This window comes from Microcaecilia unicolor, chromosome 1 (assembly GCF_901765095.1).
Source record: "Microcaecilia unicolor chromosome 1, aMicUni1.1, whole genome shotgun sequence".
NCBI lineage: Eukaryota > Metazoa > Chordata > Amphibia > Gymnophiona > Siphonopidae > Microcaecilia > Microcaecilia unicolor.
In genome coordinates this window covers 324,832,399-324,904,487 of record NC_044031.1, presented here as the reverse complement: position 1 = coordinate 324,904,487, position 72,089 = coordinate 324,832,399, and positions in this window count along the sequence as shown.

Genomic DNA, 72,089 nt, shown 5'->3' with positions numbered 1-72,089 from the left:
TGAGAATGCCCATCTGTTAGGCACACCCCAGTCCCACCTTTGCTATACCTCCAACGCGCCCACCGGGAACTTTGGTCATCTCCGCGACAGGAAGCAGTTGGGGATGCCCAAAATTGGCTTTCGATTATGCCGATTTTGGCGACCCTTAGAGAAGGATGCCCATCTCCCGATTTGTGTCGAAAGATGGGCGCCCTTCTCTTTCGAAAATAAGCCTGTTGGTGTCAATTGAGTCCATTTGAAATACCCATCTTTGTTCTTTAAAATTCAACAGTTTCTCATGAAATACATGGAATAGCAATGGGTACATTTTTTTACTTAAATTAGCTTATTCGGTACTTTATAAGAGTTATATTTGGTTTGGTGGAGCTTATTATCGCAAAATGCATGGAACAGCAATGGGTGTGCCCTTGGCTCCAGCACTGGCCACTTTATATGTGGCAGATCTTGAAAAACAATTTATTTATATATCTTTGGATTTTCAGTATGAAAAGGTATAGAAACATACTTTGGATGATGTATTTTTATCTGGACATCATCAGAAGATTCCCATCAGCAAGCTATAAGATGGGTGGTAGTAAGGGCTCTGCACTGAAATGGCCATGCAGTAAATGGTTCACCTACCGCACGACCATTTCTTTTTCCCAAAAATGGACAGCCTTTTAAAACCTGCTGCTGTAAAAGGGGGCCTCAGTGTGCATCAAAAACACACACTGATGCTAGCGCATCAGCCCCCTTTTATCATAGCTCAGTGAAAGGGCCCCCTAGGTTTTAGCACCCTTTAATGAATTGAGCTCTGTCCGCCCAATATTTAAAAGCATTTAACCAGCCAGAAACGGCATATCTGCTGTGACTGAATATAACCAGTGGCGTACCAAGAGGGGGGGGGGCGGTGGGGACGGTCTGCCCTGGGTGCACGCCGCTGGAGGGTGCTGCGGCGCACACCTGCTCAGAGTTCCCTGACTTCGCGCCTTCGCTGCAGCTCCCTCTGCCCTGGAACAGATTACTTCCTGTTCCGGGTCAGAGGGAGCTGCATCGAACGCGCAAAGTCAGGGAACTCTGAGCAGGCATGAGCTGCAGCACCCCCCCCAGCGGCGTGCACTCGGGAGGGAGTCCGCGCTGCATCGGGGGGGGGGGGGTGCTGCCCCCGGGGGGGGGGGCGGGGCGCCGTCCCGGGTGTCCGCCCCCCTAGGAACACCACTGAATATAACTCATATTTAAGTACAAGTGCACAGTACTCCACTTCTAGTACTTGCCTGTCTGCAACAGCTAGCAGCTCTAACAAAGCTGGGAACATCAGCAAAATATGTATACACCTTTTGTATTGTGTCCCTTCCTGAAACGTTGCTGACACATTCCATGTTCTTTTCTCCAAGACTAGGCAGCCAGCAAGTTTGAAAATACAGACAGCAGAAATTTCTTTTCTGCTGCAACATAGATGTCAGCTGTCACTGTGTGTTCTATAACAGAATCTGTCCTCTTTTTTTGTTGTTGACTGCTTCTAAACTGCACTTTTAAGTAGAATTACTGAAGCATCAGATACTTATTCCTTTCTCTCTGAAAGCCTGAGAGAATATGCTTACCTGCCTAATGTTGAGATAAAGGTTGGGCTGTGACATCATCACCTATGGGATCTGAATAAGCCAGGCAGTGATAGGCTTGTTTGGCTGTTTGTCACAGAGTTTGACTGAAGTGGCTTCTGCTCCTGGCTTGCTCAATTTCATTAAAACCAAGTATGCGCACGAGGGAGGGGGAAGCAGAGCAGGCAGAATGATGACAAATATCGCAACTGGAAAGCTTCTGATGGTGGGGCTTGGGGATCACCGCCAGCCGAACTAGCAGACTTTGGGGGTCAGAACCCAAATGGGGGGGGGGGCCCAGGCCCCCGAGGCCTCTCGTGGCTGTGCCACTGGCTTTTGAATAGCAGGGCAGTCCCGAGGGCCGTGCAAGGGAGACGAGGCACAAAAATTGCTCTCTATCCATTGTCTCCCCTGTGGTGGCCACGGCACAGTGGACATGGCAGGAGCATTAGGGGATGTGTTGCACAGGGTGTAATATTAGTTCCTTACTTGCAGTGATGGCTGGAATATTTCTGTCTGTTTACTTTACATTTCTTCTAAGGCCTAGTTCAGAGACTTCTATTCAGAGTCCCTTATTCTAATATTCCTATTTATACTAATCTAACACCTATTGTCCACCCAAGCTCTATCATAACACACTTAGATCCCAGACCTCCTCCTGCTCCCTTACTGAGCACATTCTCAGCTTCTTGTGCTGCTGCCAGTTTCTGCCTCCTTATGTCTATGCGCATGCACACTCAGCAGCACCCTACCTCCCAAACTCCCTTTACTGTTCCAGTGAGTTCAGCAACAGATCCCTGTCAGCCCCAACAGCAGCCAGTAGGAAGAGAGCAAGCAATGCAAGGCATTAATCAGCTCCTGAGGTGAAAATGCAAACCTAGCGCCTGAGCTCTCTCTTTTGATTGACCACTTTACAAGTACATTCCATCCCTAGCCAGTTTCAGCCATCCACTAAAATTATCAGCTCAAACTTAATTTCATGTCAGTCTAACATACATTTGAAAATAAATCATATAAATTATAATTTTATAACTGGTTGCCTATGTTGGGAGGGCAGGTAGGAGCCTATTCTTGGCCTGTTATGTAAAAACACCTTCCCCAAACCCTGATTCCTCACTCACATTTTATCTATATCTTGAGTCCCCCACTTAGACTCCAAATATTCAACCAATCTTATTGTCTGTTTTCTTCTTGTCTCCTACCTAATATCAGAGCCACAACCTAAGTCTGGGTCCCTGCTCATTTATATCCTCTTTCTCTCAGTATCTGCCCTCGTGCCTCTTCCCCCTTTTCCCAGCATTTGCCCATCTAGATCCTTCTCCAATAATCATTATGCCTGCTCTCCTCTTCCTTACTATAGCATCCATCCCCTGTCACATATCACTGCATATGCCTTTGCTTCTCTTCCCAGTATTTGCCTTCTTACTTCTCCTTTTACCCACCGTTTTCTGATTTGAAGCATAGGAACATGCACATCTCATGAGAAAGAAGTGCTTGCTTCCATGTTTCAAAAATGGCATGGTGCCAGTTGTATTAAAGTGGCAGAGTGGTGAAAGTGGAGGAACAAGCTTTCATTGCTGTGAAAGGTGAGCCAATCAGTCCTGTCTGTCCATCTTCCCGTCAAGTGACACAACATTCTGTTAAATTAGAATGCAAATATGTCAAGAATTGTAGATGCATCACAATCCAAAATCCTTAGGTACTTTTCAGTGCAGTGATGACATGAAAATCAAACCAACAGGCAAAACGAGCTGCCTACACAGTACTTGTGGTTGAATCCAACTTGAATCCAAAGTAGTGATGACATCAATGATCAACTTAGCGGCCTGACACCAACAAGGGCTCCAGCTTTATGACAATGAACTCAGATTAATTGAAATGATTTCAACATACTTTTAAAATGTGAACTCCATGGGTGGACTGACAGTGGTCAGGGCCCCCAGGCAGTAAAGGTAATCGGGGGCCACCTCGGCTACACTGCCCACCGCTGTACTACCGCTCCCTCCCACACACTACAGCTCCCCCCACAGTTACCACCCCCTCCCACACACTACAGACCTCTGAGCCAAAGTGGGCACTCCCCAGTCCTACTTTGAAGGAGACTGGTGATCTAATAGCTTCTTCAGGGGGGAGGGGGTTTAGGAAAGAACTCCACTCTTTCATGCCTACTATCACTACTGTGCCCAGCACCATAGTGTTTTCAAAATGCCTGTCAAGAATTCCCGTGGTAGTCTTGTGGGTCTCAGAAGCCATTTTTAAAACACGGTGGTGCTGCCAGGCAGAGTAGCGGCAGCGGGCAGGAAAGAGTGGGAATCTTCGCTGCCCCTCATAGAGGCCACTAGACCACCAAAGTCCTTCAAGGTAGGACCGGGGAGGGCCCACTGAGGATGGGGGGGGGGTTGTAATGTGCAGTGGTGGAGGGCAACTAGAGTCGCTAGGTCCTCAGGCACTGCCCGGTTGCCTGAATGGTCAATCCGCCTCTGGTGAACTCATAACGAAACAACAACAACAACAACAAAAATACATAATGAAACAAAAAACCTACTAATGACATGAAAACAAAAGTGAAAAAAAATCACCAAGACTAAAGCTGAACTTATACATTTCCAATACTTTCCTCATAGCTCAGTGTTCAAACTTCTAGTCTTCATTTCTTTATTTACAAAAATGAATGCTACATCACTGTGTATGTGATTATGCAATCAACCTTATTTTGATTATTTCAGTAAAATGTGTTTATTTTTTTTGTTCAGTATGAAAACTAAGGATGCACATTTGTTATCACACATTTGCCTTGTTGACTCATGCCACACAGTATAAGTGTCAATACCAATCCTAACTCCAGCCACCATAAATGTTTTTTTAAAGGGATGGATCCTAAGATGGTTGGCAAAAAAATATTTTCATTTGCCATTCCCATATTCCTCATTAATCCAAGTATTTTAACTTCATTGTAGCATTCCTCAATCGATTTTCCTATTTAAATATTTAAAGCACTTATCTTAGAATATTGTGTCAGGGTTGAGATGCCTACAAGAAACAAATATAGGAGCCCTTTTACAAAGTGGTGGTAGGGATACCATGCATGTAGAGCATGCCAAATTGACACTACCTCCTGGTTACTGCACCTACCCAGTGGTAATTTCGAAGTTGGTGCACGCTATTTCCCACAGTAGAAAATGTTTTTCTACTTTCTACTGGAGATGATATTCCCGGTGGTAATCGGCAGCACAGCCATATTGGTGCACGGTACAAGAGTACAAAACACAAAAAAAGGCAGAAGACAACCCAAAACAGACCAAAAACAAGGGAGTTAGAGCGCCAGAAAAGTTTAATAGGACCCTACACAGTCCGTGTTTCGGCCAGCAGGCCTTCCTCAGGGGTCCTGAATCTGACGTTTACAGGTACTCCTCCAAGATATTCATGAAACAAATGGAATGGGACCTGGAGAGCCCTGAGGAAGAGATAGGAACCCAGACAGCAGCAGCAGCTGGCAGACAAGAGAAGAAATAAGACCTTCCAGAGTCACTGACCATCAGTATGTGGAAGGCTAGGCCCTTGTATATTAGATGAACAACTAGAAACAATTTTGTTTCATGAATATCTTGGAGGAGTCTTCCGCCTTTTTTTGTGTTTTGTTTTGTCTTCACGGGAGATTTGGACTTCTCTTTTTGTGTGCGGTACAAGAGTACGCCATTTGTAGTGTGTGAGCCCTTACCACTAGGTCAATGAGTGGCAGTATGGGTTCAAGCAGTAAATAGCCACACACTACTTTTAATTGTAGCACACAGCCATTTACTGCCCCATTATAAAAAGCCTTCTCCCCAGCTGTGGTAAAAAATGGCCCGGTACACACCAAAAAGATGTGCCCAGACTACCGCATGCCACTTTTTACTGCGGCTTAGTAAAAGGACCCTATAGTGAGAATCTAATTTCATAACTAAATAAAATATATCTCAAGCATATGCATGGTTACCAAAATCAAGATTTACGAGTGATTCAAACACTACATGTCAGTTTTCCAATAATGGTGGTGGTGTCTATCTCAAGCATTTAAACTCCCAAGTTCCAAGCAATGGCACGTCAATTTGACTGGTACCATGTTTGCATATGATGTTCTTCATATAAAAGACCAAAGTTGCCATTTATGAGAAAAGTAATTTATTTTACTTACCAAGTATTGATACAATTAATATTTTCTCATGGGAGGATAGAACTGCTGCATATTTATGCTCTCTGTACCTATCACTCTAACATACTGAACTGAAACAGCTATTTTTATATACTTTGTATTTATCAATGATTTACAAAGCTTCAACAAGTTATCTTACCGGGATCATCTGGTCTTCTTTTAAAACCATCTGGTTTCCCTCACCCGCTAAACTACATTTCCATGTTTGTTTATGCTTCCTCCTTTCCCAGGACTGTTTGCCTGTAAGGATATCATATCAGATCATAAGTTCCTGGGCCTTTGCCCTTTGACTCTACTCCAGGGTGCATAACTGTGTTTATTATCTACAAACTATACTGTATTTTAAGTACAGGTACCCTATGCCTGTTCTATATGCATAAAGTATGTTTTCTGTGCATTTTTTATGGGGTTACCATTTTATTTTTTCATTTTATCTGACTTTTCACTTATCCAACAATGGCTCAGTCCCAGTGGAGGAGTGGCCTAGTGGTTAGGGTGGTGGAATCTGGTCCTGGGGAACTGAGTTTGATTCCCACTTCAGGCACAGGCAGCTCCTTGTGACTTTGGGCAAGTCACTTAACCCTCTATTGTCCCAGGTACAAATAAGTACCTGTATACAATATGTAAACTGCCTTGAGTCTGCCATGAGTGGGAAAAGCAACCGCTTAGAAGCCAAAATCATTTTGTTAGAACAACAATTAAACCATTGTTATATCTCAAGGGTAACCATAAAATATCCCTTATCCATTCTATTTGTGACCAGGCTGGTAATGTACTGACTCAACAATTTGCAATTCTCTCCCGATTCCACAATTTCTATTCCTAACTATACCAAACTGTTGATTATTTCCTTATTTCCCTCCAGATCAAGCAGATTTCTGACTCTGACAGGACTTCCCTTGAACAACCTATCACTGCTTTGGAGGTCCAAAGGGCGATTAAATCCTTATACCAAATAAAACCCCAGGTATGGATGGTTTTACGATGGAGTTTTTTTGTCAAATTCCAACAAGTTTAAATTCCACAGTTACTGTCCCTTTACTCTGGGGGTCTTTTAGTAAAGATTAGCTCAAGTTCTCTGCAGCAGGGCCCATAGGAATAAAATGGACTCTGCTGCAGATAGACCCCCTCTATCTTTTTTGAATGGGGTCAGATGTTTAGTACAATTTTGGAAGCAATTGCTGTAGTTCTTCCTAAGACCGGAAGGGACCCTCAAGACTGCCAGGAGTTACACCAAGTTTCAGTTGCTGTAAATCTTCACACCCAAAGTTTGCCACAGAAATTGACTCTAAGTGCTATTCTATAAATGGCATGCAACTCAGAGCGCTGTTTATAGAATAGCAATCTGCACAGATTTTATTAAGCAACCAAATTTGGGTGCCATTTACTGAATCTAGTCCTTAATGCATGCAGAAATGTAAGCACCCCATTACAGAATTGCTTCTTTATGTGGACAAGCACAAAATGCCTCACATAGGCAAAGTAATCCTCACTACAGGTACACAATGATGGATTCTGAGTTAGTAATCCCCACCCATGACAAAGATCTTAGAGTCTTTGTGAATTATACTTTGACATTTTCAGCCTAGTTTGCTGCAGCTGTTGAAAAAGCACATAGATGGTATAGGACCTGAGAATGTCTTAATACCTTCTGTATAAGTTCCTGGAGTGATTGCATCTTGAGTGCTCTGTGTTGTTCTCATAACCCTATGTCAAAAAGGATATGGCACAACTAGAAAGACTTAGAGAAGGACAACAAAAACAATGAAAGGGACAAAGCAACTTTCATATGAAGGAAAGCTAAACAGATTAGGGCTATTCAGCTTGGAAAACTGAGGAGTCCTTTTACTAAGGTGCACTGAAAATGGCCTGCGGTAGTGTAGACATGTATTTTGGGCGTACGCAGAATAATTTTTAGCGCACCTGTAAACAATACCTTTTTTAATTTTTGCCGAAAACGGACATGTGTCAAAATGAAAATTGCTGCACATCCATTTTGGACCTGAGACCTTACCGATGGCCATTGACCTAGTGGTAAAGTCCCATACAGTAACCAGGTGGTAATGACCTACCCGCATCAAATGCCGCTTGACGCGCGTAGCTGGTGTGCGCCAGACAATAAAAAAATATTTTTTCGGACATGCATAGCGGATGTGCGCCAAAAATGAAATTACTGCAAGGGCTAAGCAGTAGCTGGGTGGTAACTCAGAATTGCGCACATTGGGCATGCATAGGCTTTTACGTGGCTTAGTAAAATGGTCCCTGAGTGAGAAAAAGACAGGAGTTTATAGAATCATGAGTAGGGTGGAACAGTTAAATAGGGAATGGTTATTTAACCTTTCAAACTACACTAAAACATGAGGACACTTCATTTTATTACCAGCCATCAGAGTGAAAACAAATTTAAGAAAGCAATTTTTCATGCAGTACATAATTACGCTGTGGAATTTGTTGCCAGAGGACATAGTCAAAGCAACTAACAGAGGGGTTCAAAAAAGGTTTGGATGAGTTCCTGAAGGAAAATTTCATAAAAAAATTATCAGCCAGGTAAACTTGTAAATGCCATTGCGTACTCCTGGAAATGAGCTATGTATGTATGAATATGATCTACATTTTGGGATCTGCCAGCTATTTGTAACCTAAACTGACAGCAGCAAGAAAGAGAATACTAGGTTCAGTCATCCTCAGTTTCACTCAGCGTGCCTTATCTTATATTCTCATGTTTATATTTCATTTGTACTCATACAGAGGTATCATAGCAGAACCTAGGAAACTTGATCATAATATCCATCACCAGCAAGCAATCAGCACAGCTAAAGAGCAAAAATGTTTGTCATTCTGGTATATGACTTTCTGATCCCTTGGAGGAAAATTCTTAGAAATGCAAATGGAAGACCAGATCATACTGGAAAATTTAGCTACCTTTGTAAATAAGACAACCAAGTGATTGACAGAGTTAAATGTATAAACCTTATAAATGTCAGAACATAAGTGTCGCCATACTGGGACAGACCGAAGGTCCATTAAACTCAGTATCCTGTTTCCAACAGTAGCCAATCCAGATCACAAGTACCTGGCAAGATCCCAAAACAGTACAATACATTTTATACAGCTTATCCTAGAAATAAGCAGTGAACTTTCCCAAGTCCATCTTAATAATGGCTTATGGATTTTTCTTTTAGGAAGTTAGCCAAATCTTTTTTTAACCCTGCTAAACTAACTGCTTTTACCACATTCTCTGACAATGAATTTCAGAATTTAATTACATGTTGAGTGAAGAAATATTTTCTCTGATTCATTTTAAATTTACTACTTTGTAGCTTCATTGCATGCCCCCTAGTCCTAGTATTTTTGGAAAGAATAAACAAGCAACTCACATCTATCCATTCCACTCCACTCATTATGTTATATATCTCTATCATATTTGTTCCTTTACAGTGCTGCAACAACATACTGGTCCTCCATACAGAAGCATAACAGGAGGAGGTAGAAGGGGCTAGATAGGGCTTCAGTCCCAGTATCAGTAGCCACTGGAAGAAATATTATATGCAAATCAGGTATGCACACTTAATTCCTGTCTGATCTATTATTTTGTATACCATTATGCATTCTTGAATTGTAGCTTGGTTCACAGACTTTGGCTCATTCATTACTAAGACCCTAATATTCATAAACTATTTCTATTTGCTCACCCATTCTCACATGTGGTTCTTCTCATAGAAATATATGCACACTTCATAAGAACAGCCATACTGAGTGAGACCAATGGTCCATCTAGCCCAGTATCCTGCTTCCAACAGTGGCCAAGCCAGGTCACAAGTACCTGACAGAAACACAATTAGTAGCACCATTCCATGCTACCAATCCCAGAGCAAGCAGTGGCTTCCCCCATGCCCATCTCAGTATCAGCCTATGGACCTTTCTTCCAGGAAATTGTCCAAACCTTTTTTAAACCCAGATACACAAAATGCTGTTACCACGTCCTCCAGCAATGAGTTCCAGAGCTTAACTATTCTTTGAGTAACAAATATTTCCTCTTATTTGTTTTAAAAGTGCAATTTCATCTAGTGTCCCCTGGTCTTACAGGAGCAGTTCTATCTCCTCCATCATTTTGATTGCTCTTCTTTGAATCTTTTCTAATTCCACTGTATCTTTTTTTGAGATAATGTGACCAGAATTGAACAAAATGCTCAAGGTGAGGTCACACTATGGAGCAATACAGAGGCAATATAATATTTTTGGTCTTACTTTGCATCCCTCTCCTAATAATTCCTAGCATCCTATTTGCTTTTTTGGCCGTTGCCGCACACTGGACAGAAGATTTCAGCTTATTGTCTACAATGACACCTAGATCTTTTTCTTGAATGCTGACTCCTAAAGTGGACCCTAGCATTAACACAAGATATAAGTTCGTACTGGACATAACCTAACCCTTCTTCCTTATAACCCCCAATGTGCCTCTCACACTTGATCATTACCCTGACATTAACCTAACTTTGTATTTGTTCATACCAGTATTGGCGATCGCCTCTACTGTACAATGTAAGCTACATTGAGCCTGCAAACAGGTGGGAAAATGTGGGATACAAATGTAAGAAACAAACAAATAACTATGATTCAGATTTTTCTTCTCAATGTGCATCACTTTGCATTTGTCTGTGTTAAATTTCATCTGCTGTTTGGATGCCCAGTCCTCCAGTTTCCTAAGGTCTTCCTGCAATTCTTCAAAATCCACATGCATTTTGACAACTTTGAATAGTTTTGTGTTATGCACAAATTTAATCACCACACTCATCATTCCAATTTCCAGTTCATTTATAAATATGTTAAATAATACCAGTCCCAGCATTGATCCCTGCGACAGTCTACTATTCACCCTCCTCCATTGAGAAAAATGGCCATGTAACCCTACTCTCTGTTTTCTGTCCAACAACCAATTCCTAATCCACAGAACATTGACTCCTATCCCATGAGATTTTAATTTTTTCAGGAGTCTCTCATAAGGAAACTTGTCAAAAGATTTCTGAAACTATAGGTACACTACATCAACTGGCTCACTTTTATCCACATGTTTATTCACATCTTCAAAGAAACGAAGCAAATTGGTGAGGCAGGACCTCCCATGCCTGAATCTATGCTGTTCACATCGGGTGGATCAATGACGATGTGAACAGCACCACTAATATATTGGAACAAGGTTCCTGGATGGTGGAGGTGGTCAAAAACTCTGAAGATCCCCGTTTAGCTTTAAAAAAAAAAAAAAGGCTTACTGATGAATGAATATTGGAGCTTGAAACGTGGTAGCATTGACTATTTATGAAAACTAATATGAGAGAATGTTTGAGATAATATTGAAATTGCACATATTTCTATGGGCATCTCTAGCATTTAGAGTGTGCTAATCATTAGCGCAAACTAAAAACGCTAGTGTGCCTTTCTAAAAGACCCCCTTAGTGTGGCCGTAAAATGGCCCCATTTTCCATTTTGGCCATTAACATGGAGGTGGTAAGGGCTCTGGTGTGGCAATGTAAATGTGCTAACTGATTAGCACTGAGCATGCCTACTCTCCACCCCAGACCTGCCCCCAGCACTAAAAAATATTGTCTATTTTTTAGCATGTGGGCAGTGTGCACCAAACATAAAACTATCGGAGGATTCCTGAGCGCACCCTGTGGTACTGCCTTTTACCCTGCGATAAGCACACGTTATTGCTTACGGCCGCTTAATAAAAGGGCCTCATAGTAACTTATGTCATAAAAATATTATTCTAGAACAACCCCAAATTCTTAGTTGTAGATGTAACCATTGTTTAAGTTTAACTTCCTTCTTTAGCTTAATCTAAGGATTCAGTCTGTTTTACTGTTTGGAAACTGCAAATTGCATGCACCCAAAGTTGAATATTTTGGAAGACAGCATAACAACAGGATATCAACAAAGAAAAACTACAATTTGACTATTTTTTCAACATATTCAAGAAGGAAAATACTTCCGTATGAATATTTACTGAAGCCCTAGCTGTATCTGTTTAGAGAATGGGAAACAAATGGTGAGCAAATCCTTTCTGAATGCTCATACCGGACTTGACAACTTCCACTGGCTGATTGCAGAGAGGAAATCATTAGGGTAAAAAAAAAGTGTGTACATCTTTCATCATGCCTTCATAAATTCAAGGGAGGTCAGAGAATGGTGAGGGTGGTGGGGGAGAAACAAGAGAGGAGTATTCTTATAGGCTATTCATCTTTTCTGAGGCCTTTTATTCCAGGACTTCCTCTCTGTCACTTATCTGCCTCCTAATCACTTCCATATCATGATCTTTAGCTACTGCACTGAGGCTTCTGAGCAGACTTACAAATCTTTAATGTGACTCCATGGCAGTCTGCTGTTCAGTCACTTTCTTGATTTATTCTTCTTGACTGATTGTCCCTGTTCTCGAAATGTAAAGCAAACAATGAAACAAATTGTTTTCTGTACATGATTGAAAAATAAAAGAAAATGCTTTCCATGGACTTTTTGTCATGATGTAGAAAGCACCCAAAAGGTTGGAACTGTTTTATTTATTTATTTATTAAATTATTATCTTTATTTTTAAAAATGTTGATTTTTAGTGTTCGTTTTATGGTACCTGATTTAATTTATAACAAATTAACCTTTAGGTTTAAATGTAACACTTGGAAAATTTGTGTATAATCCTCACAAAAACAAATAGAAAAAATACATTTAAAAAAAACTTTCCCCTCTACTATAAAGTAATTAATTTTTCCATCCCAAGCCATTAGTCCAGGCATGTTTTTTAATTTACGGCATCGTTGCTCCAGCATATAAATGTAACAAGGTTTTTCTTCTTATATTTTTATTCAGTGCCACATTCCTAACACTTTCCTACATATGCCAGTGCTTACGATGGAGCAGATCCTATGCAGGACTTGGTGACAGAGTGCCACTTCCTTTCCATAGGGCATGCAGCTCAGTATACGCAAACACTGCTGGTGACCAGTCATGCTCTGTCAGAGCTAACAACCTTTCCCACTGCCTTTTCAACAGATAAAAGGCTATGAGATAATATTTTATGGGGCCTTTAAATCCTTCAGTAGGAAAGGTTTTATCTCCTGGGATTCTTTAAACTCATTTGATAGCTTTGTGAAGATGTCATAGCTGCTCTTTTCCTTTCATGGCTGAGCGCTCTCAATATAAACACCTGTCAGTCTGTGGTGAGAGCAGCATAAAAAGAAATGTGTTTAGTTGAATGGGTACAGCCAGTTTAACTATGGGTTTGCATGTGTGCTTACCAGTAGCAAACTGTCTGGACTACTAGTTTTGTTTACTCAGTGGCCCTTTTACTAAATCTTAGAGTGCACTAAGGGGCCCTTTTACTAAGATGTGGTAAAAAGGGACCCTGTGCTAGCGGTGGTGACCATTTTTGCTGCATGCCAGGGCCCTTTTACTACAGCGGGTGGATATTAGAAAAAATGAAATGACTGTGCAGTAAATTTGCACTTGCCGTGTGACCATTTTGGAGGGAGAACATAAGGGCTCTCGCACTAACCTGGAGGTAACCGGGCAGTGCATGGCACTACCCGATTACTGCCAGATAACCCCTGTGGTAATATTTTTCCCTAATTACCACTAGCACCGGAAATGGCATGCGCTGGGGCAGAACTACTGCCGACACCCGCGCTGGGCCGGTGGTAGTTCCAGATTGGCATACGGCTAAACTCTAAGAAGCCAATAGTTATAAAATAATCCGATCAAAGAATGGTTTAAAAATTCTGGGAGTCACAATCGACCGAAATCTCACACTTGAAGATCATGCGAAAAATACAGCAAAAAAAATGTTCTACTCAATGTGAAAACTTAAAAGAATCAAACCTTTCTTCCCAAGGGAAGTATTCCGCAGCCTAGTACAATCAATGGTGCTAAGCCATCTAGACTACTGCAATGCCATTTATGCTGAATGTAAAGAACAAATCATTAAGAAGCTTCAAACCGCTCAAAATACAGCAGCCAGGCTCATATTTGGGAAAGCGAAATACAAAAGCGCCAAACCCCTAAGAGAGAAACTACACTGGCTCCCTCTAAAAGAATGAATTGCATTCAAAGTTTGCACCCTGGTCCACAAAATCGTTCATGGGGAAGCCCCAACCTATATGTCAGACCTTATAGACTTGCCTACCAGGAATGCAAAGAGATCAGCACGCACATTCCTCAATCTCCATTACCCTAACTGCACAGGACTAAAATATAAATCCACATACGCGACCAGTTTCTCATACATCTGCACGCAGCTATGGAACGCACTACCGAAGGCCATAAAAATAACGCAAGATCTAACTATCTTCCGAAGGCTACTGAAAACAGATCTGTTCAAGAAGGCATACCATAAACACCCATCTTAAACACCAAAAAATAAGACATTACACGACATAGACATAATTGAAATCTTATCACTTGACTAATCAACGTCCTTACCACTAATGAATAAGCATAACCACTTCAATCTCTATGTTGAATATGGTTTCTCCATAGTCGATGACCTAAAGAATGATACAACCCAATTTCGTACTCAGGAACGTTCATGTATTACCATAATTTATTCTTCCTTAACATATATATGCACATGATTATTATCTATACCATGATCTGTTCACGTATGTTATGTTACATGTATGTTACCATGTATGTATACAACTTAACAAATTACCATTTGTAATTCTATTATTCGGAAATGGCAACCGCCATTACGGCAAATGTAAGCCACATTGAGCCTGCAAATTGTTGGGAAAATGTGGGATACAAATGCTACAAATAAAGAAATAAATAAATAAATTGCCTTCAAAATCTGTACTCTAGTGCATAAAATCATCTATGGTGAGACCCCGGGATACATGGCAGACCTCATTGACCTTCCAGCCAGAAACACCACAAGATCAACACGCACATACCTAAACCTACACCACCCAAGCTGCAAAAGAATTAAATACAAATCAACCTATGCATCCAGCTTCTCCTTTATAAGCACGCAACTATGAAACGCACTACCAAACACCTTGAAAACAACGCACGGCCTATCAAACTTTTGGAAATCACTAAAAAGTTACTTATTCAAAAAGGCATCCCCTGATGACCCAACTTAAATGCCTCAATCCCACAACACAATGCAACGAAGACTCAAATTGATCACAACTCAACCCTTCCTCCTTATTCTCTGATGTGTTTATCCTACACGAACCTTCTACATTGTCACTCTGTATCTGCTATACCGGAACTGGCGATCGCCATCAAGGTTACTATCCACCTTATAACTGAAAGAGAAAAACGCCTAGATTTCGACCCAAATCGGGAGATAGACGTTTATCTCACAAAAATGAATAAATCGGTATAATGGAAAGCCGATTTTGGACGTTTTCAACTGCACTCCATCGTGGAAGCGTACAAAGTTGACGGGGGCGTGTCGGAGGCGTGGCGAAGGTGGAACTGGGGCATGGTTATCGGCTGAGGAGAGATGGGCGCCTTTCGCCGATAATGGAAAAAAAGTATACGTTTGTAGCTAGAATTTAGGGCACTTTTCCTGGACCCTGTTTTTTCACGAATAAGGCCCCAAAAAGTGCCCTAAATGACCAGATTACCACCAGAGGGAATCGGGGATGACCTCCCTTGACTCCCCCAGTGGTCACTAACCCCCTCACACCACAAAACATGATGTTTCACAACTTTTTATTTTCACCCTCAAATGTCATACCCACCTCCCTGGCAGCAGTATGCAGGTTCCTGGAGCAGTTGTTAGGGGGTGCAATGGACTTCAGGCAGGTGGACCCAGGCCCATCCCCCCTACCTGTTACAATTGTGCTGCTTAATGCTTAGTCGTCCAATCCCCCCAAACCCACTGTACCCACATGTAGGTGCCCCCCTTCACCCCTTAGGGCTATAGTAATGGTGTAGACTTGTGGGCAGTGGGTTTTGAGGGGGATTTGGGGGGCTCAACACACAAGGGAAGGGTGCTATGCACCTGGGAGCTCTTTTACCTTTTTTTTGGTTTTTGTAAAAGTGCCCCCTAGGGTGCCCGGTTGGTGTCCTGGCATGTGAGGGGGACCAGTGCACTACGAATCCTGGCCCCTCCCATGAACAAATGCCTTGGATTTATTTGTTTTTGAGCTGGGCGCTTTCATTTTCCATTATCACTGAAAAACAAAAACGCCCAGCTCACAAATTGTCAAATAAAACATGGACATCTATTTTTTTCGAAAATACGGTTCGGTCCGCCCCTTCACGGACCCGTTCTCGGAGATAAACGCCCATGGAGATAGACGTTTTCGTTCAATTATGCCCCTCCACGTAAGCCACATTGAGCCTGCAAATAGGTGGTAAAATGTGGGATACAAATGCAATAAATAAATAAATAAATAATGGGTTTCTTAGCGATTAGCACACACTAACCCCCTCCCCCTATTTACTAAGCCATTCTAGCTGCTACTGTTGCGCTAATACCAACACAGTCTGTTCACTTTGAATGGGTTGTGTCGGCATTGCTGAGCAGCAGCCGCTAGCGCAGCTTAGTATACATGGAGGTAAATCTGTTAGTGCATTCTAAGCTTGCGCTAAGCTTTAATAAAGGGTCCCCTTATTTCAGCTGGCTTACTATGATATTGAAGGGTAATATGTATATGAATGTGTCAAAGTAATTGCTGATGAGAAATGAAACAGACTAGCAACTTATGTAGATGACTTATGTACTCTGTTTTTACTATTTTTATAGATTGCTGAAATGTATGTCATTTTGGGGCTTATGTTCAAACGTTAAAAAAAAAAAGTCATAAGTTGGAAGAAGGTCATTTTTCTCTGAAAAACATCCAAGTTGCGATTTTTGACATTTTGCTCCACAGTTCATCCAGATTTCAAGGGAGCATGTTGGGGTGGGGGGTTGGGTGTAACATGGGCGGCACCAAAAGCTAAGAATTTTTCTGAAATAATGGAACAATATGAAAATGTCTAAGGCCAAAATTAAGACTTTTTTGTTAGACCAACTAAATCATGACTAAGTGAACAAAAGATGCTATAAATGACCACTGGAGGGATTAAGGCATAACCACCTTACTCCCCCAGTGGTCAATTACCTCCTCCCAGCCCCCTAAGATGTGATAGTGACAATATATGTACTAGGCTCTATGACAGCTTTAGATATGATGGCCAGTCCTATTAGAGCAACAAACAGATCCGTGGAGTAGCCTAGTGTTCTGTAGAGAAGGGGATCCAGGCCTATATCTCACTCTAACTGGTACACTTGTGGTGGAATGTGTGAGCCCTCCAAAAAATACTAAAAGCCTACTGTACCTACGTTTAGGTGACATCTGCAGACATAATGGCTATTGTAGTGGTGTACAGTAGGGTACAGAAGATTTTTTTGTGCGTTCTGGAGGGCTCAGCATACAATATAAGAGGATAACAGTGTGATGTGTACCTGGGGTCTTTTATGTGAAGTTCACTACAGTGCCCCCTAGGTTGCCCCACTGCTTTGCTGGGATGTCTGTGTGGCCAGTCCACAAATCTGCTCCCCCATACGTCCTAATGGCTCGTTTTTGTGTGTTTTTCATTTTTTCAAAAATGGTCCTAACAAATAGATGCACTGAGTACAAAAACAACTAGCAAATAGCCATTTCTGAAACAAAAAGTTGGACATTTTTCTGGTTTGAAAATGGCCATGCTTGCTACTGGACTTTTGGATGCTTTTCACAAAATGTCCAAAATCAGGGGTCAATAGATCCAACGTTTCAAGTTGAGTCAACTGTGAGTGCTGAGAAAGCACAAATATAATAACGCTGAAACCACCAAAGGGAGCACAGTCAACGTTGGAGCTATTGACCCCTGAAGAAGGCTTGTTTGCCGAAACACGGACCGTGTAGGGTCCCAATAAACTTTGTTTTGGAGCTCTCACTCCTGGGTTCTGGCTGGTCATTTGGATTTGTTTTCTTCCACCCCATGGTTGGTTTGCTTGCGTTTCGGTGGAAGGAGTGGACCTGGACCCCCCCCCCCCCCCCCCCCCCCCCGCCCTTTCTCCTTTATTTCCAAAGTCAGATTTAGACATCATGTCAAAAATCCCCCTCTTTATGTCTTTATATTGTTTAAAAAAAAAAAATATATATATATATATATATATATATATATATATATCTTGAGCATTGGAAGGTATGAGCTAGAATAATTTTAAGAATGGGGGAAGGTGAATAGTGGAGTGCCGTAAGGATCTGTACTGGCACTGCTGATATTTAACATATTTATAAATAATCTGGAAATCGGAATCATGAGCGAGGTGATTAAATTTGCAGATGACACAAAACTATTCAAAGTTGTCAAAACACATGCGGATTGTGAAAACTTATAGAAAGACCTTAAGAAACTGGAAAACTAGGCATCCAAAAGGCAGATGAAATTTAATATGGACAAATGCAAAAGGATGCACATTGGGAAGAAAAATCCAAATTATAGTTACCTGATGCTAGGGTCCACCTTTGTTTATCATTTATTAAACTTGCTATACTGCTTAGTTGCATGCAAATTAAAGTGATTTACAATTTAAAAAGTTAAAAAAAAGAAGAAACAGAAAGGAACGTCATTTGAAGATAGGAAAGAATTAACTAGCTAACCATACAAGCACTATCCCAATCATACAAGGAACACGTTCAAAGTCATAGGGTCCTGTTTACTAAGCCACGCTGTAGGTGCACTATCATTTCTAGTACACTAATGCTAGAGACACCCATAGGAATATATGGGTATCTCTAGTGTTAGTATGCACTAAATTTAAGAGCACGCTAAAAATGCTAGTGTGCCTTAGTAAACAGGGCCCATAGTCAGAGACATGGAAGGGGATAATCGAACGGGGGCGCCCATCTCTAAGGGCGGCCTGTAAAGGGGCGGGGCAACCCGTATTATCGAAACAAGATGGACATCCATCTTTCGTTTCGATAATACAGTCGGGGATGCCCAAATCATGAAATTTAGGTCGACCTTAGAGATGGTCTTCCCCGGTTTTCGGTGATAATGGAAAGCGAGGACGCCCATCTCAAAAATGACCAAATGCAAGCCCTTTGGTTGTGGGAGGAGCCAGAATTCATAGTGCACTGGTCCCCCTCACATGCCAGGACACCAACCGGGCACCCTAGGGGGCACTGCAGTGGACTTCACAAATTGCTCCCAGGTGCATAGCTCCCTTATCTTGGGTGCTGAGCCCCCCAAAACCCATTCCTCACAACTGTACACCACTACCATAGCCCTAAGGGGTGAAAGAGGGCACCTACATGTGGGTACAGTGTGTTTCGGGTGGGTTTTGGAGGGCTCACATTTACCACCACAAGTGTAACAGGTAGGCAGGGATGGGCCTGGGTCTGCCTGCCTGAAGTGCACTGCACCCACTAAAACTGCTCCAGGGACCTTCATACTGCTGTCAGGAAGCTGGGTATGACATTTGAGGCTGGCATAGAGGCTGGAAAAAAATTAAGTATTTTTTTAGGCTGGGAGGGGGTTGGTGACCACTGGGGGGGGGTAAGGGGAGGTCATCCCCGAGTCCCTCTGGTGGTCATCTGGTCAGTTCGGACACCATTTTTGAAGCTTGGTCACAAAAAAAAATGGACCAAGTAGTTGGTCAAGTGCTCGTCAGGGACGCCCTTTTTTCCATTATCGGCCGAGGACGCCCATCTCTTAACCACGCCCCCATCCCGCCTTCGGTACACTGCCGACATACCCCCTTGAACTTTGGTCGTCCCCGCGACGGAAAGCAGTTGAGGACGCCCAAAATCGGCTTTCAATTATGCCGACTTGGGTGACCTTAGGAGAAGGACGCCCATCTCCCGATTTGTGTCGGAAGGTGGGCACCCTTCTCCCTCGAAAATAAGCAGGATAGCTATCTTACTGTTCAATCACTGACCCAATCATACAGGAGACATAATGAAAGAGAACCATACAGAGAGAATAAAAACTCACATACCAGAGTCAGATAAACTCACAGTTCACACAATTAAAACCATCCCTGATCTCCCGCTGTAGAGTCAACCCTGGCCTAAACATAAAAAACCTGCTGAAACAAGTGGATCTAATAGTGCATGAAACAAAGTATAAGATATTTCAAGCCGAAGATGCTGTGGTAGTGAATTCCAGAGTGCTGGTGAATTAAAGAAAAAAAGCACTAGACCTCGTAGATTCCCATCTAGCTTTAAAAGGGGGTGGGAGAAATAATCTATTATCTTTTAGTGAGCGTAAAGTGCAGGAAGGTGTATAAGGAATCACCAGAGAAGCTAGATATTCAGTGGAACCACTGTAAAGAACCTTAGGGGCTAAAGTTAGAAATTTGAGTTTAACTCTGAATTCTATAGGTAATCAGTGAAGCTGTAAGAGGAGAAACATGATCACAGCAGGATGCTCGACAAAGCATACGTGCTGCAATGTTTTGTAATATTTGCAATCTCTTGAGGTTATGCTTAGCAAACCCTTTATAGATGACATTATAATAATCTTATCTGGAATAAAGAAAAGCATAGAACAAAGTGCACAGTGCATCATAATCCAAAAAATTACAGATTGATCTCAACTTTCTTAAAAAAAAAAAAAAAAGAAAGAAATCTGATTTAACAACAGGAGAAATTTGAGGGCCAAAGGACAGACATGAACCCAGAATGACCCCAAGATATCAAAAAGACTGAACAGGAGAAATGTACCTCCTAAACAAAAATGGAGTAATAGTTGGAGACAGTACTTAAGAAAAAGATGTAGTTGTCATTGTAGACACTATGCTGAATTTTTCTGCGCAGTGTGCGGAGGCAGCCAAGAAACCAAACAGGATGCTAGGAATTATTAGAAAAGGGATGCAGAATAAGACCAAGAATATTATAATGCCTCTATATCACTCCATGGTGCGACCTCACCTTGAGTATTGTGTTCAATTCTGGTCACCGTATCTCAAAAAATAGTGAAATTAGAAAAGATTCAAAGAAGAGTGACCAAAATGATAAAGGGGATGAAGCTCCTCTTGTATGAGGAAAAGCTAAAGAGGTTAGGGCTCTTCAGCTTGGAAAAGAAACAGCTCAAGGGAGATATAATTGAGCTCTGCAAAATCCTTAGTGGTGCAGAATGAGTAGAAGTGAATTGATTTTTTTACTCTTTCAACAAGTACAAAGACTAGGGGGACACTCAATGAAGTTACATGGAAATAGCTTTAAAACAAATAGGAGGAAATATTTTTTCACTCAACAAATAGTTAAGCTCTGGAACTCATTGCCAAAGTTTGTAGTAACAGCTGCTGAGACAGACATGGGGAAGCCACTGCTTGCCCTGGGATTGGTAACATAGAATCTTGGTACTATTTAGGTTTCTGCCAGGTACTTGTGACCTGGATTGGTCAATGCTGGAAACAGGATACTGGGCTAGATGAACCATTGGTCTGACTCAATATGGCTATTCTTATGTTCTTATATCTTTAGCTTATACACTAACATATGATACACGTAACAATACTGGGATTGATATTCAGCTGTCCAATATCTGGCTAAAGTTCAGTGGCTATGGGTTCCTTTTATTAGGCTGCACACGCTTACAACAGCTTAAAATGGCTTACTGCGGGATGTGCTCAAACATCCTGTGGTAAGTGTGAAATTGGCACATGTTAACCACAGGCAAAACAATATTTTTTTATTTTTGCACAGAAGGGGCACATCTACAGGTAGAGAATGAGCTACACTACCTGCACTAACTGATTAGTGCAGGAATTCGGAGTAAGCCCTTACCACCTACAAAATAGATGCCAGTGAGTGCTAAAGCAATAATGTTTTTTTTTTTAAATAGCCGCATGCTGATGGCACAAAAAGAGAAAACTGCTCTATAGATGTGGGAAAGACAAATAATAAACAATAATATTATTTGTGTGAATTTGTCCAAACTTTTTTTAAACCCAGATATGCTAACTGGTGTTACCACATCCTCCGGCAATGAGTTCCAGAACTTAACTATTCGTTAAGTGACTAGGGTGGCCCGTTTACTAAACTGTGGTAAAAAGTGGCCTTAGTGCATCCTTACATGGGCTACTCCTGCACGCTAAGGCCATTACAACCGCTGGGGTAAAATGGCCGATTTTTCAATTTTTCCCATTATTGGCCACACATTCATTTTCCCATTAGCACATGACCATTAGTGAGTGGCCATTAGAGTGGAGCAGTAGCCTAGTGGTTAGTGCAGTGGACTTTGATCCTGGGAAACTGAGTTCAATTCCCACTGCAGCTCCTTGTGACTCTGGGCAAGTCACTTAACCCTCCATTGTCCCTGGTACAAAATAAGTACCTGAATATATGTAAACCGCTTTGAATGTAGTTGCAAAACCTCAGAAAGGCGGTATATCAAGTCCCAATTCACCCATCCCCCATTAGCACATGGCCATTATGTAGGTGATAAGGGCTCATGCTTTAAACATGCACTAATCAGTTAGCACATGGCAACAAAGCTACACTAACTGGTTAGTGCAGAACATGTCCACTGCCCCCAGATCCACCCCAACACTAAAAAATAAATTTCATTTTTAGCAAGTGGATAGGATGCGTACATGCAAAAATGACTGCAGGATGCCTGAGCATGCCCCAAAGTAAGCCCTTTTTTTATTTTGCTGCCGTAAGCACATTTTAGTGGTTACCTCAGCTTAGTAAAAAAAAACCTTGGACTTCCATCATTGCCCACCCTCACAGTGCGTAAAAGTATGAATGTTTTTCAACAATCTATATACTCTTAGCCAAGATGAAGAAAGCATTCCTGGGGGAAGAGATCAGGTGGATCAAGCATCAATGCACTTAGGAGGTCATTTACTAACATGTTTAGCCACTCCTACCCTAGCTGAGATAATACTTAGCCATCTCTCTGACCTCATGTGCAAGTTTCTTTAAATTAGTCACCTTACTCTCTAACTCTTCCTACTTTCTTACCCATCTATATGTTACAACTTTGCTTTACCTTTCACTACCAATTATAATGTTCTATTACTTATTGTTCTGACATTGTAAGTAATATACTATGCCATACTTTGTAGTGTTATTTGAATATTTTACTGCTGTAATTGCCTATTGCTCATGTTTGATCTATTCTTACTGTACACCGCCTTGAGTGAATTCCTTTAAAAAGGCATTACATAAATCCTAATAATAAATATATAATAAATAATTTTAGAATGCAGCAACTAATGTTATTTACAATTTTACAATTGTCAGTACAGAAAGTGGGTCTTACGGCTTTACCATGTTTCTTTAAAACCAAACTTTGGGGTTCTTTTACAAACTCTAAATTGGGACTACTGTTGGCCCAACGTGTCCACCGGTGGTAGGTCCACCCTGAGCATGCACCATTTCTGGGGGGAAAAAGAAAAAAAACCCAGAAATGGCTTGAGTGGCAGTAACCCAGTGGTAATCGGGCATCGCTGCTCGCTGCCTGGTTACCACTGGGGTAATGCAGGAGCACTTATTGCCACCTCAATGGGTAGCAGTAAGGGCTCCCTGCTGCATGGCCATGCGGTAAGAGTTCTCTTACTGCATGGCCTTGTTTGTCTGTGAGCTTTTTACCTGCTTCAGTAAAAATGGCACTGGTATGCAGGAAAAACAGACCCCCCCCCCCCCCCCCCCCCGCTAGCGCAGGCCCCTTTTTCCCACAGCTTGGTAAAAGGACCCTTATGTGCATTGGTTCAGTATGAAAAATTACCTGTAGAGAAAGCTGTGGGTAATTTTTGTACTTTAATTACCACTGTAAACACCATGGCTTAAATCTACTTGCTAGAATTGCAAAACTGTCCATTATGTGTCATGCCCTCACAGCTTGCCTTGCTGGTAAATATTTTGTTTACAGGATGTTAATATATTGATTCATTTATTGACTGTCTTCTGCTGTAGCTACACATACAATGACGGGAAGTGATTTTCTATTAAAATATGAATTCAAGAAAAATTCCTAGATCGTTTTCCATCCTTCATTCACAGCAAATGCTATCTCATATTCTCTTCCTTCTAGAGAACAAAAAGTTATCTAATCTAATGTTTTCTAATGAAAATAGCTACAAAATAGCTAGAAAGCCTGAATGAAATGAGCTCAGAATTGACGAGAGGCTGAAATAATATGAGGATAATCACAATAGAGCATTTCCTTTAGGAGGGAAGACTATAAGGCTCATTTTCAAAGCACTGGGACATACAAAGTACAATAGCAACGTACGGTACTTTGTGTGTCAGTGCTTTGAAAATGAGTCCCTATATCTTTAAATAGATACAGAGTAGAAGGGAAAAGTTATAACTTATTGTCATCAAGTTTTGTCGCCGTGTGTTGTTCCAATTGATATATCCATGTAAATGCTTAATTTTCCTTGATAATACTTTGTATATGTTCTATGAAGGGGAAAGGGAATGGGGACTTGATGTACCACCTTTCTGTGGTTTTTGCAGCTACATTCAAAGAGGTTTACATAGTATATGCAGGTACTTATTTGTACCTGGGGCAATGGAGGGTTACAGTTTTTTTTTTCTAGAGGGAAAAGGGATTTCTAATGCTTAGAGCTGAGTTCCACCATTGCAGAGCTGGTAGTTTTGTTAAAGCTGGGGGGTGGGGGGGGGGGGGGGTGGACGCTATCAAGGGCCGGTAAAAGAAACCCTATTATGGAAATATGACCCCTAGCTGTAGTACAACAAGACTATTGCCAAAAGGTTGCCAGTGCCATTATGGATCCTGGCACTAGCAACAGCAGGAGTGATTGGAGAGCACTCCTGCCCGCTCACTAGACCCCAGGGCATTTTAAAGGTATGGGTGAAGGGAATCTTTGAGAGAGGGGGAAACCTTGGGGAGGGGCATTATTGGCTTGGGGGAGTGGGGCTTCTAAGTAGGGCTCAATTTTCAAATAGGCTAAAGGACTTATATATCGCAATACCAAATTGTTATATCCAAGTCTTCATGTCAACAACTGAGATTAAGATCCTAATTGGATTTGGAAAAGGAAAAGACTTCAGATTTATTGTTGCTAAATTGAATAGCCAAATGCTGTTTCCATCATAAGTCCAAAAACCTCTACCTTATTTTATCATCTGATGTTTGCTTCTTGTCTTTTTCTTTTTATCTATTTATATTCAACTTATTAATTTTTTTATTTATTTATTTTGTTTCATTTGTATCCCACATTTTCCCACCTATTTGCAGGCTCAATGTGGCTTACATGGTTGCGGTGTGAACAAATACAGGTGTTATTGATGGCAAAAGGATCGTGTTTGGTAGATACATAGGGGAAGTTAGGGAGAGGGGATAAGGGTTAAGGTGTGTCCATTACAGTCTTTGGTTTTGCAGTATCACAGGATCTTGGATTTTTATCAATTCAACTCTTAAATGTAATGGCTGCAGAATGACTACTTAGCTTTGCAGGTCGCACTCTGCAAAGCTTCCGTTTCACTTGCTTCGTCAGGAGCCGCCTGTGTATTTCAGTGCTAACTAATTGTTAAACTGCCAAAAAAGTCACATAAAATTCACATTCAGTTGCACAATTAAAGTAGGTCTTTGGCAAAGTTATTCTAAGCACAGGATTCGCCAAAGAAGTTTTCTTTGCCGTTTCACCATTCTGCAATGCTCTTTACTGCTTATCAAACACATTTGAGGGGTCCTTCAGGTGGATGTGGATGGTTATGGGGCATAATTAGTTGCTTTCTATGTGTGTGAGGGTCGGGGGGGGGGGGGGGGGGAATGAGAGCCTACAATTTAACATGTCGCTAGCCCTTTTAAAAGACTGTCCGGAAGCATCAGGCTTTGGTCTTGTGACCCAATGCTCCCAGGTGGTAAAAAAGAAAAATTTATAAACAGCCTTTGCACAGCTAAAGCTGTGGTATGAGAGTTACATAGTAATGAGCAGTTTTACATGCATTTGTACATTTGGCACCTCATTACTATGTAATGCAGGGTGACATTTAGGGACCCTTTTACTAAGCCACGTAGGCGCCTATTCACACCCAATGCGCATTAATTTGGAGTTACTGCCTGGCTACCATGTGGCCCAGGCAGTGATTTTGTTTTTATGCACGTCTGCTACATGGCCTGGAAATCATTTTTATTTTCCTACGCACAGCAGAAACCGGGCGGTAATCGTCATTCTACACATGTAGATGATTACCGCACGGTTACCACATGAGACCTTACCTCTAAGTCATTGGGTGGCAGTAAGGTCTCAGAACCAAAATGGACACGTGCCAATTTTTATTTTGCCGCATGTCCATTTTCCACAAACATTTTACAAAGGCCTTTTTTATAGGCACACTGAAAAATGGATCTGCGTGTGCCCAAAACACACACCTACACTAGGGCAGCTCATTTTTCAGTTCAGCTTAGTAAAAGGACCCCTTGTTTCATTACAGCACTGCACCCAGATTTTTTTTTTTACTTCTTATATAGGTATCCAGTCACTAAGGAGATCCATACTAGGTGCAGAAGGAATTTGTGGGGGGAGGAGTAAAATATTTTTTTACAAGAGGGGGCTTACAGTTGGTAGACATTTGCAGGAGGGGGCTTTGGAAGGTTCTGAGATTGTGCATGACTCCTTTTAAGAGGATCCCTGAGAACTTAGACCATATGCTGAAAGTTCAATGCTCCAAGGGTCCAATACTTTCAAAGGTGGCATATATTTCCAAGAATAATGCAGCTTCTGAGGTTAAATCCAAGCTGAGTTATTCATTTTGCAGAATAATGTACTGCTTTGGATACATTACATGTCATCATTACTTATCTTATCTTGTCTTGCACTGTAAGTTCTTGCTTTAAGGGTCAATAGCTCAGGATTCTGTCTTTTAACAATCATTTTTGGTTCAAAAATATGCTATTCCCTTAATACACATTAGCAACTTCAACTATAAATGACCAAAATTATCCATTTAATAAATTTAAGGGGGGAAATTATCACTGTGGGCTACCGTTAAGATGTGTTATTTTACTGCTATTTTAGCACACATTCAATTTTTATGCTTTAAAACCTAGTTACTAATAACCCAGGTTAACAGTAAAAGTCCCTTACTCAGTAGTGAAAATCAGCCACTAAATTGATAGTGTGTATTATTGAAAATGCATTGAACATCTGGAGTGGAGGAGCAACCTAGCAGTTAGAACAGCTGGTGGAAAATCAGGGAGAGGTTGCAGTGGCCATTTTGTGGAAGCCTCTACTAGTGACAGGAGCAAGTGGTTTTTGTTTCTTCCCCCAAAGCCTCCACTGGATCACCAGGGATACAACCTATGCTGATGGGGAGCCAAGAAGGGGTGGGGGTGGGGTGATTGCAGTTTCAGGGGATCATTTGTGGGGGGGGGGGGATTGGAAGGGAGAATAGAGGGTCTGGGAGGCATTTTTTAACTTATGTAGGTGCCTGCCGATATTCAGTGCTGACACCCGCATAGCTAGGTTGTCAAATTTAGGACAGCGTTTGAGCTGAATATTGCTGGCACCTCAATGCTGCCCCTGACCTGCCCACTTTTTTTTTGGGGGGGGGGGAGGTTGGTCAGAGTCAATATTCAGCAGCATTGCCCAGTTAAGTGCGCTGAACATGAGTGGTTGGTGGCCCCAGGTGATGTAAGTGGGCAGAAGCCTCTCCTGCTCGCTTAAATCACTTTGAATGTTAGGCAGTATGTTGTCACAAACCTTAGCTTCTCATATATAAAGGATAAAAATGGCATTATGGGGCCCTACTACTACTTAACATTTCTAGAGCGCTACTAGGGTTACGCAGCGCTGTACAAAATAAACAAAGAAGGACGGTCCCTGCTCAAATGAGCTTACAATCTAAAGAACGAAATGTCAAGTTGGGCAGTCTAGATTTCCTGGGTAGAGGTGTAGAGGTTAGGTGCCGAAGGCGACATTGAAGAGGTGGGCTTTAAGCAAAGATTTGAAGATGGGCAGGGAGGGGGCCTGACGTATGGGCTCGGGGAGTTTGTTCCACATGTGGGGTGAGGCGAGGCAGAAAGGGCGGAGCCTGGAGTTGGCGGTGGTGGAGAAGGGTACTAAAAGGAGGGATTTGTTACAAAGCTACGGTAGAGCTACCTCGGCAATGGTGTGTGACAAATTGGCCCTACCACCGGGTTACTGCAGGAGCCCAGCGGTAGTTCCAGTGTGTGTCGCGCTCCATTTGCAGCGCTCCAAAAACATATATATTTTTTAGCACCGGGGGCTTACGTGGTGGTAATTGGGCAGTACTGCATACTGCCCGGTTACCACCAAGTTAGCATGAGTGCCCTGACCGCCTCCTAAATAGGAGGTGGCAAGGGCTCCCCCAGGAAATGACCGCGTGGCAAGTGCTTAACTTACCGCATGGCCATTTCCTTTTAAAAAGAACCCTCCTTTTGCTAAAAGGGGGCCTTGGTGCGTGGCAAATCCATGCGCTGACAACACCGCAAGGTTCCTCTACCACAGCTTGGTAAACCAACCCCTATATAAATAAGAATTGAAATGATAAATACAAAATTATTATTAAAAAAAAGGTAAAGTGAAGGTAAAGTGTGTTTACAGTAGGTTGATCCAACCAAATACTGCTACACCGTTCAAAATGGCTTAGAAAAGAAATTCTTCACTAGAAGAAACCAAAACAAAATAACTAACGGTTTGGTTTTAGTTATAGATAGGCATTAAATATATTGGACAGCTGAAACCCTGTTGACATTCACACATATATTTACCTTTTCAGGGCTCCTTTTACAAAGCTGTGGTAACCACTAATGCATGCTTACTTACTGCTGCTGAAAAAGGTTTACCATGGGACACACTGAGGCATCCCATGGTAATGTGTGTGCAAACCACATTATAAAAATTACATTTTATTTTACCACACAGGGAGCATATCTAGGAAAGGAGAGTGGGCATTTTTGTGTTAATCAATTAGTGTAGCTACATTGCTGTGTGCTAACTGATTAGCACAGGATTGGCGTGTGAGCACTTACTGGCTCACACGCTAATTTTAATAATGGCCACACGCTAATTGCAACATTAGCATATGGCCATTAGGAAAATTACTACTACTTATCATTTCTATAGCGCTACAAGGCATACGCAGCGCTGTACACCATACACAAAAAAGACAGTCCCTGCTCAAAGAGCTTACAATCTAGATAAGACAGGTAAACAGGCAGAACAATTAAGGGTAAGGAAATAAAGAGGTGAGGATAGAAGACAGGGCAAGTGAGGGTTAGGAGTCAAAAGCAGTGGTAAAGAGGTGGGATTTAAGTTTGGACTTGAAAAACGGTCAAATAGGGGGCTAGACGTACAGGCTCAGGAAGTCTATTCCAGGCATGAGGTGCAGCAAGATAAAAGGAAGGGAGTCTGGAATTAGCAGTAGAGGAGAAGGGGACAGATAAGAGAGATTTATCTACAGAATGGAATACCCGAAAGGTACAAAATTAGACATGTTTGAATTAAATTATATATATATATATATATATATATATATATATATATATATATATATATATATATATATATATATAGTATTGTTCTAAGGGAGTAAAGAGTTTATAATTTTCGTAGATTTTGAAAAATGTTTGAAATTAAGTAAATACGAACATTTTGTGCTACTGATGGTTATGGCATGTGATGTCTCAGAAATAACCTGCTGTAAGGTATCTGAGTATTGCCTCTGAAGTCCAATATACATTGTAAAAGTTTCTATTTTCAAAGGGAGATGTTCCGAAGTGAGTTTATTAATATCACCAATTTTTAAAGTGACAGTGCTAGTTACCTTATTTTGATATTTCATAAAGGCAGCACAGAAACTATGTGACTTTATAAAAAATTGTCTCAGATTCAGCTTCAAAAGCCCACAAATTCTAACTGCTCAGAAAAAGGTGTATATACGTGCATGTACCCCACATGTGTTCCCATGTGCTTTTTTAATATGTATGCCCATTGCTGCTTTACTTTGGTCCAGCAAAATTATGCCCCCTGGAATGCCAAACTACAGAACACGTAAGCATAGGTACATCCTTTCCATGCACTTACATCTTACAAGCATATACGGTCTCAATTTTATATAAGCTCTTGTCTATAGGTAAAACACGCTATGCAAGCAAAAACAGCTTTATAAATTTTACACAACAATTTATTTATTTGAATTTAGTTCATGGCTTTCAGTACAAGCACAAGGTGAATTACGCTCACATACATGATATTTCCCTGAGTCTGGAGGTCACATCAAACATCAGTGGGATCTGAACCCTGGCCTTCCTGATGTTCAGAAGAGAAACAGGAGCACCCCCTTACAAATGCATGCATGCCATCTCTCAGTAATGAAAGAGTCCTTTTACAAAGCCGCAGTAAAATGTGGCCTGTGGTAGCATGGGCGTGTCTTTCGGCTGCACGCTGGGCCACTTTTTACTGTGGCTGGGAAAAAGGCCATTTTTTAATGATCCAGGAAATGGGCCTGCACAAAAATTAAAACTAGCGCACACCTATTTACGGCCTGAGTCCTTACCGCCAGCTATTGACTTAGTGGTAAGGGTTCATGTGCTACCCGCATAGCCGATTAACACCGGGAACGCCCCCCATGGTATAAAATAGAAAAATATTTTCTACAGGATTTGGCGCATGTCAAAATCAGAATTACTGCCGGGCGTACGTGCTACCCCGGTGATAGTACTAATTTGGTGCACACTACCCACGGCTTTGTAAAAGGGCCCTTCAATGATTACAAAATAGACTTTCAATAGGCACCTTTTTGGATTTCTTATATAGGTATCCTGTTGTAAAATCAAGTCCCAAATTAATGTTACCTTCTTGAGCTATATATGAAGTTTCAGTGAAACAGCTCACATGTTTTAGCTGTCTAAAGTTATGCAGTGGCCATGCAGCTGAAATTTGACCTCATAGTTAACAAGGGAACAGGTTTGATCTTGACTCTCATTATAGCGTTGACCTCTTTCCAAGCAATAAAGTCCTAATAAATTATATGAACTGCCTTTGATACTTGCAATCTTGTTTCTTTATGGTCAAGTATTATTTTTTTTTCTCAAGTTTCCTCAGGCACTAATATTCAGCAGCAGTTATCCAGGTAAGAGTAGCTCCTACTTTGATAAATGCCATTCACTGAGGTCATACCAGATTTTCAGTGGTATTAGATGGATATTACTGCTGAAAATCTTTATTGACCCCCTGGGTAGTGGCAGGGCCCAGGGATGCTGAGAGACACAGCTAGGCCCAGAGCAGAACTGGACGCTGCGTGCGCCACCCCTCCCACTTGTGCCGCTGCTACCTCCTACCTGCCCCCTTACTTTTCTGTCTCTGCCTTCAAGGGGGGGGGGGGGGGCGGCATTAGACAGTTTCTTCCTGCTTGCCTGCTCCCACGGTCTGTCCTCGCCTGTTCCTATCTGTGCCGGGAGTTGGGACCCGAATGATTGCATTAATGTGATATCGTGCTAATGCAATCACCTGGGTCCTGGGTGGCACACAGGAGAGGACAGACATGGAAGCAGGCAGGAAGAAGCTTGCCAGCTCTGGGCCCAACCCCCCCCCCCCCCCCCCCCCCCCCCGGAGCTCTCAGCAGCCCTAACGGGGCCAAGGTGGGACTGAAAGTTAACTGTGTACTGTCCATATTTGGACAGTTTTTGTGCTAGGTATGCAATGTTTGTAAGAATTAGCACTTTATATGGCAGCATTTAAGAGGTTAGTTTTAATGTTCCGTTCATATATGTATTTTATGTTTTCTTTGTTTTTTTGTGAACCGCTTTGATTTAAGCAATATAAACATTTGGAAAATAAATAAATAACTATCCAGGCAGGGTTGGCCAGCAAATAGCTGTTTTAACTTGCCTGGATAATTATCCAAGTCCTCATAGTGAATATCTGCAATAGGGTGGATAGGTTCATCCAACAAAACAAGGGAGACACCTAGATGCCTATTTGTAAAGTGTATTAAAAATCACACCAATATGACTCAATACAGCGGCCGTGTTGTGGCACTTGAGCACCTGCCTCTGGAATCTGAACAGAAATACACATGAATAAAACACTACATAAAGGAGAACGGATATAAAAATACATTAGATAGATAGATGGATGAACAGGAAGTCATACAAATAGTGCACCAAATTGTCACAACCCACTGGACAAAGGTGCTAGTCAAAATATGCACAGGAGATAGTGCACCCCTTGGGAATACATTTATCAAAATAAAACTCGACCCAAAAATGAAAACTAAGGAGGAGGAAGGATGCAGGGTGAACTGGCAGTAATTGGAAAGCCAAATTGATATCTACCTTGGCAAGCAAGTCATCACGGTTCTACAGACACAGTGGTGGCCTCAGATTCCAACCAGACCTGCCCAGAGAAGCCACTTGTATGGGTCTGATGAGTTGTAGGTGGCTCTACGTGTGCTTCCTTTGGAAGGTCACTCTGCTGACTGTATCTCAGTATTGAAGATTAGCAAGGAGACTCAGTGTTGGGAGGAACCTGTAAGGAAACAGAAGGAAGACCATCACAACCTGCATTTGAACTCAAAGGCATACACTGACTGCCTTAAACATTGGAGGCTCCTGCTGCTAAAGCCTGTGGATAACAAGGAAATTGTGCCAAAAAGGGAAAAGGAAAGGGGGCCACATGGAACCAAAAGGGACAAGGGGGGGGGGGGAGGATGCCAAACCCTGGTACCAGAAGCAGGAAGTCCCCAAGGAAGAGAAGAATGCCTTTGACCTGATCCCATTTGAGAAGAGGGGCCGGCGGGAAGAGGATGCTGCTGCATGTAGTGAACAGCATCAGAATTGCAGGCCTCCCTCATCCTGCACAACCCCCACTCTAGGTAACCCCATGTGAGATGGCTTGGTTGAGTCAGTCAAAGACAGAGGAAGAAGCTGAGAAACATTAGACAGGAGTGGAGAGTTGTTGGAGACAGCTTCAGCAAAACATACACTTGGGCCCTATCAGCAGGTGCACTAGGGCCTGGCACAGGACTAGTTGGCATTGTAGAAGCAAAGTAAACCCCCAACCTAACACCAGTCTCCACCCCTGGACTACACAGCTTTCAACCCAAAGTACCACTAGGCTAGGGATCAAACAGCTTGAGTAGCATCGACAGCCCTACTAGAATTGCTAGGTTTCTCCCCTAAAGCAGGCCCCCTGCAGGAAATTCCACAGGAATAAAGCCAAAACAGAAACAGGAGCCTTGCATGTTTTTTTTGTTTGGACTTTTAGCTCATGTAGAGCCTTAGGAACCACCACACTTATCACTTTTGGCCTGGCGGGGACTGACAGCAGTTAAGGAAAGCAGGGTGCAGTCAGTAGCCTTCAAGAGCCGCATTTGCAGGCCCTGCAGAGTTTGCACATGCACTGGCAGGTCAGCAGCACTTACCTGATCAACTTCCATTGCCTCCCCCCTGAAGGAATCACCAGCATTCAAGGAGACATTGTAGTTGTTAAAATCACGTAGAGAATCACCACCGGATGCCATGGTGAAATTGGACAGCATTGCCAATGCTGCCTCCGAGGAATGAGGGAATGGCCTCAGGCCTCAGGATGTGGCTCTTATTTGAGTTTGCTGGAACTCCTTCCTGCCAGTAAGATGTCCAATCAGACATCAGGGAATCTGTGGCAATATTTAACTTAAAAAATGCCAACCAATCATGTTTGTGCCCCCTCCTTAAGTGCCCCCTTCCTCCAAGCCCATCCCAGCCCTACAGCCGAAACAGGGACATGTCAGACGCAGGCACAGATCCATCCCCCTCACCCATGATTTTATTGTCTATTGCATAAAGAATAATAATGGGATAATGGGGAAGGGGGAACACTGACTTTTCCAGTCTTAGTTAATCTAGAACAGAGACTAGTTTCTGGTTTAAACAATTACTGAGTTTATTTTAGCACAGTCTGTAAACACAACTGGATTCCACATCTGGTCCAAGGACTGTACAGGCATAACATGAAACACTGCTTTCATCTTATAACTTATGGATTATGTCTGCTTATGTCAGTGAGCTGTCATAGAACCAGGATGCATACAGTACACTCAGTGTAGATGTAACCTCTTGGGAAGAAAGACAACTGTCAGTGGTGTTGGAATGTAATTGTATTTTACATGCATTGCCTGTCACCTATTATTTCTCTGTGATTACTCTGTGACCTCTGATGTGAAATACTTAGAGAGGTCACACAGCTATGCAACTTCCTGTGGGGGTCAGATGCAGCACATGCAGCACATGGAGCACATGGAGCTCATGATCTCTCCTAACCTGAGAGGATCTATGGTGGTGTGAGCATCCATTACCATCTAAGCACATGGAAGGAGCTGATAATACAAATGTATAGTAATATGTATATATAAGCCTGTCTGATTATAATCTAACTACAAACTGTGAGTAAACAGATGTTTTGTTACTTCAACTTTAAAGTGACTCAGCAGTGAATTATTCAGGGGTGAATGAGAGAGAGATGAAGAAAGAAATTAACATTTCTAAAGCTGAAGCTGTGTGTACTAAAATCTGCTAATTATTTACTACAAATAATCCAACAAAAGGGTTATGGGCCCAGGGCCAGGAATTGAAAAAGAAGAGAAATATTACCAGGCAGAAAAAAAAGGCCACATTTTTCTCTTAAGTTTTAAAGGAAAGATTCAGTCTGTCTCTCTCTCCCCCCACACAGCAGACAGAAGGCTAAGAAAATGGCTGAGGGAAGAAATTCACTATTGTTCTACTCTCTCAAGGTGCCTAGATTAACTGAGTTTAATTATCGGCAGTGGGAACTAAGATTCATATGTCTCCTTCGAGCAAAAAGATTAAATATATGCTTAGACCAAGACAGAACAGCTGAAAATATGGCTGAATGGGACAATGCAAACTATTATGTGAAGTGCATGCTTTTGGAAGCTCTCTCAGAGAAACAGGCCATATTAGTGGAGGGAAAAGATACACCAAAGGACATTTTATATAAACTGAGAACTATGTATGCAACTACATATGCAAAGCAGCAACCAATTTGGTTGGCAGAGTTGAATGAAACCAAATTAAGGGATAAAAGTAAATGTAATGATCACATTATGCATCTTATGTCTTCATTTCAAAAGCTAGAACTTTCTGGAATTCCCATGTGTGATGCATTGAAAAGAGCATTTCTTTTTACCTCACTATCAAAGAAGTTTGATGTTTTTAGGTCTGTAAATGAGGCCATTGAAGGGCAATCTTTTGAACAGACAACATCAAAACTAAGGCAGGAATGCATAATAAATGATTCTGAGGAGATGTGTTCTCAAAGCAAGTCAGAGAGAAATGAAACAAATTTCTTGGCAAAGAACAGAGGAAGGCGGAGCTATGGGAAAACTCCACCCAAGGGCAAGCTGATTTGCTACTCATGTGGAAAGGAGGGACATGTATCTAAATGGTGTAAGGAAACACAAACACTCCCTCTAGCTCACCTAAGCCAATGGAACTAAAGAATTTTCAAACCAGGAAATGTATGAAGGACAAAGATAAACACAAGGGCTTTCTAATGGCAGAAAAATCTTTGACTATGGTAAATAATAATTCAAATGAAAGTACTTGGATTTTGGATTCAGGGAGCACATGCCATTTAACCAATTGTAAAGATTTCTTTCAGGAAATGTGTCCAGAGGAAGGTATTCTTAAAACTGCAAACGCAGGGACTGCTAAGATCCAAGCAAAAGGTATTGGATTCTTAAAATGCAAAGTGTCTAATGAAGTTAAAGAAATTCCTGTAAGTGATGTCTTGTATATTCCCCAAGCAGTTTGCAATATGCTTAGTGTATCTACATTAGATAAGAAGGGATTTGCGATTCATTTTGAAAACAGTAAGTGCACAATCTCTAAAAATGATGAAGTGTATGCTGAAGCTTTTATGCATAATGATGTTTATAAGCTGAACATTTCAGGTGAAGCCTCACATATGGCGCAAGTAAGGAAGAATGATGGTAAATGTAGTCTGGAAATCTGGCATCGCCGCCTGGGACATCGTGATTCTAAGGTGATCCAGGATCTTTACAGTAAGCAACTGGCCACCGGCATTCAGATAAGTGCAGATGCTGGTAATATGGAGAAATGCATAGACTGTGTTACTCAAAAAGGTGTGAGACCCTCATTTCCTGCATACACAGGAAATAGGAGTAATAAAGTGCTGGACTTAATACACAGTGACTTATGTGGACCGTTTAATATCCCATCATTGGGAAATAACAGATTTGTGCTAATATTCTTGGATGATTTCTCTAGATATTGTGTGGCCTATTTGCTGAAAGAGAAAAGTCAAGTCACAGACATGCTGAAGAAATACGTAGCCATGGTGAGCAATAAATTTGAAAGAAAACCAAAGGTTCTTCAGACCGACAATGGTGGTGAGTTCACTTCACAAAGCATGCGCACATTTCTAGAACAAGAAGGCATTCAGCATATCACAACAGTAGCTTATACACCAGAGCAAAATTCTGTTGCAGAGAGAAAATTTAGGTCAATTGTGGAAATGACCAGATGTATGCTGTCAGATAGCAATCTCCCTAAAAGACTATGGGGGGAAGCCATTCTCACAGCAGTGTACCTACAAAACAGAATGCCAACTAAAGGCGCTGAGTGCACACCACATGAGACATGGCATGGTAGGAAGCCAAACCTGTCACACATAAGAACATTTGGAAGTACAGCATATGCTCATGTACCAAAGCAAAGAAGGCATAAGCTGGATTCCACAACAGAAAGGGGCATTTTAGTTGGCTATGCTCCAGGACACAAAGGATATAGAATTTTGAATCTGAAAACTGGCATTGTTGGCATAAGACATGTTACATATTTTGATGAAAACAAAAGGGTTGATAAAGGCTGGATTATCCCAGATGAGCCTTATCATCCAGAATATGAAACTAGAACCATAATAGACATGCCAGTGTATATAAATGCCATACCAAGGCAGATGTCTGAAAGCAACTCATCTGTATCTAACGAGGAACAGGCAGAGGAAGCAGACACAGAAAGGATCATTGAAGAAGACAGTACAGTTGGAGAAGGGGAATCAATTGGAGAAGGACTCTCAGATATAGAGGATGCAGAAAGGTCAGACCAACCTGTTGTCAGACGCTCATCCAGGGAAAACAAAGGTGTTCCACCCCAAGACTGTCTTACCTAACAAAGTCAGCAGAAGCTCAAGAGCCCTTAACATGGGATGAGATTGAGAAAATGCCAGCAGAAGAAGCTGCTGAATGGCATAAAGCTGCACAAGAAGAAATTGATGCATTGGATAAAAATAATACTTGGATTCTTACAAAATTACCTCCTGGCAAGAAAGCTATAGGATGCAAATGGGTATTCAAGTTAAAAAGGAATGCACAAGGAAAAGTGGAAAGGTATAAAGCCAGATTAGTCGCAAAGGGATATCTTCAAAAATATGGAGAAGATTTTGATGAAGTGTTTGCACCTGTAGTGAAACACACGACAATAAGAACACTTCTGAGCATTGCAGTCTCAAAAGGCATGCAAGTCAAACACATTGATGTGAAAACAGCGTTTCTTCACGGAGATATAACTGAAGACTTGTACATGGAACAGCCAACAGGTTTCATAAATACAAAACAAAGACAGCTAGTGTGTAAATTAAACAAAGGTCTTTATGGATTAAAGCAAAGTGCAAAATGTTGGAATGAAAAATTGCATGAAATATTGACAAATTTAGGATTTAAGCAAGGTGAAGCAGATAAATGTTTGTACACTAGGTGCACAAATGGACAATATGCATACATTTTAGCTTTTGTTGATGATCTGCTCATTGCAAGCAAAAGTGAGCAAGAGTACAAGGACATTGTAAAATGTTTAAACCTCAATGTTGAGATAAAAGAACTTGGTAATGTGTCATACTATCTTGGTATAGAAATTGAGAAACAAAATGATGGTTCTTATCTTCTAAGCCAGAAGCAGAAAATAAATGAGCTTATTGAAAGTTTAGGTATGCAAGATGCCCAAGTTGTAAGCACTCCCATGATCACTGATTTTCTGAAGGATGAAACAGTAAGAGAACCTTTACCAGATAACATCCAATATAGATCAGCCATAGGTAAGCTTTTATATCTAGCTACCACATACAGGGCTGATATAGCAAATGCAGTAGGAATTTTGAGCAGAAGGGTCAGCTCACCTACCAAATCAGATTGGACTGCAGTTAAAAGGATGGTAAGGTATTTAAAGGGTACCATTGATTGTAAATTAAAGATTTCAGCCAATAGTAATCCAAAACTAATATGTTACTGTGATTCAGATTGGGCAGGGGATCATTCTGATTATAAATCCACAAGTGGATATGTGTTTATGTATGGAAATGTACAAATTTCATGGGCCAGTCATAAACAAAGTATTGTGAGTTTGTCTTCTACAGAAGCTGAATATGTGGCCGTATCGGAAGCGTGCAGAGAACTGATGTGGATTGAAAAACTTTTGCTGGATTTTGGAATAGCTGAAAAGAGACCAATCCAGATAATGGAAGATAATCAGAGCTGCATCCGACTGTCACAGAATGACAAGGTTCAGTCACACACCAAGCACATCGCAACGAAATACCACAACGTGCGAGAGTTGGCAAAAGAAGGGGTCATCAGTCTACACTATTGTCACACCAGTGAGATGACAGCTGACATCATGACCAAACCGTTACCCAGAGAACATTTTGTGAATCTGCGTATAAAGCTTGGACTTTGTATGAATAAATAATTGCATGACAGTTATGCATGAGAAGGGGTTTGTTGGAATGTAATTGTATTTTACATGCATTGCCTGTCACCTATTATTTCTCTGTGATTACTCTGTGACCTCTGATGTGAAATACTTAGAGAGGTCACACAGCTATGCAACTTCCTGTGGGGGTCAGATGCAGCACATGCAGCACATGGAGCACATGGAGCTCATGATCTCTCCTAACCTGAGAGGATCTATGGTGGTGTGAGCATCCATTACCATCTAAGCACATGGAAGGAGCTGATAATACAAATGTATAGTAATATGTATATATAAGCCTGTCTGATTATAATCTAACTACAAACTGTGAGTAAACAGATGTTTTGTTACTTCAACTTTAAAGTGACTCAGCAGTGAATTATTCAGGGGTGAATGAGAGAGAGATGAAGAAAGAAATTAACATTTCTAAAGCTGAAGCTGTGTGTACTAAAATCTGCTAATTATTTACTACAAATAATCCAACAAGTGGAATAGGCATTTAACCAGTAAAATGAGGTTTACTTAGACTGGATTAGCTACTCGTTGTTGGGCAGTTCTGTCTCCTTTAATCAGATTCTTCACTTTTCTTAATAGCAAGAAATTAAGGCACCCTTGGGAGATTAATCCCCTAGGCCCCAATGCTCAAAACCTAATGCCAGCGTTAGAGTTGATTAGCACTGGACTAGCGCTGGTATTAATCTGTGGAGAATGCTCAGAGGGCTATAGTGCAGGAAACAATGTCAACACCAACACCAAAGATGGGGGTACTTAGGAGGGCTTGAGAGACCTGGTTGTTTGTGCTGAAGGTAGGAGAATCTGAGCAAATTGGGAATATGAACTCAATAATTTGTTCTGTTTGTACTCTGATCGGAGTGGGGTCTTAGAGATAGAATTTCTGCGGACTCATGAGCATTAAGGTTGTCATTTTAAATGTTAAGGGGACCCATAAGAGGCAATTATTGGTAAAATAATTGAAAGATTGAAGGTTTCCAGACTGCCCGATTACCGCCAGGTAACCCCTGTGGCGCTCTGGAAGCTGAACTATTGCTGGCGGCTGCACTGGGCCATCGGTAGTTTCGGGTTGCTACGCAGCAACCCTTTAGTAAAAGGGCCTCTATATGCCCTTATAGATTACATCTAACCAAAGCTGGCATCTATGAGCTCTGGGACAGTCACTTTTGTTTGAACTATTTCTTTCTTTGGGCTTATATGGAATCACCCCTTTCACTGATAACTAGACTCCATGTAATTAACTACATGTGACATTGTAAATACTTTGCTAACTTAGTACCAGGTCTAAAATTGTTCCTCCACCTGTGTGCTATATTACTAATTGCCTCAGCCAGTGTTTCCCAACCATTGTACCATGACCCACTAATGTATCTTCAGAGCTGATCAGGAGTGCCACGGAAATAATTCCCACTACTTGATTCTCATGGGTTTTGCTCTCAGCACCTCGCAGCAACAAGAGATGTGGCTCTTAAACTTAAAGGAGCACCTTTCTGAGCATATGTACTCACTTATGTACCTTTCCTTCCTAGATACAGCATTAACCTTGGAGTGTAGGAATTTATATGAAATAGGTAAGTCACCAAAGACCTACTTTGTTCAGCACACACAAAAGGTGACTTTCTAAAGGATTTTTTTTTTCTAAACCATGTATTATGCATGCAAAAGGCATCTGAATGCCTATGTACAGGCACACTGTTATAGAGTTACCCAGATTACAGGAATGTGAGAAAAATTGCCCCCTCCTAATTTTCCCTTTCATATATAATAATTTGTACCTTCAACATTCCATGGCTGGCTGGCTGGCTGGGTTCCAGCGTTCCATTCCCTCTCACTGTCCCGCCCTCGCGTCAAAACGTAATGATGTCAGAGTAGGGCGGAACAGTGAGAGGGAAGGGAACATTGGAGGTGAGCTGATGTCAGAAAGGATGTTACGAACAGAACATTACGGAAGCCATCCAGCCAGAGTACGTTCAGGTACAAATTGCTGGACATGGAGGGGAGGAGAGAATCGCGGAACATTGAGGTGAGGGGAGGGCAGAGGATAATCGATGGACATTGATGGGATGGGAGGGCAGGGAAGAATCGCTGGACATGGAGGTGAGGGCAGGGGAGAAAGAAAAAAAAAAAACGCTTACATGAGAGCCTTCCTAAGGCCAGTTTCATTGTTGACGAAACGGGCTTGGTTCCACTAGTTATTGCATATATGTCACACTGAATAATTTTTGATCTTTAAACAAAATGTAATATTAGTCAAAGTGAACCTCAATAAACATCTAATATGATTTAAAATTATGTATTAATTTATTTAAAGGTCCTTTTAATAAGTTGCAGTAAAAAGTGGCCTTAGTGTGCCCTTACATGGGTCTTTCCCACATGTTAAGGCCATTTTTACTGCAGTGATAAGAAGGCTTATTTTCTATTTTTTGTATTAATGATCATGTGCTAATGCTGTCATTAGTATAAGAAAAAAAACACCAAGGGCCTTCAAATCCGGAACAAGTCCTTTAATCAGTCATATAAGTTGGTGTTGTACATCACTGACCCAACACGGGCCGTGTTTCGGCACTCAATGCCTGCATCAGGGGTCATGCAACATAAAAGTTCCAAAATGAGATAGCCCCACATAGGGACTACGGAAAATGAATTGCTAGAAGATTGACTCCCTAACAGATCATTGTCAGTACTAAAATCCTTATCTGGGGCTATCCCATTTTGGAATTTTTTTGTTATATGACCCCTGATGCAAGCATTGAGTACCGAAACACGGCCCATGTTGGGTCAATGATGTACAGCATCAACTACTGATTAAAGGACCTGTTCCACATAAGCACATAAGCACGTAAGCACCGCCACGCTGGGAAAAGACCCAAGGTCCATCAAGCCCAGCAATCCATCTCCAACAGCGGCCAATCCAGGCCCCAAGAACCTGGCAAAAACCCCAAATTTAATAACAATCAATGGACTTTTCCTTCAGGAATCTATCCAGACCCCCTTTAAACTCAGCAAGGCCAGCTGCCGTCACTACCTTCTCCGGCAATGAGTTCCAGAGTCTAACTACGTGCTGAGTAAAGAAAAACTTTCTCCGATTCGTTTTAAACCTACCACATTCAAATTTCATCTTGTGTCCCCTGGTTCTATTATTGTTAAAAAGTGTAAACAAACGCTTCACATCTGTCCGCTCCACCCCACTCATTATCTTGTAAACCTCTATCATATCACCCCTCAGCCACCTTTTCTCCAGGCTAAAGAGTCCTAGCCGTCTTAACCTCTCTTCATAGGGTAGTCGTCCCATCCCTTTTATCATTTTTGTCACCCTTCTCTGCACCTTCTCCAATTCATTTATATCTTTTTTGAGATGAGGCGACCAGACCTGAACAGATTTTAAGGCTCTTGGTGCATTCTTCTTTTCATTCTTTGCTGTGTGCTTCGAATCTCTCTCTGTACTGCTGAGCCATTAGTGCGCAACCATCATTAAAAATCACCACTCACTGATACCCATTTTGGAGACAATAAGAGCTCACGCCGTATCCCTGCACTAACCAGTTAGCACGTGGTAATATAGATGAACTAACTGGTTAGCATAGGAATGCACACCCCCCACCCCTGACACACACTCTCAAAATAAAATAAAACATTTTTTGCACACTGTTAGTACGTGTACATTTTGATGCCTAAACTCATTTCGCAGTACTCCACTTCTAACTGCATTAGGCACGTGTCAGCACCTAACATAGCTTACTTAGTAAAAGGACCCCAAAGTTATCCAGCACCATGTGAAAAAATAACTGCCCCCTTAGCTACTCAATCAACCAATTGACCAAATTCAATTGATAATTAGATTCAGCTGATTGACCACAACCAGGCTTGATTGAACCTTATAAAATAAGCTTATGCATGAAAATTTACACTTGTTTCTCAGTTTCTTTTTAATCAAATTGTCTGTAGATTTGTGGAGACAGTGTTTAAGGACTCATAGGCGTCTATGCATCTTTACAAAAAGAGGCTTGAAATGGACACCTATTTATCCTTCACACATAGGTTACCTGTTATAAAAAGTTCTTCAGACTGTATACGGTATCTACTCCCCCCTTCTGAGCCCCCTCCTTTGAGTCCTTCCATTCTCTGCTGGAGCTTAGTGTTCCTCTAGTCCTTTCTCATGTCCATGCTGCCAGCTTTGCAAAAATTGGTATAGTACACATTTTTGAAAATATATACATTCTTTGGGCTTGGAAAGGGTGTGAAACATTAGCCTACACAGCACCCTGTGTAGACAATCCAGGATTTCCCTATTTCTCATTGCTGTTACAGTCAGAATGCATCAGTCACCATCTGACAGAATGATAACTGGTCCTTTTTATCTATGGTTTCATAATACTTTGATTCAGCACATCTTTTTCAGCACACGCCTTGATAATTCAGCAATATAACAGTCAGACACCTCTCCACTTGCTATAATTTATGATGACTAGCACCAAGTAGCATATTTTTTGATGACTGTACCTTTCTTTATGTTCAAGTTTGCTTCTGTTCAGACAAGTTAGAACTGTCCTATTACCATGGGATGTATTGTGCTATGATGAATTGCTTGCTCACCGGTGCAGCTTTTTTTTCCCATTAACATTTAGGCATGGTGTCAGATAACGTTTAGTAATATTTATTTCATTAAAGTTACAGCACATAATTCTTAGAAACAAAGGACAAAAGCAAGTTAAAAGTTTGTTTTAGCAGAAGTGTTAATGAACAAACATCTGAATCAAAATGCGTAAAAAATTAAACCATTCAAATAATGGACCAGCAGACAGGATCATCATTCATTGATGCAGACTGCCACACAGTGTATAGAAGCTTCTATACATTGTGCTCAGCTTGCACCAGTGAATAGATGATTTATTTATTTATGTGTTGCATTTGTATCCCACATTGTCCCACCTATTTGCAGGCTCCATGTGGCTTGCAATGTTCCGTTATGGCATTCGCCATTCCAGAGTAAAAGATAACAATTGGTGTTACATAGAGAACACGGATGACATAATAGAATTAAGCAGACAGATATAGGAAGAAAACAATTCAGAATATAAGGTAAAGTGGTGATATGTTACATTTACAATTATTGATCGTTGTGGTATCCCTTGTTGAAGAGATAGGTCTTCAGAGATTTACGAAAGTTAATTAGTTCGTAAATTGTTTTTAAGTTAAGTGGCAATGCATTCCACAAATGCGTACTCATGTAGGAAAAGCTGTACGCATGTGTTAGTCTGTATTTTAGTCCTTTACAGCTGGGGAAGTGAAGATTAAGGAATGTGCGGGATAATCCTAGCTGCTGGTCTGCTATTTAAGTGGTTTCATTTTTGATTTTTCTACAAAGAGATGTTTCTTAATTTCTTGATTTGGAACAGTACAGTAATATATATTGAGGGGCATTTTCCATATGACACCTGAGTCCAACTTTTGACTTTTTGCTAAAAAAACGGTCAAATTTCAAGAGGGGAATATAGTCATTTTCAAAACAGAAATATGTCCATCTTTTTTTTTTTTGAAAATGGCTATTTTCTATATGCTTTTGTGCTAATGTCTGTTAGCATGTGCTAAGCTTTATTTATTTATTTATTTATTAGGATTTATTTACCGCCTTTTTGAAGGAATTCACTCAAGGCGGTGTACAGTAAGAATAGATTAAACATGAGCAGTAGACAATTAGAGCAGTAAAAATATTTGAACAACAATACAAATTATGGCATGGTATACTACTTGCAATGACAACACAATATGTACTAGAACATTATAACTGGTAGTGAGGGGTAAGGCAAAGTTGTAACATATAGATGAGTAAGAAAGTAGGAAGAATTAGAAAGGTGATTGATTTGAAGAAAGTTGCACGTGAGGTCTGAGAGATGGTTAAATATTATCTCAGCTAGGGTAGGAGTGGATAAACATGTCCCGCTGCAGTATGTGCAGCCCGAGTCAATCCTTGTGTGTGACTGAGACTAACAAGTTTTCTTCCATTAAAGACTTGGTTGAAGAGCCAAGCTTTCACCTGCTTCCTGAAGTAGAGGTAGTCTTGTGTTAAGTGGAGCCTTTCAGGCAATGCATTCCAGAGTGTGGGGGCTACTCCGGAGAAGGCTCGCTTGCGGGTATCACATCGTGTAATGTCTTTTGGAGAGGGTGTAGTTAGTGAAAGTCCTTGGGAGGACCTTAGTGTCCTTGGCGGTGTGTGGAGGATCATCCTATTCTTCAGATACTCGGGCCATTTCCTTTCAGGGCCTTGAAGATCAGACATAGAGTTCTAAAAATTTAGCCCTGTATTGTACTGGTAGCCAATGAAGGTTTTGCAAAAATGTAGTGATGTGGTCACGTCACTTGCAACCTTCTTTGAGTCTTGCTGCTGCATTCTGAATCAACTGGGGCTGGTGCAGGCCCTTTGTAGTCAGACCATTGTATAGTGCATTGCAGTAATCCAGTCTTGATGTTACCATGGCATGCACAACTGGGATAAGATTTACCGTCTCGATGTAAGAAGAGAGGCAGCGTAGCTATCGCAAATAGTAGAAGCAGCTCTTGAAGGTTGCTTTGATTTGGGGAATCAAAGTAAGTGTTGAATCTAGCTGTATTCCAAGGTTTCTGACTTGTGATTTGAGGGGGAGTTCATACTTCCCAAAAGGGATTTTGATGTCAGGTATGTATCCACTTGTGTTAGGGACCCAGAGAAACTTGGTTTTACTTGGGTTCAGTCAAAGTTTGTTGTGTTTAGCCCATTCTTCAATTGATGTTAGACAGGTAATCAGTTTATTCAAGGCTGTAGGTAAGTCAGGTTCAATGAGCAAGAGTAGCTGCACATCATCCGCATAGATGTAGAACTGAGTGTCCATTGACCGAATCAGCTCAGCTAGTGGCTTGAGGTAGATATTGAACAGAATAGGTGACAGTATTGATCCTTGTGGTACCTCGAGGGTCAGTGTCCATGGTGGTGAGTTGTTGTCAAACATTATGGATTATGAATTATGAAATTACAGCAACTACTCTAGTCTGCAGAAGATTTTCTACCTCAAAGCGAATAAAGGAGGGAAATTTGAGGCATAGTAACATATAGTAACATAGTAGAAGACGGCAGAAAAAGACCTGCATGGTCCATCCAGTCTGCCCAACAAGATAAACTCATATGTGTATACCTTACCTTGATTTGTACTTGCCTTTTTCAGGGCACAGACCGTACAAGACTGCCCAGCAGTATTTCCTGCCTCCCAACCACCAGTCCCGCCTCCCATCACCGGCTCTGGCACAGACCGTATAAGTCTGCCCTCCACTATCCTCTCCTCCCAACCACCAACCTCTCTTCCCCCACCTGCTCCGCCACCCAATTTTGGCTAAGCTTCTGAGGATCCATTCCTACTGCACAGGATTCCTTTATGCATATCCCACGCATGTTTGAATTCCGTTACCGTTTTCATCTCCACCACCTCCCGCGGGAGGGCATTCCAAGCATCCACCACCCTTTCTGTGAAAAAATACTTCCTGACATCTTTTTTGAGTCTGCCCCCCTTCAATCTCATTTCATGTCCTCTCGTTCTACCGCCTTCCCATCTCCGGAAAAGATTTTTTGCGGATTAATACCTTTCAAGTATTTGAACGTCTGTATCATATCACCCCTGTTCCTCCTTTCCTCCAGGGTATACATGTTCAGGTCAGCAAGTCTCTGCTCATATGTCTTGGAACGCAAATCCCATTCCATTCTCGTAGCAGAATCGCTGTCCTGTTTACTTCTCTCATTTTAATTCCAGACCCCCTGGGGAACCTGCAGCTGAATCACTGTCCTGTTTAACTCTCTCTCATTTTTATTCCAAACCTCCCCCCCACCCCCCGAGGAAACTTAATCTCACTTTGTATTGTATGACAACTACCTCAGATGTTATTGTTTGCTTGGTTTCTACGATCAGAAGATTACCTCAAACTCACTTACTAGACAACCGACAAAATCTTCACTTATCTCTACTACCAAACTATTAGGCTATTAATTGTATTGGCAAAGGTAAAACTTTATATTTCTAGCCTGAAGTGACTCACACTTAGAAATATCTGTTGATATTCTTTCATAACATTCTGAACTACTCCAGCTGCTATCTGACTTACCCATGATAAAATATGCAATTTCTGTTATAAGTAGCTTCTATCTCATTGAGCTGTTCTGACTGTGGTACTTTAGAAGACTGAATTTCATTGTTACTCAGTGTCAAGGGTACAATAAAATTAAGATACTTGATATGCCTTACAAATTTTCAAGTTCCAAGATTAAATTCATTACAACTACTGCAATTTAATTTACTCTTTCCACAATAAATGTTTCATTATGCTTACATGTTTTGGATTTTGCAAAATCTTAACTATTTTTACTTGTTTTTGAATCATTCTCCATATCAAGCATATTCCTATGAAAATCAATAGGAATATTTTACATTTCTGTTACTATTGTAGTCCGTCTAGCCCAGTATCCTGTTTTCCAAACAGTGGCCAAGCTAGGTCACAAGTACCTGGCAGAAACCCAAATTGTGGCAACATGCCATACTACAAATCCCAGGGCAAGCAGTTGCTTCCCATGTGTGTCTCAATAGCAGACTATGGACTTTTCCTCCAGGAATTTGTCCAAACCTTTTTTAATCCCAGATACGCTAACCACTGTTATCACATCCTCTAGCAAAGAGTTCCAAAACTTAACTATTCATTGAGTGAAAAAATATTTCCTCCTATTTGTTTTAAAAGTATTTCCATATTACTTCCTCGAGTGTCCCCTAGTCTTTGTGTACCAGTGGTGTTCCGTGGTTGGCTGACACCCAGGGCGGATCGCTGCTGCGCACCCCCCCTCCAGGTGCAGGGCAACACGGCGCACACCCCCCGGGTGCAGGGCAACATGGCAGTCCCCCCTGGTGTGGACCACCCCCAACACAGTCCCCAACTGCCTACCAGCTCCGTCCACCCGGCACTGTGCAGCGTGGCGCCTCGCATCTGCGGCGCTGCTGTAAAAGAAGAAAATCGCCTCGTCATTGGCAGGACACAGTGAGGGAAGGGCCAACAATGAGGCAATTTTCTTCTTTTACAGCAGCGCTGCAGATGCGAGGCGCCATGCTGCACAGTGCCAGGTGGACGGAGCTGGTAGGCAGGTGGGGAATGTGTCGGGGTGGTCCACGCCGGGGGGTGGGGGGGGTGGACGGAGCTGGTAGGGACTCGTCAGCGGAGCACCACCCCACCCGTTGACACCCAGGGCGGACCGCCTCCACCGCCCCGCCCTTGCTATGCCACTGCTTTGTACTTTTGGAACGAGTAAACCTTTGCTCAAAATAATTCTTCTCAACCCAAGCAGATGAAAGGAAAGGTTTATTTGCTTCTATGATAGATGTTACCATTATAGTAAAACAATAATTGGTTTGAAACTTTACACATATGATAATATAGATATCTTGCATATCAAGTTTCTCAGTTATACTGACTTCTTTTAATGTTTATATTTTCTTCATACCTGGAAATATCTCCAGCGTATGTCATTTTGGTTGTTCTTCTTTACCCTGATGTTAGTTACCCGTTCTTAGGTGTAGGAATATTTATCATATTCCTACTTACCAGTGTTTTCTATATATTGTTCTCCAGGGAAGAAAATCTTGATTACTTTTCTCAGTGGAATGATTCTCTTTCTTTTTCAGGATCCCTTATTTAAATATTATCACATCTTCCCTTAAAATCTTATCCTTTAATGTTAAATGAATCAACCATCCTATTAAGAAAAAGAAAATCTTCTCATTTCTTAAGAGACAAAAAGCAGACATCATGCTACAAAAAAGTCATCTCACTGATTCAGAATGCTTGAAATAAAAGTATAACTGTGTTTCAGCCCATGTATACTTGTTCTCATGCATCATAATATTACTTTTCAAATCATTTGTTCTCAAGCAGATGTCAGTAAAAGATGGGTGTTCATTTCTGGTATAAACAGTTCAATAAAAATAGCTATACTAAATATCTATGTTCCCAATTGTGAAGACCCAGAATATCAGGGGCATAGACGGTCGGTAGCCCAACTGTTTGGGGAGGCTAAAGGGGGCGGAGCTTACCTCCATACGCTCCGTGGCAGCGACGTCAATGAAGAAAAAGACTACAGGCTCGCCGCCAGCTTCTCCCTTCTCTCTGCACACAGTGTCCCGCTCTCGCGGAAACAGGAAATGCATCACCGTAGAAGGCAGGACACTGTGTGCAGAGAGAAGCGAGAAGCTGGCGGCGAGCCTGTAGTCTTTTTCTTCATTGATGTCGCTGCCACGGAAATAAAAGATCAAAATGCGCGGGGCGGGAGGGTGGGCTGCACCACAAGCGGAAGTCGACGATTGGGCTGGGGAGGCTTAGCCTCCCCAAGCCTCTTATACGGGGCACCTATGATCAGGGGATAATTTAGCCAACAATGATCAGCATTTTAAAAAACATTCACTGCCACCGTTTGAATATCTGGGGGATAGACTAGTGCATACTGAGACTGTGAGATTCTGTCAAGGACCTCGCTGCTGGAAGATAATAACTGAATTCCAAGGGACTTTATTTCTTAAGGTTATCAACCAGCTTATAATCGAAAGACAAAAACGCCTATATTGCGACCTAAATCGGGAGATAGGCGTTTATCTCCCAAAAACGAATAACACGGTATAATCAAAAGCCGAACTTGGACGTTTTCAACTGCACTCCATCGCGGAAGCGTACAAAGTTGACGGGGGCATTTCGGAGGCATGGTGAAGGCGGAACTGGTGCGTGGTTATCGGCCGAGGAGAGATGGACGCCTTTCGCCGATAATGGAAAAAAAGTATGCGTTTGTAGCTAGAATTTAGGGCACTTTTCCTGGACCCTGTTTTTTCACGAATAAGGCCCCAAAAAGTGCCCTAAATGACCAGATTACCCCCAGAGGGAATCGGGGATGACCTCCCCTGACTCCCCCAGTGGTCACTAACCCCCTCCCACCACAAAAAATGATGTTCACAACTTTTTATTTTCACCCTCAAATGTCATACCCACCTCCCTGGCAGCAGTATGCAGGTCCCTGGAGCAGTTGTTAGGGGGTGCAGTGGACTTCAGGCAGGTGGATCCAGGCCCATCCCCCCCTGTTACAATTGTGCTGCTTAATGCTTAGTCGTCCAACCCCCCCCCAAACCCACTGTACCCACATGTAGGTGCCCCCCTTCACCCCTTAGGGCTATAATAATGGTGTAGACTTGTGGGCAGTGGGTTTTGAGGGGGATTTGGGGGGCTCAACACACAAGGGAAGGGTGCTAAGCACCTGGGAGCTCTTTTACCTTTTTTTTTGTTTTTGTAAAAGTGCCCCCTAGGGTGCCCGGTTGGTGTCCTGGCATGTGAGGGGGACCAGTGCACTACGAATCCTGGCCCCTCCCACAAACAAATGCCTTGGATTTATTCGTTTTTGAGCTGGGCGCTTTCATTTTCCATTATCACTGAAAAACAAAATCGCCCAGCTCACAAATTGTCGAATAAAACATGGACGTCTATTTTTTTTGAAAATATGGTTTGGTCCGCCCCTTCACGGACCCGTTCTCGGAGATAAACGCCCATGGAGATAGACGTTTTCGTTCAATTATGCCCCTCCAAATCTGTGAAAGAAACGGGATTTAAATACAAAGTGTTTTGTTTACTTCAACCTCTCTGAGTGGCTGTGTCTGTTGAGATTCCATTCTACACCCTTTTTGCTCAGACTAAGTAGGCATCAGCAGTTCTAGTTTCTTCTAGAAAAGTTCTGTCATGCATGTTTTTATCTTGTTAGTTGACATATTTGTTTTAGAATTTTTTTATACTCTGTAGTATATGACCAATATAATGCCTTACATTGTTTTTTTGGTAAACATGCTTTTTGGATGTTGTGACAACATAAGAACATAAGCGTTTGCCATACTGGGACAGACTGAAGATCCATCAAGCCCACTATCTTGTATTATGATTAGAAACACAATCTGTATTTTTTTCTAATCATAGGTGTTGTTGGTAAACCTCTTGGAGTAGATGTACTGCCATGAGACGACTATCTTCAACCCATGTATAAGGGCTCAACAGCTCCAAATAAGTTCTACAGTCAAGTTTGTTAACTTTGTTAGCTGAAAATCTTCCTCATGAGATTATATCCCCATGTGTAGTCGATACAGATCATTTACTAGTGCTGATTCAAACGATATCCAACTTCAATATACAACATTCATATTGAAGGTTTTTGTGAGTGGAATCCGGTATACAACTTGGACAAGATTTTACTACATGGAAAGGACTCATTTGTTGAAATGTGATTAATCAGCAGTTGCACAACTCTGTTTTGATGTATTACTCCTTATTTAGTACCAGTCGTAGTATATTTGTATTAGATTATAATTTGTCGCTTACTTGTTGAAATGGTGTATGTGTGAATGAGAGAGAATGGTAATATTTGTGTGTGTAAAAAATTTTATGACTATAAGTTAACAAGATAGAATAATAAAATCATACAAATAGAATTACATAATTCTAACGGTTGTTGTTATGTGTATGTTAATGAATACAACCAATCATTCAGTGTGAACCTTAATTTATATTGTGAATACGTGGAGGGGCATAATTGAACGAAAACGTCTATCTCCATGGGCGTTTATCTCCGAGAACGGGTCCGTGAAGGGGCGGACCAAACCATATTTTCAAAAAAAATAGACGTCCATGTTTTATTCGACAATTTGTGAGCTGGGCGTTTTTGTTTTTCAGTGATAATGGAAAATGAAAGCGCCCAGCTCAAAAACGAATAAATCCAAGGCATTTGTTTGTGGGAGGGGCCAGGATTCGTAGTGCACTGGTCCCCCTCACATGCCAGGACACCAACCGGGCACCCTAGGGGGCACTTTTACAAAAACAAAAAAAAAGGTAAAGAGCTCCCAGGTGCATAGCACCCTTCCCTTGTGTGTTGAGCCCCCCAAATCCCCCTCAAAACCCACTGCCCACAAGTCTACACCATTACTATAGCCCTAAGGGGTGAAGGGGGGGCACCTACATGTGGGTACAGTGGGTTTGGGGGGGTTGGACGACTAAGCATTAAGCAGCACAATTGTAACAGGTAGGGGGGATGGGCCTAGGTCCACCTGCCTGAAGTCCACTGCACCCCCTAACAACTGCTCCAGGGACCTGCATACTGCTGCCAGGGAGGTGAGTATGACATTTGAGGGTGAAAATAAAAAGTTGTGAAACATCATTTTTTGTGGTGGGAGGGGGTTAGTGACCACTGGGGGAGTCAGGGGAGGTCATCCCCGATTCCCTCTGGTGGTAATCTGGTCATTTAGGGCACTTTTTGGGGCCTTATTCGTGAAAAAACAGGGTCCAGGAAAAGTGCCCTAAATTCTAGCTACAAACGCATACTTTTTTTCCATTATCGGCGAAAGGCACCCATCTCTGTTCGGGTGATAACCATGCCCCAGTCCCACCTTCACCACGCCTCCGACACGCCCCCGTCAACTTTGTACGCTTCCGCAATGGAGTGCAGTTGAAACGTCCAAGTTTGGCTTTCGATTATACCGTGTTATTCGTTTTTGTAAGATAAACGTCCATCTCCTGATTTAGGTCGGAACTTGGGCGTTTTTCTCATTCGATTATAAGCAGGATAGTCATTATGGTTATTCCCAAAAAAGCCAGTTCTCTCTCCCTTCCTTCATTCCTCCATATTAGCTTATATATATATATATATATGCAAATGAATATGCTAATATTCCCGCCCCATCCTTTGCCCCCCCCCCCCCAAATGAAACAGTCAAACTACGCCCATGAGGTGTAGGGAAGGTTCAAATAAAAGTGAAGGTTCTAGACTTCAAAAACACTTTGTTCAGATAGGGGATTACCTCAAGGAATTGCCTGGATGCAGTGGTGTACCAAGGGGGGGGGGGGCGGTCCGCCCCGGGTGCATGCCACTGGGGGGGTGCTGCACATCTGTCGGCTCTTTGTTTTCATGCTCCCTTTGCCCCGGAACAGCAGAGGGAGCATGAAAACAAAGTGCCAGCAGGTGCATGGTACCCCCCCCAGCGGCGTACACCCGGGGGGGGGTTATTTCGCCGGGGGGGCGTACACCCGGAGGGCGGGGCGCATCGGCGATCCGCCCCGGGTGTCAGCCCCCCTAGGAAAGCCACTGCCTGGATGGGAACATTTGGAAGAAGCTGGAAAGCAGTGAACAAAACTGAAAGGAGCTATTGTAAGGGAAAGATAGCTTTTTGTAAGGAAATTAGATAAAAGTAAGAGGAAAAGGAAGCCAGTTTGGTTCTCATAAGTAGCAGCTGAAAAGGTAAGGAAAAAGAGTGGAGGAGTAACCTAGTGGTTAGTGCAGTGGACTTTGATCTTGGGGAACTGAGTTTGATGAAGAAATTAAGTAAATGAAAGAGCAGCAGGGCTTGGATGTGGTGGTATGAGATGATCTTAAGGGGCCAAACAAATGTAAAAAAGCTAGAAGGATGTTTGGGTGCATAGGAAAAGGAATGGTCAGTAGAAAAAAGAAGGTGATGATGTCCCTGTGTAAGTCTCTGGTGAGACCTCATTTAGAATATTGTCTAGAATTCTGGAGACCGCACCTTCAAAAAGATATAAACAAGATGGGGTTAGTCCAGACAGCAGCTGCTAAAATGGTCAGTGGTCTTCATCATAAAGCATATGGGGACAGACTTAAAGATCTGAATATATGTACTTTGGAAGAAAGGCGGGAGAGGGGAGATATGATAGAGACATTTAAATACTTATGTGGCATAAATGCACAGGAAGCAAGTCTCTTTCAATTGAAAGGAAGCTCTGGAATGAGGGGGCATAGGATGAAGGTGAAAGGGGATAGATTCAGAAGGAACCTGAGGAAATATTTCATGGAAAGGGTGGTGAATTCATGGAACGGCCTCCTGTGGAAGTGGTGGAGATGAAAACAGTACCTGAATCCAAGAGAGCTTGGGACAAGTACATAGGATCTCTAAGGGATTGAGGAAGAGTATATGTCATGGATGAGCAGACTGGATAGGCTATATGGTCTTTATCTGCCTATATTTTCGTCTGTTTCTATATTTTATGAACAGTGTGCACTTCTCAATAGTGAGCACGTGTGATGGTTTGCACATTTGAGCACTATCAAGAAAAAGTGCACACTCTTCCCGAATAGTGCACACTGCTCATGGACAGTATGCATTCTTTTGAAAGAGTGCACTATTGATGGTGCACACACACACACACATACAAAATGCCATTTTCTGTTTGTTTTCATTTACCAGCAACATGAAATGTCATGGGATATGTCATTGACATCCCCTGTGCCATTTCAAATGAATGTGCATCCCTAAAATCCTAGCAGAGATGCATTGTGTATATTTATGCCTACCGGTATATGTGTAAAACGCAGTTTCAGAAGGGAAAATTTGTGTATTTTCCCATTCAAAAACTTGCTTGTATTTTACAAGTACACAAGCCACATCTACTTATGTGGATGGTTCTAAAATTACACTTCTTATGTTCATGTCTAGTGGAACTTTGTCTTTCTTATATAGTAACTAGTAAAAGAGGCCCGTTTCTGAGCAAATGAAACGGGCGCTAGCAAGGTTTTCGTCGCCAACACCCCCCCCCCCCCTCCCTGGCCAACCCCCTTCATTGTTCTGCCATTGCTCCACCCTCGAGGGCCGGGCCCGGAGCGATTTTGGTGGCTTCACCACCACGAACCTTCGAACCTTTTTGAAGGAAGTCAGGGCTTGGCTTCACTGACGTCAGTGTCCTCAGAACGTTGAGGGTGAGTTTTATTATAGTAGATATGAAGTCAATGCTACTGAAGAGAAAGAGAATCTTTCTCAATGTCTCAGGCTATGTTCACCTCCGCAGAAGCACAACTTTCCCCTTGTAAACTTATGTACAGAGAGAGAGAGAGAGAGAGAGATGGAATATAAAAGCTGAGATATTTGCTGTTCTTTGCTAGTAGCGTACACTGGCTTCCTATGCATCATTAACTTTTTCTCACAGTACTGACATAAAATAAAATGATTGTTAGTGGCAGCTTCCTAGACATGTATTATAGTTTTCAGTGGAAACACTGATTTTACTTTTTTTTGTGTGCTATTTTTCTTACCTATTTCTTTTTTTTTTATTTTTTATCTGTAACAGGCATATGTCAGAAAGAAAGAGTAGATTTTTTTTTCTTTTAATATTTCCTGTCATAAAATGCCTGCCTGAAAAGTTGGCCTTCAATCAGCCTGCTTTCACAGCGGTTGCGGCTGCTGTCTTGGCATCTGGTAGTGTGAAGAGCTCCAGTTCTGAGATCCCTGCAGAGTGAGATATGACTGTAACACCCAACAAAGGGCCACGCAGCACCCCTGCCAAAATGCACAGTCCATCTGATGCAAGTCTGACTTAATGAAAGTCCAGCATGGGGCTAAATTAGTTTCCACTACTGCTGGGCAAGGGGCTAATGACAAAACAGCTCCCTGGGCTCTCTACTGCTGTTGGTATCTTTGTCAGGGCATATGGCAGTTGGCTAAGTGCCTTTCTTCTAAGGTTCCTTAGCAGTTCTATCTGCAATCTTTCTGTATTTCTACTTTAAAATCCACTTCCCTGTTTTACCTCATGTGTTCATTCACCTATTGCCAATTGGGGGAGGGGGAGGGGGGATATGCGGCCCCTCTTGAGACTGCTCTGTTGAGAGTGGATGTTGCACTGCATAGGAGATTAAAATATTCATAAATTTGCCATGACAAAAGTGTGACGTGTCTCATTGAAACGTGAAGCTGTTACCTAAGGTAAATACAATGTGCACAGCCTTTCCAGGTTTGTTATCCCTGCACTCATTTTTCTTACACAATAAAAAAGGCAGTACATTATTCTAAAGAAATAAAGAAAAGAAAATACTGATAAGATGAACATTGCTCTGATAAATGTCAGTTTTTTCATGTGGTAGAAAAAATGGCCATTGTGGATATGAATTGAATTAATATTTTAAAGATAAAAATGAATTTCACTGTTTTAATGAAGATGGTAGCTATAACACTGACTGCAGATGTATATGCCATTAAATAACTGTCATTGGTTTCCTTTGTTTTCACTAAAGACATTTTTACACTGATTTGCTTTAAAAAATGGTCTAAATGGCTTGATACTGTTCAGTGGTTTCTTTTTTTGTAGGAAAAAAGGTGCTGGTACTCATACAGTTCCAACCTTAAGGGTGGGGTCGCTATCTATGGCTCCACCCCACAGTAGCTACACCCATTTTACCAGCCGTGGAGTATTTAAAAAGGTATCATTGAAAATAGTACACAAGTCCCTAGGCCCAACAAAAGAACCCTTAAGACTGACCGTAAACTAATAAAATATGTAGACAAAAAATCAGCTGGAACCCCCAAAAAACAGACTCTGGCATGAAGGATAACACCAGAAATACAACAATATTTTCCCCTTGCTATAAAAATAGCAGACACAAATTTCAAATATTCCATTCACTACATTCATTATAAATTAACAGCTACAAATAAAACAAAAAGAAATAGCACAGCTACCACACTACTTTATCTTTATTGCCTGGCCATCTACTTCTTTTCATTTGTGTTGGTCCCAGTCTCTGGTTTCTACTTTCCTCGTCTTCTCTTAACTCTATTGCCAGGATTTCCTGTTTGCCAATTTTCTCTCCTCCTTTTCCTTTCAGCTTTCTTTGATTTTATTTTTTGCCTTTATCCACGTTTAGTTATTTCTTAGTATTCAATCTTCCAGCATTTCTCCCTTGCTCTTGCCCTCCCTCTCCATCCAGCATCTCTCTCCTTGACCCTTTTCTCCTATCAGCATTTCTCCCATTGCCCCCATCTCTCCATCCAGTGTTTCTCACCTTGTTCCCTCTATCCCTATCCAGTATTTCTCCCCTTCCTCCTCTCGCCCCATCCAGAATTTCTCCCCTTGCCCCTCTCTCCCAATCCAGCATTTCTCCCATTGTCTCCTCTCTCCTCATCCAGTATTTCATCCCTTGCCCCCTCTCTCCCCATCTAGCATTTCCCCCTTCTCCCATGTCTCCTCATCCGGTATTTCTCCCCTTTGTCCCCTCTTTCCCTATCCAGCATTTCTACACTTGCCCTCTCTTTCCATCCATAGTGCCCAGGGCATACAGAGAACAATGAACAACTTCTACAGATTGCACACAACATTCCACTAGAAGGACATCAGGGGGTGACATGCACGCACTAGATTGATCCAGAACTTCTATTGGCCAGGAATATCTCAAGCTGTAGCTGACTATTGTCGAACCTGTGATGCATGCCAAAGAGTGGGTAAGACCCAAGATCACCCCTGTGCTCCCCTGAAACCTTTACCCATTAATAGTGAGCCCTTTGAGAGAATAGCTGTGGATATATTAGGACCTCTCGCTGTCCCTAGATGGACTGGGAAAAGATATATATTGACTGTAGTGGACTTTGCTACCAGATATCCTGAAGTAGTAGCCTTATCCTCCATAGAATCAGTGAAAATTGCCACTATCCTGCTAGAAATATTTTCCCGGGTAGGATATCCACGAGAAATACTCTCAGACCAAGAGACACAGTTTATGTCTGAGTTGATCCAGAATCTGTGGGCACAGTGTGGAGTGAAATCTGTACATAGCACACCATCGTGCTCATTTTCGAAAGAGAAGGACGTCCATCTTTCAACATAAATCGGAAGATGGACGTCCTTCTCCCAGAGTTGTACAAATCGGTATAATCAAAACCCGATTTAGGACGTCTCCAACTGCAGTCCGTCACCAGGACGTCCAAATTTCAAGGGGGCGTGTCAGAGGCGTAGCGAAGGCGGGACTTGGGTGTGCCTAACACTTGGACGTCTTTGACCCATAATCGAAAAAAACAAGGATGTCCCTGATGAACACTTGGACTTTTTCACCCGGACGTGTTTTTATTACAAATAAGGCACAAAAAGGTGCCCAAAATGACCAGATGACCACCGGAGAGAATCGGGGATGACCTCCCATTACTCCCCTAGTGGTCACTAACTCCCTCCCACCCTCAAAAAAACATCATTAAAAATGTTGTGCCAGCCTCTATGCCAGCCTCTGATGTCATACGCAGGTCCATGACAGCGCATACAGGTCCCATGAGCAGTTTTAGTGGGTACTGCAGTGCACTTCAGACAGACAGACCCAGGCCCATACCCCCCCTTCCTGTTAGATTTGTGGAGGAAACAGCGAGCTCTCCAAAACCCACCACAAACCCACTGTACCCATATATATAGGTGCCCCCTTCACCTGTAAGGGCTATGGAAGTGGTGTACAGTTGTGGGTAGTGGATTTTTTTGGGGGGGTTGGGGGGCTCAGTGCACAAGGTAAGGGAGCTGTGTACCTGGGAGCAATTTATGAAGTCCACTGCTGTGCCCCCTAGGGTGCCCGGTTGGTGTCCTGGCATGTCAAGGGGACCAGTGCACTACAAATGCTGGCTCCTCCCACGCCAAATGGCTTGCATTAGGACGTTTTTGACATGGATGTCTTTGGTTTTGAAAATCGCCAAAAGTCAGAAACGTCCATGTCTAGGGATGTCCAAATTTAAGGATTTGGACATCTCTGATGGTATTTTCGAAATGAAAGATGGGACGTCCATCTTTTTTCGAAAATACAGGTTTCCCCGCCCCTGGATTTCGCTGTTTTGCAAGGACGTCCAAATCACGACTTACATAAGTACATATATATAAGTACATATTTAATGCCATACTGAGAAAAGACCAAGGGTCCATCGAGCCCAGCATCCTGTCCACAACAGCGGCCAATCCAGGCCAAGGGCACCTGGCAAGCTTCCCAAACGTACAAACATTCTATACATGTTATTCCTGGAACTGTGGATGTTTCCCAAGTCCATTTAGTAGCGGTTTATGGACTTGTCCTTTAGGAAACCATCCAACCCCTTTTTAAACTCTGCTAAGCTAACTGCCTTCACCACTTTCTCCGGCAACGAATTCCAGAGTTTAATTATACGTTGGGTGAAGACCAGAATTGAACACAATACTCAAGGTGCGGTCGCACCATGGAGCGATATAACGGCATTATAACATCCTCACACCTGTTTTCCATACCTTTCCTAATAATACCCAACATTCTATTCGCTTTCCTAGTCGCAGCAGCACACTGAGCAGAAGGTTTCAGCATATTATCGACGACGACACCCAGATCCCTTTCTTGGTCCGTAACTCCTAACGTGGAACCTTGCATAACATAACTATAATTCGGGTTCTTTTTTCCCACATGCATCACCTTGCACTTGCTCACATTAAACGTCATCTGCCATTTAGCCGCCCAGTCTCCCAGTCTCGTAAGGTCCTCTTGTAATTTTTCACAATCCTGTCGCGATTTAATATGCCACAGCCCCTCAGCCTTGGGTATGCTGTAATAAGTAAAGGGGTCTCAACAGCCGGATGATTGTAGTCGTGCCAGCTTAGTTGAAACCCCAATCACCCAGGCCGGAAGGTGGGTACAATCACTAACCTCGTCCCTTAGTCTCTAAGACCAAGAGAGGAAAATAAACTAAAATTTTAGGATTCTTTCCTGCCCAAGCTCCCAAAATCAGATAGCAATCAGGTGTTTTTTTATGTAATTAGATAACATTTATTCGTAACTTTTCAATATAACAGTAATCGCAGTTCAATAAAAACAATAAATATTTCTTAAACCCCCAAATTTACCATACATTCCTTTTCTCTTTCTTACAGATTGAATTTCAATGCTGCACCAGAATATATATATCAGATAAGTTCCTTATTTTCTTTTTCTCTTTATTTTATTAACCCTTCCTAATATTTTTAAGTATTCCCTTAAAAGGTGTTTTTCTAGAATGTGATTCTTTGTGTTCACTTTTATGTTTTACAGAAGACCTCTACACCCAACCTTTCCAGGTACAGGTAAGTATTTTGTTTGATTTGTTCTCTTTTCTCTTTCAGGTTACACAATTAACCTCACCATTTTCCCTTTATCCCCAGTCTCAGAATTCCCTTTACAGTCACTTAGCTGTAGGCTGTTCTTCTTTCTCCGGTGCGCCGGTGAACCTTTCTTGCGTTGGGGCCCTTGTAAATGTTGTGTCAGCTGTCCCAGAATTTTTGGCAGATGACTGCTCTTCCTCCTAAACCTCACTCTTTAATAAAATAAATGGAAGCAAGACCCTCCCTTCTCTGATCAGGTACCAGGATACCTAGTGTCAGTAACAGTTTTATACTGTGGCCGTCTGACTAATAAAATCAAAATAATTAAACAATTCCCTATCCTACAGACTTACACTCTCTAATTAAACTTTTATTTTATCTAACTTCCCTATTAAATATGTTTGGCAGTCTTTATTCACACATGCCTCTCATTCCACTCCCATACTCTTAATTATAATCTTAACATTCCATTCTATACCCCTATACCTATCCCCTCTCTATTAACTTAACCTTTAGAATCAATTAACTCACCCAGATTCTAATATTAATCCAGACTCTTCACTATACCCCAACTTCCCATACCCCCCCCCCTTTAAAACTACCCCAAATTCCCAAATCCCAATAAAAATGAATATTAACTCTACCAAACAGCCTATACTCTAACCAATATCCTATATTCCAAAACTTCCCCAATATTTCCTCAAACCTCTACCCTTTTTACTATGAAATCACTCTCACACACTCCCAACGCACACCACACCTCCTCTCACCTTGACTCCCAAACACATTCTGCCCAACTGCCCAACCACCGTTTCCAAGGAGACCAGCGCTGGCTTGCCATTCCGAAGTCAGCTCAGCCAATCACCATCCTTTTTTAAAATTCTAAACTGACCAAGCTGACCTGCGGAATGTTGACCAGCGCTGCTCCAGCTCCATTTTGAACAGAAAAATCCCATAGATTTCAATGGAAAAATGTTTCCAAAAATTCTAGCCACCCTACAGTTTACCCAAAACACTTAACATTTGGCCCAAAAATTAAATCCCCCATTCTCTATCCATCCCTGTTTTTCAATTTTAAAAATCCCAAATTCCAATGTCCGCCCTCAAATAAACTATTCTAAACCCCTCCAAAATCCCTAAATCCGACCAAAAACCATCCCAAAAATTTCCAACTCGCCTCCCGGACCTACCCTATCGAATTAAAAAAATTAACCCTTATTTAACCCCTTAAAACCAGACCCCTCCCAAAAGACCCCCTTAAAATATTAAAATTCAAAATGTAACCCACTGGAAAAATCTGGAAAAATCCCCTGAACCCGAAACTGAAAACCAAATTTAAATTAAACAAATCCCTGATTTTTTAAAAATAAAAAAACATATTTGTACAATTTAAAAATAAATAAATTAAAATTTTGGGTTAAAAACCCCCTTACCTGATTGAAGATTTTCCCCACACGTGTAGACTTCCCCTGATTTCGGTCCCGGACGTCCTGGGGCCAAAACGGAGCTAAAATAAAAAAACAACCGAAACCGGCCCAAAATCTAGGCCCCGGCTTCGGCCTAAATGCGAAGACGCGCGATCCCGATATGTGCATGAGGCGCGCCGCCTCATGCACACTCGCGCCGACGTCTTCTTTTAGCCGGCCATCTTTTTTTCCAAAAAAAACAACCCTGGCGCTTCACCGCCTCTCCGCAGCGCTCCTCACAGGCGCCCCCCTCTCCGGACCACAACGCCGCTTCTGGCCACCTCAACTAGCCCAAAAATTACCGCCCCGACTCTTCTCTTCACTCCCGGGGACCCACTCGTCCCCGGGAGCCAAAAATCATGGCGCTACCTGCCCACATCAACGCCAGCCCGCCAACACCGCCACCGGCCCAAACGGGGCCCCCATCGGGAGCGCATCCGGCAGCGCTCCCCTCTCCCTCCGGACCACCGAACGCCCGGGAAAAAAAACTCGCCGCTGCTTAATGCAGCTTCCTCAGTGCCCTCATCAGCCCCGAATGCAACTTCACTCCCCAGCGCTCCCAACAATCGCTGCTGCCTCCCGCAGCACCTCTCCTCTCCCCAACCCCCAAGATTTAGCCCGGAGCCCCAACCTGGTAAGTATAATTTTTTTTCTTACTCGTTTTTTTCCGTTCTCTTTTCCCCAACCCTTAACCCCTTGTTACATTAACAACTTTGAATAACTTTGTGTCATCAGCAAATTTAATTACCTCGCTAGTTACTCCCATCTCTAAATCATTTATAAATATATTAAAAGCGGTCCTAGCACAGACCCCTGAGGAACCCCACTAACTATCCTTTCCATTGTGAATACTGATCATTTAACCCCACTCTCTGTTTCCTATCCTTCAACCAGTTTTTAATCCACAATAGGACATTTCCTCCTATCCCATGACCCTCCAATTTCCTCTGTAGCCTTTCATGAGGTACCTTGTCAAACGCCTTTTGAAAATCCAGATACACAATATCAACCGGTTCCCCTTTGTCCACATGTTTGTTTACTCCTTCAAAGAATTGAAGTAAATTGGTCAGGCAAGATTTCCCCACACAAAAGCCGTGCTGACTTGGTCTCAGTAATCCATGTCCTCAGATGTGCTCTGTAATTTTGTTTTTAATAATAGCCTCTACCATTCCGGCACTGACGTCAGACTCACCAGTCTATAATTTCCTGGATCTCCCCTGGAGCCTTTTTTAAAAATCGGCGTTACATTGGCCACCCTCCAATCTTCCGGTACCACGCTCAATTTTAAGGATAAATTGCATAACACTAACAGTAGCTCCGCAAGCTCATTTTTCAGTTCTATCAGTACTCTAGGATGAATACCATCCGGTCCAGGAGATTTGCTACTCTTCAGTTTGCTGAACTGCCCCATTACGTCCAGGTTTACCGTGAAGTCAGTAAGTTTCTCCGACTCGTCCGCTTGAAATACCATTTCCGACACTGGTATCCCACCCAAATCTTCCTCGGTGACTTGAATGTTTCTTTCTAAAATGCCCCTCCACATCATCCTGAAACTAATGGGTTGGTGGAGAGATTTAATAGTATATTAAGGCACATGTTAAAGACTTTTGTAGAAACAGGAGACCATCAGTGGGAGAATTACTTGCCCCTACTGTTCACATACAGAGAAGTACCTCAGGAGCATAGGCGCCCGGTATAAGAGGCTTGGGGAGGCTAAGCCTCCCCAGCCGCCCGCAGCAGTCTCAATCTCCGACACAACGCCAGCCCGACACGCCGTCTTTCTTGATTTGTTCACCGTCCGTCCATCCTCTCTGCAGTGCTCTGAGCACTGCCGGCCGGATCACCATCAGCTGAGCGCCATCCCCAGTTCTGACGCGCCGCGTCCCTCCTCCTATTCTTGCGTTGACGTGGGCCGGGGATCATGGGGACAGTCAGAGCTCGCACGGGGAAGGGGCGAGATGGATTGGCGGAGCGGGTGGGATATTCATGATGTGCAGGCTGTCAGCCTTCCCTACCCGAGAGCGATACAACTTCCTGTTCCGCACAGGAGGGGCCGTCAAAGTAGGGAAGGGAAGGCTCAACGCTCAAGGCTGGTTACAATGGTTGTCTGAGGTGTTCCCACTTCCTTCCCAGACCCAGACCATAATAATTCAAGAAGAGGAAATTGTGGCACGCAGCGCACATTGGATTTCAGGAGAGGTAGGTGCTGACTCTGATGGTTTAAGTCAAAATAAAAAAAATAATATTTTGTTTCATGCAGATCTCTTTTTGTTTAAACATAACTAAATGGGCTATAAGCCCCTAATGCTTTGGGTTCCTATATTTTGTTTGTGATGACTTATACTGTGCCAAAATTGAAATTTGAAAACTGTTTTCTCTATCTGGTCATTAATAAAAGGAGCTCATTGTGAATTTCCACCCTAAAAGGATGTTTTGTGGCTGTATATGACATGAGAATTGTGGTATGATCCCTTGTTTCATATTGTTGACGGTCTGTGATGTTGTCCGTTTGGGTGGTATATGGTGTATTAGGGTCTGCCCAGTGTAATATTTATGGTACAGTAAGGTTCTGAGTGTGTTTTTGCACAAAGTTATGCATAGTGTTTTGCAGTTGAGCGATTGTGGTTAGAATATGCTTTGAGCAACCACTTTATCCTTTGACATATGATACATATCTAATATCTAAATTTAATAAAAGGTATTAATTGTGACTTTTATTTTTATTTTTTTCTGCGTGTTATCAGACAATTATGGATTTAAGCTCCACCCATGGCCCCACTCCTAACCCCGCCCCTTTAGCCTCCCCAAACAGTTGGGCCACCGACCGCCTATGCTCAGGAGTCTACAGGGTTCTCCCCCATTTGAGTTGCTTTATGGCCGGAGGATGAGAGGGCCCCTTTACCTAATAAGAGAACATTAGGAGGGGAAAGTTGATATCTCTGACACCCCTTTAATTGAATATGAAGTTAATATGTGGCAAAGATTAGATGAACTTGGTGAGCTTTGTCAGAGATAACTTGTAGGCAGCCCAGACTAAGCAAAAGACCTGGTATGATCGTAAGGCCCGCAATAGAGAGCTTTAAGAGGGCCAGCAGGTACTTGTTTTAGTCCCAGTTCATCAGAATAAACTTCAAGCTAATTGGGCGGGACTTTACAAGGTCATAAGGCGTCTGAATGATACAAACTATATTATATCTATGGACATTCAAGGCAGAAAGCAGCGTACCTTTCATGTTACTTGTTAAAGGCCTATGCAAATCACACAACCATGGTATTAGCTGTGTGCAGCCTACCAGAAGAGTGTCAGGATAGTGAGCCCATACCTGACCTCCTAGCAGAGACATTAAGGATCTGACATTGAAGAGAGATCATTTAAATAGACTGTGGAAAAACCTTCAGTCAAAAGGTATAACTAAAACAACAGAAAACATGTATAAAAGACACATATTTTGCATGCTCTAAGTATGAGAAAGATTTCAATATGAAGAAAAAGCTAATGCAGCCCCTGAAAAATAATAAAGAAACTGGAACATGTACAAGTATAGAATATAGGAAAAACTGTATCAATAAAGCAAGCATTACAGAACATTAGAAAAACACCAATGAAAGAATATCTTCAACCAGGAAGAAATCCCCATAAGAGATAGAAAACTTCACCCAGGAGAGAGACCAATTTCAAGAACAGAGTAAAAGAAAAGTTTCAGTTGCCGGAAATCATTGTCAAAGCAACATAGAGTCCCTTTAGGGAAGAAACTGTTTACAGGCACTGAATGTAGAAAAAGCTTTATTCATAAATCACAGCTAACAAAGCACCAGAGAATACACACAGGAGTAAAACCATTCACATGTGCTGAGTATGGTAAAAGCTTCTGACAGAAGATACTCCTCACGGTTCAGAAATTGAAACATACAGGATTAAACTGTTAGCATGTACCACATGTGGTAAAAACTTCTGTTATAAGCACTGGAAGTGAAAGAAGGAGTAGGGTAGGCTGGCTGTTTCCAAACAACAAGGGAGATGTATGTTCAATTACAGGTCTTTATTAAGAAACACCAAGAGACTCGATATAGCTGCCATGTTTCATCGTTTAAGCACCTACCTCAGTAGTCTGTAAAACATGTAAAGACTAGTGTAAACATATAATACTGAGAAAGATAAATTAAATTAAAATATAAATGTAGCAAGATATAACATAATAAAAAATATATTAAGTATATAACAGAAAATATTGTACTTGAATTGAAATAAAAGTAAAACTTGCTAGGTAGATTTGCATATATAAAAACATACAAATAAAACAATTTTTATACAAATAAAAAATGAATTAAATACATCTATAATCCCACATCAATAGAGAATAAAACATTCACAAATTTTAAAAATTAGGTGCAAGTGAAACACTAGACAACTAACCTTGTAGTGTATTAAAATGGTATTTCCAAGGTCTAATACAAAGAGAAAGTAAATGCTGTTTACAGTAATATGTAAGCCACATTGAGCCTGCTAAATGGTGGGAAAATTTGGGATACAAATGCAACAAATAATAATAATAATAATAATAATAATATCTCTTTCAGATAGATTGCTTGTGCATCTCCTTACCACCTGAATGTCCAGGGTGCCCCCAGGACCTGGCAGGGGAATATATAGCTTAATGTCTCATCTCAGAAAAGGCCCCACTCACAGATAACCTATAGCCATGACCTGGGATAAGGGACTGGAAGGGGAGACTGCAGTCATGTATGTTTCCCCCCACCCACTGTGGAACCTGGTAGCAGTTTCTATATACCTCATACCTGTGCCAGGTGCTGGAGTGGCCAACCTACATTCAACTGTTATTGTTGTCTGTGATAAGACATCAGACATTCCCTGTCACCTCTTTTCTAGCTACTGGAGGCATGGCATAATGGTTTTGAGTGTGGCCTGGGAACCTGAGGATGATAAGTTCCGACTGGGGCTTCTTGTGATGCAGACCGCGTTAGAATCCTCTCCACTGGGCAACCCTCTAGTTGATCACTTAACAGTAAGGAGGAGCTGCTCTGATTGAGGACACTTTTGGGAACTTTTCTACCCTGTCTAATACTCCCCCACCCCCATCCTCCAGCCTCCAGTAGTAGTGTTTAAACCACAGCAGTTGTCAGCCATGCATATCAGGGCATCAATGAATATTTTGAAAAATGGAGAAACGGATAACAAATAACAGAAAACATTGTATTTGGAACAATAAATAAAAGTTTAAACTATTTACAAGTGTTCTTGTCCATTGACCTCATTGTGGCTGCAACTGCTGCTGCATCTGCTCCTCATGAAGCATCATGAGCTCTCCTAGAATTTTCCCCTGAATGTGGTATACAGCCGTGAGCTCCTGCCGCATGTCTCTGCACATGCCTTGGACTCTTTTTGGACCCTTCTTCCCCCTCCAGTGGGGGCATGTCCTTCCAGGGGTCCTTCTCTGATGGGGTGAGGGGCACCTCCCACTGCCCACAGTCCAACAGCACTTCCTCCCAGGCCCTCTTGGCAGCAGGATGGTTAGGGCCGGCTGTTGCAGGGCAGACTGGTCATGGATGGCTGGTCCAGGGCAGGCTGGTCTGGGACAGGCTGGTCAGGGTGGGGCTGGATGGCAGCATGAAGGTGATCTGTATGTTTAAAAAGTTTGCAGTACAGATCAACACATCCAACATGGCTTGCATAGTGGTGCAGCTGGCTATTGGTATGCAGGAACAGGGACAGCTGGGAGCTGTTTGTTGTTACCTGGGGGCCATCTATTTATTTATTTTTTATTTATTTATTTGTGGCATTTATACCCCGCTCTTTCTCGCTCAATAGCAGGTTCAGTGCGGCTTACAAAGTGTGGTACAATGCACAGAGATAATACAGGTTTGGGAACAATGTATCAACGAGTTGACATAATTATATAGAGTAGGTTCAGTGCAGCTTACAAAGTATGGTACAAAGTATCGCAGGGATGATACAAAGTATGGAACAAAGTTCCTGGCTGGAAGATCGATCAGAACTTCTAGAACATATCTCAATCTTCATCTTCCCAACTGCAAAGGCCTCAAATACAAAACATACTACGCATCCAACTTCTCTGTCATAGGCAGCCAACTCTGGAATGCCATACCTCGACACATCTGAAAAACCACTGAATACCTACCCTTCCGAAAACTGCTGAAGACTTACCTCTTCAAACAAGCCTACCCAAATGACCCATCCTAACTCTCAAACATATTTCCACACATAATTCCACAACACTAGTATTACCCACACTTCAACCCCTTCCCCACATCTCTTACTATTGTCTTAATCTATGTAACTATGTAATCTCTACGACACTTTGTTCCATACTTTGTATCATCCCTGCGATACTTTGTACCAGGTTGGACATGTAGCTAGGAGATTCACCGTTGAGGATCTTGTGGATCATTGTGTGGGCTTTGAAGTATATACGTTCCTTGATTGGGAGCCAGTGAAGTTTCTTGCGAAGTGATGTTGTGCTTTCGAATCGTGGTTTGCCAAAAAATGAGTCTAGCTGCTGTGTTTTGTGCGGTTTGGAGTTTTTTCATGATTTGGGCTTGGCATCCGATGAAGATGCTGTGATCTGTGGCACCAATAAAATGACATAGCAGGGAATCTCAGAGCCATTGTTTGTCCTCTGAGAAGGTTGTCTCCCTACGGGCATGCAAGATGGGTCCTGGCCACTGTTCTCTCTAAGCTGAGTGGGAGTTCTCCAACTGCATTGCTGCCAGTGGGGGGGGGGGGGGGGGGGGGGGGACTGTGCTTCAATAATGTGTTTTAATTGCTAATGACAGGTAGGTTCCCTGGAGTCTTGCACAGCTTGCCTGTCCTTCACTATTGAATATGTAATAGTGAAACAGCACCCCCCACTGGCAGAACTGTAGGTTACATAAGTGCACAAGTATTGCCATACTGGGACAGACCGAAGGTCCATCAAGCCCAGCATCCTGTTTCCAGCGGTGGCCAATCCAGGTCACATGTATTTGGCAAGATCCCAAAAAAGTATAGTACATTTTATGCTATAATGGTCTATGGACTTTTCCTTCAGTAAGCCATCCAAATCTTTTTTTAAATCCCGCTAAATTAACTGCTTTTACTACATTCTCTGGCAAAAATTCCAGAGTTTAATTACATGTTGAGTGAAGAAACATTTTCTCCGATTCATTTTAAATTTACTTTGTAGCTTTATTGCGGCCCCCTAGTCTTAGTATTTTTGGAAAGAGTAAACTAGTAATTCACGTCTACCCGTTCCACTGCACTCATTATTTTATAGGCCTCTCATATCTCCCCTCAGCCATCTTTTCTCCAAACTGAAAAGCCGTCGCTGCTTCAGCCTTTCCTCAAAGGAAAATCTTCCCACCCCCTTTATCATTTTTGTCGCCCTTCTCTGTACCTTTTCTAAATCCATTATATCTTTTTTGAGATGCGACGACCAGAATTGAACACAATATTCGAGATGTGGTCGCACCATGGGGCGATACAAAGGCATTATAACGTCCTCATTTTTGTTTTCCATTTCTTTTCTAATAATACCTAACATTCTATTTGCTTTCTTAGCCGCCATCGCACACTGAGCAGAGGGTTTCATCGTATCATCAACGACGATGCCTAGATCCCTTTCCTGGTCCGTGACTCCTAATGTTGAACTTCTGCTCAGCTTAGAGGAAACAGTTGTCCTGGCCCTGCTGGAGGGCCCTGGGTGAGCAAACACTGGCTGGGAGGAAGTATGACACTGTGCTGTTGCAGGGATGGGGCCATTGTTACAGCTCTTGACAGGAATCTGGATGTGTGTACATCTCCATGCCTATGTGGTCTACAGCTGGCTGGGAGATGGCAGGAGACTCTGTTTGATCCTCCCATCCTTCAGGCCACCTCTGCTGGGACCCCCATGAGAAAGGTACTTTGCATACTGCATGGTGGGAAATATAGATCTGTGGGCATCTATCTGCAGCATCATCATGCTAGCTGGTTTGGGGTCTTCACTGATGCCAGTGGCTGCACATCACCCTATGATACATGGTCATGATCTTGGGGAGACTGGGGAGGGAGGAGCATGCATAGGTGGTAGTTCCCTAAGAAGGGGTTTGTATCCTACTATCATGTAGAGGTTTCAAGGGCATTCAACGTTTGCCTTGAGGGATGTTTCACAAGGCAGCATACCTAACGTTGGACCTCACAATTTTATACAATCTGTGTGGGCTCTGTGACATGAAAGGCTAACCATTTTGGTGGCAACATGTGCTCTCAAAGCCCTCTTTGGTCAGTGTACTGTGCTCCTTTGTCACGTATGTCTGTGCTGTAGGGGTTAGGGCTGTGGGTTTTGTTTCCCTCTTTTATGGTGTTCTAAGTCAGTTCCCACCCACCAATTCCCATCTGGACAATTCCCACCTAGGACAATTCCCACTGAACCAATTCCCACAATTCCCACACCTGGAAGGACAATTCCCACTCATAACCCCCAAAATACAACACACACTAGGACAAGTAATCTCCCTCCCTTTTCTCTTCCAGATCATTTTTTGGGGGGCCAGTACCTCCTCACCCCCAACATTATATATTACACATACCTTTCCCCTTCCAGACATGCAGTTTGTATATGGGGGCAATGCCTCCACATCCCCAAACTAAGTGTCAACCTAATCCATGTTTAATCCAGGATCTAAATGTCATAAACAAGTAAAAGAGATAAATACAAACTGAAGTTCATGTGTGTGTGTGTGTAGGGGGGGGGGGCAGTCCCCCATACCCCCCAAACTAGGTTTAAACCTAATTCAGCCCCTCAAAATAACACACTGATTACAATTGATAACAAATTACTACTCTACCTATGCCCCCCCCCCCCACAAACGCCCCAAACTAGGTTTCAATCTAATTTATGTTTAATCCAGGATCTAAATGTCATAAATAAATAAGTAAATAAATAGATAAATACAAACTGAAGTTCATGTGAAGTTCATGTGCCCCCACATCCCTCCCAAACTAGGTTTCAACTTAATGTAGCCCCTCAAAATGACACACTGATTATGATTTATAACAAATTACTACTCTACCTATGAAAAGTTATTTTGTTATTATATGTCTTCTGTGCATATCCATATGCTGCTCTAACCTCTGTGTTCCAGATGCCGTTAAAAAGAAAAAAAAAAAGCACCACTACGGTTTATGGGACCTGATACAAGAAAGAAGCTATGGTCAGTAAAAAAAAAAAAAGGGCTAGTGAGGGTGGGAAATAACCGGGTGGGGAAAAGTCCTTGGTGGGAATTGTCCCCCTTAGTGGGAATTGTCTTGGGGGAATTGGTGGGTGGGAACTCGCCTGATACCCTTTTATGGTTATCTGACCCTGCCTATTTATAGAGCTTGCACATGACTGGTGTTGTGATCCAGGCTGGATCTCCATGCCCTCGTGGAGACATTGTGAGGTGGCAGATGGAAGGGGATTTTAAATATTTCTCTCCTGTGCCTGAGGCACAGAAGGACCATGAGCTTAGACTCCTCCATAGAGAAATTGGGCTTTTTCCTGAGACATTTTATCCAGATTGAGAGACGTCCTTCCACATTCAGAGGTATATACACACATGGAGGGAACGTGCTGCTGTTACTGCAGCCTTTTTTACGACATGGGGAGCACTTTTGCACGTTTTCCATAGCGTATATCCGATTTGCGGAAACGATATTCTCAGAATGTCTATGTCGTTTGTAGTACATTTTTTTTATTGGAAAATGTTCATTTACCTCTTTCATTATGGACATAGCTCTTTGCCTGTTTTCCAATAGACTTTTTTTCCACCTATGGACATTATGTCAAAATGCCCTGCTACATGTGTTTAAAAATCTTTCAATAAACATATTGGACCTGATATTCAGTGCTGTTTAACCGGCTAGGAATGGTTCCTGGCTGGTTAAATAATGTTTAGCCTGCTAAGCATTAATATATAGCGCAAAATAGCTGGTTATCTCCACTGAACATTAGCAGTTAGCGCATTGCGGCTTTTGCCCTGCATCGAATATCCGGAGTCAGCAACACCAGCGGCAGCTAACTGCACTGCTGCCGCCAGCTGAATATCAGGGGGATTGAACTATGAGACACTGCCTGGTTCAGCATTTTCCTTCCCTCCCCTCCCCTGGTCCAGCAGCTTCCTTAACACTTCACCCCCTCCCTGCCAGAGCAGCTGCTTCCAGTTAAAAAAAAACGCAATAAGGTGTGTAGCTGCTGTCTAGGCTGCACAGCTGATGGCTCTGCGATCCCACCTCTTCTGATGTAGACTTCCTGTTTCTGAGGAACAGAATCAGCAGACCCGTCAGTGGTGTGGCCTAGACAGCAGCTTTGTGCCTTTATGCCACATATTTGTTTCTCAGCAGGAAATGTCTTGGTTGGCAGGGGGCTAAGGAAACTGTGCCACTGGAGAGGAGATGAGGTAGGAAGAAAGGTGCTACTGGACCTGGGATGGGGGGGGGCCCATCCTCAAAACTTTACTCAGGGCTATATAGGTGGGGGAGGGGCATCCTCAAAGGTTAGCCCAGGGTCCCATAAGTGGTTAAATCAGCCCTGTGCATAAACATCCATTCCTCTATGTATGTTAGCATTGGCTGTACATTGGCAGATCCTGCTCTACAATACTAGTGGAACTTTGCACGAACCAAACTGGATGTCTCAATCCTGATTTATGCATCCTTCCTAAAATGGTGCTCCAAATCTTTGTTGTACATATTAAGAGAGGCTATCCACACTTTTATATATATATATATATATATATATATATATATATATATATATATATATATATATATATATATATATATATATACACTTTTACAGCTTCCTAGATGCCACTTATGTAAACCTGACCTTAAAAAACATCTATAGTACTTTATAATCTGCACGGGAAAAAACACATTTGCATGCAAATACTGCACATCATTGGATATAATTTTCCATTTCTACTTTCTTCCAGTTCAATAGCTTGTGCTAGCTACCCTCAATGAGCAGAGGCATTAAATAAGTACTTCACATGAGCTGCAGGTAATTCCTGCTAGTATGCTGTGCTTTTCTGATATAATCTAAATGGGATTGTTTTAAAATGGAATTCTTGGTACTCTTGAATTTTCTAGAACATTTATTATGCATCACATGGTAGAGGAACTTCATCAAGTGAAGAATATATTATGTCCTGTTTGCTCTCTTGCTGATTAACTAGTGCAATATGATTATT